Source organism: Temnothorax nylanderi, unplaced genomic scaffold (genome assembly GCF_030848795.1).
Source record: "Temnothorax nylanderi isolate EJ_2023f unplaced genomic scaffold, tnyl_v1.0 TNYL_tig0761_pilon, whole genome shotgun sequence".
Lineage (NCBI taxonomy): Eukaryota > Metazoa > Arthropoda > Insecta > Hymenoptera > Formicidae > Temnothorax > Temnothorax nylanderi.
In genome coordinates, this window is record NW_027249823.1 from 9,086 (window position 1) to 71,056 (window position 61,971).

The 61,971-nt window shown below is 34.8% G+C and overlaps 3 protein-coding genes, 1 long non-coding RNA gene and 1 pseudogene across 6 annotated transcripts; 3 read left to right on the forward strand and 2 right to left on the reverse strand.

The window, feature by feature from the left end:
• Positions 1 to 2,478: 2,478 nt before the first annotated feature.
• LOC139785235 (uncharacterized) lies at positions 2,479 to 7,172 on the forward strand (annotated as a pseudogene).
• Positions 7,173 to 12,247: 5,075 nt separating this feature from the next.
• LOC139785238 (2-acylglycerol O-acyltransferase 1-like) lies at positions 12,248 to 28,830 on the reverse strand. Of its 2 annotated transcripts, none has more exons than XM_071724409.1 (7): positions 28,522 to 28,830; positions 28,330 to 28,391; positions 14,462 to 14,743; positions 13,963 to 14,237; positions 13,412 to 13,598; positions 12,998 to 13,197; positions 12,248 to 12,867 (listed from the first exon to the last, which is right to left on the reverse strand). In XM_071724409.1, the coding sequence occupies exons 3-7, from the start codon at positions 14,686 to 14,688 to the stop codon at positions 12,713 to 12,715; spliced, it is 1,044 nt and encodes a 347-aa protein (XP_071580510.1). In that variant the 5' UTR covers positions 14,689 to 14,743; positions 28,330 to 28,391; positions 28,522 to 28,830; the 3' UTR covers positions 12,248 to 12,712. The 2 variants fall into 2 exon arrangements, with proteins under 2 accessions (XP_071580510.1, XP_071580509.1); XM_071724408.1 differs by having other exon boundaries at positions 14,462 to 14,774; positions 28,522 to 28,829.
• LOC139785239 (uncharacterized) lies at positions 19,714 to 27,505 on the forward strand. 2 transcript variants are annotated; one of them, XR_011721864.1, is made up of 5 exons: positions 19,714 to 19,844; positions 21,541 to 22,209; positions 22,345 to 22,490; positions 22,572 to 22,937; positions 27,215 to 27,505. It is a non-coding gene; the product is annotated as an uncharacterized lncRNA (long non-coding RNA). The 2 variants fall into 2 exon arrangements; XR_011721865.1 differs by lacking the exon at positions 22,345 to 22,490.
• A 13,988-nt stretch (positions 28,831 to 42,818) lies between the features above and the next one.
• Positions 42,819 to 43,459, reverse strand: LOC139785236 (uncharacterized). Its single transcript, XM_071724405.1, has 2 exons — positions 43,156 to 43,459; positions 42,819 to 43,036 (listed from the first exon to the last, which is right to left on the reverse strand). Exons 1-2 carry the CDS (start codon positions 43,457 to 43,459, stop codon positions 42,819 to 42,821), a joined length of 522 nt encoding a protein of 173 aa, XP_071580506.1.
• A 4,281-nt stretch (positions 43,460 to 47,740) lies between these two features.
• On the forward strand, positions 47,741 to 59,384 carry LOC139785237 (odorant receptor 49b-like). Its single transcript, XM_071724406.1, has 8 exons — positions 47,741 to 48,039; positions 48,093 to 48,210; positions 48,503 to 48,767; positions 50,592 to 50,711; positions 58,502 to 58,592; positions 58,711 to 58,844; positions 58,905 to 59,037; positions 59,144 to 59,384. The coding sequence occupies exons 1-8, from the start codon at positions 47,890 to 47,892 to the stop codon at positions 59,210 to 59,212; spliced, it is 1,080 nt and encodes a 359-aa protein (XP_071580507.1). The 5' UTR covers positions 47,741 to 47,889; the 3' UTR covers positions 59,213 to 59,384.
• The last annotated feature ends 2,587 nt before the right edge of the window (positions 59,385 to 61,971 follow it).

Consider the following 61,971-nt stretch of genomic DNA (forward strand, 5'->3'; position numbering starts at 1 on the left):
TACGCGGGCGCGCGCGCACTTTTTAAAAAGGGTTGTAACTTTTGATTGGGTCGATAGAATCAAATTTTACAAAAAGCATTCGAAAGTAGACGTAATTTACTAATTTTCAAGTGGTTTAGAAAAATTGAGAAAGCATTTTGAGTATATTTAAATCGAATTTGAAGAGAGACGATGTGAAATTTTTAACTTATTTTACTAATATCATTGCCATTTATTTAAATTTGCAGATTTTCACTTCTAAACTAAAGCATTATATTCTTAAAATATGTGCTAATAACATAATAAGTGAAAAAAATTACAAAAATTAATTTTTTAAAAGTTGGGACCTCAAAGTTGATAGTTTTCTTGAAATTTCGTTATTTCAAAATTGATCAACAAGTTTGACTGCAGATATTATTGCTTAGGAAATAGATATTAAAGTTTAATAACAGGGTTTTTTTAAAGCTGAAAATATGTACTTTAAGATGATAAAAGTTTTATTTGAAAAACAAAATATTAAGCAGGTGTATTTTTCAAAAAAGTATATAAAAATAAATGTCGAACTGGAAAATATGAAAATTTCTCTATTTTCAAAGTCGAAAAAGTAATAGAAAAAATTTTTTTTGAAAAAATAACTTATGGGATGTTGTAGCTTGGTTCTTAAACTTTAAGACTGTATATCGGAAATATTTTTTTGAACTTATTATTTTAGTGGCTACACGCAATTTAGTAAAAAAAGTCGTATTTACGACAAGAACAGAAGCAAACGAAGAACATAATCGATATTTAAATTACAATATAAATATTGTGACTTAATAACAATGAATATTATATTAATTATGAATATTATATTAATATTATATTATATTATATTAATAAGTAGGGCCCGGATGTTCAGGCGATTTCTCGGCTCGCGCGCGGAGAACCGCAGTGTGCGAGTTAGTCCATGCGCCAGGTCGATTGAGCATTTTTATCGAGGTTGATGGCTTAGGTTAATGTTTTTTTATGTTTTTTGGGTCGTAGAACAAGAATCTGTAAATAGTTTGTGTTTGGCCGGCGCCGCGGGGCCGTGCCCGCGCGATCAGACACGCTTACCCGGCGCGTGGTAACGGCGATAAAAAATATCTCTTATAATGTCTTATATGCTCATATAAGAAGCCATCTTATCATATATGAATTTTGGCCTGATAAGAGTTTATATGGTCATATATGATTATATAAGATTATATATAAGGACATATATGGACTTGGTTAGCGGATGTGGACGAATGAGTGTCAGAGAGTGTATGAGTGCGATAATTCTAGCGAATATTTAGAGTAGGCGATAGTTTGTTAAGGTGCCGGGGGCAGGAGAGGGTGAGTTGAGAGGGGTGGAAGCGACGTAATTGAGGGGACGACGCGAAAAGTGACAAAGAGGAGTATAAGCAAGAATTAAAAAAGGGAGTCAGAATAGGTTAAGTTAAGATAAGGTAGCAACACGCGGTAGGCACGGTTAATTTACAGAGGTAGATAGGCAGGCGAATCGGTGGGACGGGTGGCGACTCGCGGCGGAGAGAGTAGGCGGTACTGGGCAGGCGTGCTTAAGCTCCGTCTACATGCCGAATGAAGTGCAAGGCACAGGCAAAAAGAAGACCGCGAGGGATCTGAAAGGAAGGGAAAGAGCAGATTCGTTGAGCATACTGGATTACGTACGAGGTGGAGATAAGGAGAAAGAGAAGGAACATATCAAGAGGAAACGAGAAGAGAGGGAGAGAATGGCGGATGAAACATTTAAGAGAAGTAATATGATGGATAGAACACCACCAGGTTTGAAGCAGACAGGAGAGGAGAGGGAGATAAAGAAGGAAGAAGGAACACTGATGGGGTTGCTGAGGGAACTTAAAATAGAAATGGTAGGACTGAGGAACGAGATAAAGGAAATAAAAGAAAACTGGGAGCTGAGAGTGGATAGAATGGAGAAGAAGCTGGTAGAGATGGAAAAGAGAATGAAAGTGATGGAGAGATGGAGAGGAGACACCGGAGATGCTAAAGGAGAAAATATAGAAAAAATAGTGGAGAAAGTAGCGGAATTAGTAAAACAAAATAAAGGAAAAGAAGAGTCGCGAGAAGGGAAGGGGGGAGGCAAGGGACGAAATAGGACAAGAAGTCAGAAGATCGAAAAGAATAATAGAAGAAAAAGAGAAAAGAGAGAGAAGGAACAAGATAGTAATAAGAGGGTTGAATACAAACACAAAGTCGAGTAGCATAAAAGACGTAGCTAGGGAATTGCTAGAGCAAGAATTTAAGGTAAAAAATGAGTTAAGAAGTGTTCAAACCGTGGGAATGGAAGGAAGAGAAGTGGTAATAATAGAATTGGAGGACTGGGAAATCAAAGAGAAGCTAATGAAAGAGAAGAAAAAACTAAAGGACAAAGCGGTAGGCAGAATCTATATTGACCATGATCTGACGAAGACGGAGAGAGAGGTACAGAGAAAAATAAAGGAGCGTGCAAGAATAGAGAAAGAAGATGGGAAGATAGTTAAAGTAGGATATAAAAAGATGAATATAGGAGGAAAGCAGTATGTGTGGAGCGAGGAAGCAGACGATCTAAGAGAAAAGAAAAATTTCTAGATGGTGGCCAAGTTAGGAGAAGTGAACCTGTAAGTTGTGGCATTCAAGTTGTGCGGAGATATTTTGAAAAAAGAAATAAACTCGGATTTATCACTATCAACTTCTCTTTCATCACATTCTGTTTTGGTACATCCAAATTTAACAAATTTGCGTTATGATGGTCCACTTGTTTCCAATTGTAACAATCCACAATATAAAATTGTGAAGTATAACGGAATTACATTGAAAGCTGGGACACTCGCGGATAGTTGTTGCGGCTTAAATTGTGGTGCCATTGTATGTATAGAAAATATAGCACACTGTTCAGAGCGAAATATTCCAGTCATTATAGGTCGCGAATTTTTAGAAAAAAACGACCTATATAATATTCCTTGTCCATCATCATTACTTGGAATTTATAATGTGCACTCATGCTCAGAATTGAAATCGTGGCCATTAAAAAATGTTATTAGAAAATATGTGAAGTTGCCGCATGGAAATGACAAATATGCAGTTTTTCCATTGATACATAGCAAAATGTAATATGTATTGAAACAGAATTGCTGGCACGATGAAGATGTACGTAGTCGTTGAATTTGAAGATGGACTCTCAGTAGTTCCAAAGAATTGGTTGACTAAAGATCTGACGGAAGCCTTTTGGCCTATTTACACTAGTACTGCAAGACACGACAAAGCAGTTAAACGTATGGAGGAGCCGGAATCTACATGGACAAAATGTTCCATTCGAAAAATATATGGGACATATAGTAAGTAACATTATATTTGTTTCTGAAATATATGTGTATTATTATTTGTTTTCCACATGCAATATTAATGTTTGTTGATGTCTATTAATAACTATAGGACAATGGTACATGTTTTTATTTCCATTATGTTATTTTGTTGCAGTGAGTTATGACGTGGCAAGATAAAAGTTGAAACGAGCCGAAGAAGAGTCTGATCTTACATCAAATACCGAGAAAGATGAATCTCGTAAGAGAACAAGAAAAAATAGAGCTAAAAAAGATATGAACTCATCAATGAGCAGCAATGATATTGAACTGTCAGATGACAGTATTATATTAGACAGCATGCCAAAAGTACCGAAGTTTTCAAACGAAAATATTTATTTGAAAAAAACCGGAAATGCACAAAAAAGTAAGAACTTTATAAAGCACTAGCTTAAACGGAAAAAATATACTCCCCGAATTTCCTGTTTCTAAGTTTAGGGGTTTGGGCTGGGCATTTATGTGTCAGTCGGGACATTTGCTTATATATATATATATATATATATATATATTAATACACTAAAAAATAATAGAATAATGTTTCAGTAACGTATTGTTGTATGATTTTCAGGTTTTGATGACAGATCATATGATAAGAGACAGAGTACAAAGACAATGGAAAATACTGCATCAAACAATCACTACAATGTAGGAAAGAAAGATTTTCGTAAGTATAATTTTTGTTGAAATGAGATTTACACAAAAAATTTATAAGTGGCTGTCTTGGGTTTATAACTGAGTATATCTATATTTTAGATATCTATGGCTACGTTCAGCGGAAAAGCAGCTCAGTGAGCACTCAGTGAGCTGCTTTTTTCGCTGAACACAGCCTATCTATCTGAAAACTGTATAAATAATATATACAATGGTTACATTGTTTCATTACTTTTAGATCCACCACCAGTTGTTGGTTCTGGCTACATTAGACCCGGTGGGTCTAGGAATTATCAAATAGAAGAAGAAAAAGAAGACGACCCAGTTTATATTGAAAGTAATGAGCGAGATTATGAAGATAATGATGTTGTATTAAGTCCGAGCTTGACCTCTAATAAAGGTTAGTATACAAGTAATTTTTATTTTACTTTATATTTTACAATTATTCATGAATTTTTCATATTGTTAATCTAGTAATTGTAGTTTTATATGTAGGTAAATGTGAGATCAGTATGTTAAAATTGTATTGAAATAGTAATGGTAATATTATTTTATTACATTTAGGTCCACAAAATGAAAATATTTCTGAAGATGAAGAATCATGTGATGATGGCGATAATGATAAGATTAATGCTTCAGTAATGTCGTTAGCAGCAAAGAAGACTAAAGTACTAGGACCAAATGACAATTGTAAACGAAGTAAGTATGCGAATAGTTCCTATTTTACATTACTATTATTATCTATATTTGAGTTGTAATGTTATTTATTCTGAAAAAATTTTGCGTCATATTTTTTATTTGTAGTTCAGATTACATTTTTTCATATTTTTAATTTGTAGAATTTCTGAAAATGTTATCTTTTCTTTTCATCCATAAATGGAATCTGTTTTGAATGTTTTTTAGAATCAAACAGTCCTACACAATATTTAATTCGAAAAGTAACGGATATGAACATGAAAATAAATACCATGCTCACGGCCATAAAAAATATTGAACAGCGCGTTGACAAACTTTCAACTGGTACTTTCGAAACGGAAGAAAGACAAAAAATTGATATTTTTCAAGATCTGCCATTGAAGGGTAAAAACGATCTTGAAGCGATGGAAACAAAATTAAAAAATAATGCATCTTATCGAAGTGAAATGTTAAGTAAATCAAATGTCTAATTTTTAATATTATAAAATTTCCATACATTCTATACTTTGTACGTTTTTTTTATTGTTTCAAATATTTACAAATATTTCAGACGACACAACTGGCATTTGTATTATGTGAAAACATGAAAACATCATGTTTGCGACTGATGAAACTAATGATTTCTAATGACCTGGCGATGAAGTACAGTTGGTATGGTGCAAAAAAGAAACAAATATTTTCCAAATTAGAAATTTGCAAAATAATTATAAGTAAGTAAAATTTTTAAAAACAATTTGTATTTTTTTTATTAATGAATGCTATAATTCCTGTAAAAGTTGAAAGATATGTTCCTAAATATTTTCTAATAATTTATTAATTTATTAATTAATAAAAACATTTATCAATATTGATATATTAAAGTATCTTTTGTGTATATTAGAGATAGAGCATATAATTATTTGTAACTGAATTTAAATTATTAAAAATCTAATAATATTATACAAAAATTAAATTAGCATAGACATATTTGTTCTACTATTTAGAAATAATAAACAATAAAAATGTTATTTTTTCAGGTGTGATACGAAAATCATTTGTTGATGTGACAGAGGACCAAATTTCAGCTCCGATTAAAATATGGTTAGCCCATGCCAAGGAATAACGTATGACGAGAAACAAAGAACAAGAAAAAAAAACGTGCCTTTGGAAAACGTACGTTAGATTGTAAACGATGCAGTAATTAATATGAATATTTATCTTTTTGCGTAAGAGTCAGATCAGTTTAGTAGCAACATGTTTTCTTTCTTAAAAGTTTTATTTTTTTAATGTTGGTCTTCTTTGCAATATTGTCGAGATGCTGTAGCAACATGTTTCCTTTCTTAAAAGTTTTATTTTTTAAATGTTGGTCTGCAATATTAGTTTTCCGTGTATAGGAATTAAGTGGAAGTGATTGATGGTATAGGATAAAGATGGACGATATTTTCATTCATGATGCGTATCGATACTTTCAGACTGTATCACCCATCTCTAGTATAGGATAAACAAAATAATAATTACTTACGCGACGTAAATGATTATATAGTTTTCCAGATAAATATGTTAATAACTACTCTTAGTTATTTAGAGAGAATCCTAAGGTCATTGCCTCACTGTGCCAGTATTATCAATGCAATTCTGCCGTAGTGACACACTGTCCGCGTTAGTCCAGTTTTGCATAGAGAACTTATTTAATATGGTTTAGCGTAATGCAAAAAAACCAAAAATCTTTAATTTTAGTGTTATATGTAGATAATCGCGTTAGCAAAATATTAAGTATTATTTCGGAGAGGTATTATTCTCATAAGGAAAGTTTCATATTAGGAAATAAGAACCTTTAGTTAAGCGTATGTCACACGCAATCAATTTTACACTGACCGTTAAACGCCTATTTTTCTTACGTCTTACGTTTTTCAGCTAATGCACAACGAGCTGATATACTTACATTTAGAATTATTCACATTTAGATTATCGGAACATTTAAAACGTTGTGTCTGGAGGAGCACCTTATTTGTTTACTTTTCTAAACGCGAGATTTTATCGCTCCTATTTCACGTGCTGGTTCTCGTTCCCGTAAAACAGATTGCGTGCGACGACGAAGTGTTTGGCTCGCGTACGTTGTAGTCAATTTGTGATACCAATCGTGTATTTGTGCAATATGTACCAACAGCTCAACGAATTTTGCTTTGTCTTCTCATTTTGTAATGGGTATGTTTCGTCGAGAGGATGACATATAGTTAATATATGTATTTTTTTTCCTTGAAATATATATATTATGTACAGCGACATGTGCACATACGTATGTAACATGATATATGTATACTTATGTATATGTGTGTGTGTGTGTGTGTGTGTGTGTGTGTGTGTGTGTGTGTGTGTGTGTGTGTGTGTGTGTGTGTGTACATCTATGTATACTGAAGGATGGTCCGTATATGGAAAGACAACTATATAATTTTGTAACATATATAATACAACACGTATTGAAACATCCATGAACATATGATGCCTTCTCTTGCCATATATGTATCATTCGTAAACTATTATTTACTGTATATCCCCGTAGGGTTCACAGTCTAGTATCTTACGGCGTTTTTGCAGGGACGTACCCAACCCTATCCCACTCTCATCCATTTCCTTTGGACCAACGGTTTAACGTCTCTTCCGAAAGACGGAGCCCAGTTTTTTCCGCACAAGATCTTATCTTGCACGGAGGGCGCAGTTTCTTCGGAAAAAAACTTTTTCCATACTACATGGCTCTAGTGGACTCGAACCTGGTTCCTCAGATTACGAGTCTGGCGCTCTACCACTAGACCACACTGCCGCCCCTATATGTATCATTCGTATAATTATAACTTGCCGCTTACAGCTGTAAATGCGCTGCAATTACGTTACAAAATTTATAAAGTTATCTTCTATCCGAAATATCGAGATTACTGTCTGACATAACTTACAAGATAATTGCACGTTCGCACTGTAAAAATTGTTTGTCTTAATGTATTATTCAATTGAAAATGTATTCACGAGATATTTGAACGATTGCAGTGTTCTCGAATTTTAAATCACGCTTAATTTTAAAGTACATTTTTCTGTGCAAACGATAACTTACGAGTGAGGACTCAGATTTTTAAATCTTTCCAACAAGTCGTGTGACTATAATACATTTTCCTATCCTTTTGTTTTAAATAAGCGTCATTAGATACACGACATGTAAAAAATGCATACTTTCCTATTTCTTTTTTGTTTACTTATGTGCAATCCTTTTTAAAAAAACGATTATTTTCGCTAGTTTTAAATATGTAGGGAAGACCGGGGCCTAACCGTCGCCGGGGTTGAACCGTCAAATCAAATATCTCGGAACCTGTATATTGTGCGAACTCGCTATTAACATTGTAAACGCTGCTTATGGTACCCATGTGACCAACGGAGTTTCGGCAGGTTACCTGCCGTGTTATGATTTTTACGAGGGCAAACGTGTTTTCGGAAGGTGAAAGTTACATTTTCTGCGCGTGGAAAGTAGGGAGATAGTGAGACTTCTAGGCCGTGGTGCTCGAGGGGGGAGCGGAGCGGGGGGGGGAACTCTAGCGCCGCGGTCCGGCCGAGGGGTCTGCGGGGGGGGACCTGCGTTCCCAGCATAGGGTTCGCGGGGGGGGGGAGGATGAGGGCCTCGAGATCGCGGAGGTCCTAGGGAAGGGTGGGGGGAGGGGGGATCAGGCGAGCGCGTCGGGGCATGTTCGATAAACAAATGCCGCCTCGCGTCGATGTTCGGCCGATAGTATTTATAAACAGATGTCATTTCACACCTCAGATGCGAGCGAGCGCCTATGGCAGGCGGCTATAATTTATGACCTGCGACTAGTGTCACAGTATAAGTAAGAACAGTAGGTTCACTCCCCTAAAAAGTTGGTAAATGAATATGGCGACTCGCACAATCAATAACATGGCGGCTGTCATCTGACAGTTCATTTGGTTAGATACATCGGCGCGTCAGTTGTATTGTATTTGTATTTATTTTCAATAATCTGCCCGTGTGGGCGGGCGGGCGGGAATCCGGTTCCTATTCCGGAACCCGGCAGCGGAACCGCATACAATTCGGGCCCTCGTAAGAGTGTTCGTCGGGGTAACCCAAAATGACCTGGAGACGCCGTCGGGAGATCCGGGAAGAGTTTTCTTTTCTGTATAAGCGTTCGAGTTCCCTGGAAACCTCTAGCAGGGAGATAGGGTTTGGAACGCGAAGAGCACCGCAGTTGCGGCGGTGTCCGGATCTTCCCCTCGGACCTTGAAAATCCAGGAGAGGGCCACGTGGAGGTGTCGCGCCGGTTCGTACCCATATCCGCAGCAGGTGGCGGAGCCAACGCCCCCCTCGCAGTGTCCTCGAATCGGATCACGCGGGAGTATTAACGGCGATCGGCCGCGAGGCCTCACGCCACTCTGACACGCTTGGCTCTAGAACACCGGGGCCCGGTGGTAGTAGCAAATACTCCAGCGAGGCCCTGGAGGACTGACGTGGAGAAGGGTTTCGTGTGAACAGCCGTTGCACACGAGTCAGTCGACCCGCCCAAAGACGCCCGCGGGAGGCGTCAATAAATTAGTGCCACGTCCCGAATTTTTAGCGCTGGATGGACATACGAAGTGTTGCGCGATTTATTTTTATTTTATATATGGTTCGGATAAACTGTGTTATTCGTGTATGATCACTGTACCAGATACTGGTGAGCACATACGTGAATATCGAGAGCATGTAACCGAGCCGTACAACGCAATGAACGGCCGATTTTGCGGAGATTGTCGCACTCCATTGTTCCAAATATATCCATGCAAAATGTGCCCAATTTGCAAGATCTGATCAAAAAAACATTATCGCGAGTGGGGCATTATAAATGTGCGCAACATGGAATGGCCAAGTGAAGAAGAGAAATCTGACGATGATTTAATAAACGATGTCGCCAATGTTCTGCGTGAAGAAGATCGAGGAGTGAAATTGACGGATGTGACATCACCGGTGCAGTTTCTTCGCGATCGCGAACTAGGTATACGCGGAATTGATCGACGCAGCGTTAAACAAAGAGTCGCTATCGACTATATTAATTATCCTTATGAATGGGATTTGGATAACGTGAGACGGAAATTGTATCGGCGGCTGCGAGACGAGGCAAAAGAACGTGAAGCTCGTGAAGCTCGTGATAATTCTTATTTTTATGATTTTTACTTTAAACCTGACTTTGATTCGGAGTATCAGGAGTATCGCTATTGGGCGAATAAAGTTATTACTGATATGCTCATGCTCACTGATACTATGCTCATTCAAATTCGCACAGGCATTGGGAAGTGCGTCGAATTGGCGGTGATGAAAAACATGAACAGACAGAGATCAATTTTACATATCTTTAATAAGATAATAGGTCCTAATCATACATCGATTCAAAGAGCTCTTGACCGTGAACTTAATGATTTTAATGATTGGCACTTTGATGTCCCCTTCTTCAGTCTTTATAATCTTATGCTTAAACATTATTCCATTCTATATTTCTGTCGACGTTGTCCAACGTGTAAGCGAGTCACGTGCAAGTGCTCCATCGAAGAATGTGACGTGATCTAAAAAATAGTGTGAAAAAGACAGTATTAAAAAACATGGAACATATCAATAAAACGGAACGCAACCTGTTGGAACAATCCGACCAAATCGCTACCTTGAGCGAATATCTTGCATGGACACAGCGATGCGAGGAGTTTATCGAGCAGCTCGAAGAAGACTGTCGTTCCAAACGTCCGCGGCTCTCAATCCGCGAAACAAACAATCCGGGACACAGACAATCTTTAGTGGCAAGAATCGCGCGACTCGAAGGTGTGAAGACTCTATTACAGAGACGGTTCGTACATATCGGTGGTGAGTACGCGGCGGGCAGTAGTAGCGGTAACGAAAACGTGGAAAGACTCGTCTGGCGAGAGATCGATGCCGCGTTCGAAAGCCGTGTATTGACCGGTGCAGTGATAAATACAAATTACATCGAACCGCAAAAATTTCTCGAAGATGCTGAAGTCATCGTGCTCGATCATGTGCAAAACGTTATGCAAAGATACGCAAGTGTAAAGATAACACTGTTGTCTCAGCTCTTAAAATAAATTTTTTACATCTCTTTTTCTCTCTTATTATTTTTGGACATTTTATTTTAGCAACTCTGTGTCATCTTCGAGAAAAGAAAAAAAAATATTTTGATGATTTATTTTGATGAAAAGAAAAAAACAAGCGAGAGCTTTTTTTGTTTTTTCTTTCAATAGCAACCAAAAGTCTTTCAGATATTTCTTATTAATAAATTATTATTATTATTGGTAATATATTGATATTTTTGTTATTGAAGGAGTGCGCTTTGCGATCTTTGTCTTCTTTGGTCGCCTCTTTTATGGGGTGTCGCATCCACGAAGATATCGTGCGAAACCTGCAAAGTTATCTGGTGCGTGTAAGCTGGGACTGATTATAAATTCGCCAACATCGCGTATGAAGAGTGTTACCGGGTGCAAGGAACTTTTAATCGCATCTACCTGTTACCGAAGTCAATTCTCGATATGCAATTTGAAAGTATGTTAAATTTATGCATTACTGACATTTAAAAGTATATACTAAAACTTATTTTGTACGGTGATTGTGTACTATAAAAATTTATTAATTATTATACATATACATTATACTACATAAGTGATAGTTAAATATTATCAAATTATTAATTATGCTTTTAAAACTTGCTATGTAAATTGGATAAATTTCTTAGAAGCTAAATGATCACAATTCTATGAAATAAAAACTAGAAAGAATTGATGAAATTATAAAATCTATGGTGTCCTTTTTTTTTTAATTTTAACGTAGGGAAAACTCATCATGAGTACCGCCGCCCCCGGAGAAGGGCGGACGGTTATGCCGGACTCATACCGGCTAAAAACCCTACGTGTGGCCTTCACTGGTGTCTCGGGGGGCGCCCGGGAACTGGTTATCATTGCATCCGGAACGCCCCTCCACCGGACTCCGACCAGGAGTCCCCTACTCCTCGAGGGCCCATAGGGGCGGGCAAATACCCCGACCCCCTAATGGAACCCTAGAGCCCCCGCCGCGTGCGTCGATGATGGCGCACGGGGCGAGGGTAACCAGTCCTAGTTGCAGCGACGGGGGACCACCACCCCATCGCTGCGCCCCCTAGGGTATTGTGCGGGGGCGGAATCGAGGCTCAGGAATCTCCGCCTGAGCCTCGACCTCCACACGACCCGGGAGGAGGGGGATACGGCCCCCGTGGTGAGAGGAACCAGCCCACCCCTCCCCCGGGCCGCGGCTCAGGGGACCCGGGTTCGGGACTCAAGCCCCGAGACCGGATCCCCCGGCAGACCGAGGGGAGAATCTATGGTGTCCTAGTAAAATGAAGAAAATTACAAAAATGGAATTGGTCAGTTTGACTTCTGAGACGCTCAGTATTTCTAATTTCTTTAACTAATTGATGAATTGTACTAAATTAGCGTAGGTGAATTCAAAATGTAACTCCAAAATAACTCGGTAATTAACTCCTACAATGACAATTAGAAAGTAATTAATAGATAGAATTTATTTACTTCAGCTTTACAAAATTAGCCAGGAAGGGACTTGGTTTACAATTTAAAACATCTTATCCACACTCATCCATCCATACCATGCGTACACTAGCTACTCTCTTACGCTAACCTAACTTCTTAAACCTAATCTATCACAGCCTTATTTTTGGCTTAATTTATTTCCTTAGAAAGTAATTAATATTAATATTGTTTTATGAGAATTATTATTGCGTAACTTTGAGTATTAATATCTACGCGATTGTTATCACAGAAGTGGTATAATTCTTCATAATGAGATATGTTCTTCTGGATAAATGTTTTTGTAATTTAAATTAATAAGTAGAGGAGACCGGGGCTAACTCGACACAATTTTTTCAAAGGCAATTTTCAACAATTAATTAAAATTTTCAAGCAAAACATTCTACATTATACATCACTATAACATTTGAATGTGATGCATATCATAGCTCGAGAGTGACTTTTTCTGGATTTTCTATATAATTCTGCTTTTGTGTTTCGAAGAGTTCGACTAAACCATTCATAAATTTTTCGTGATATTCGTTGATCTGCTCAGTCGTGGGTTCCTCTATTTTCGGTAATTCAATAGGATTGCCAACTATAATAAAAAGAAAGGTAAGATTTGAATATAGAGAATAATGAAATATTTAGCAATTTAGTATGCACATTAGTACTTTTCTGGTATCAACGTATGTATAAAATTGTGAATATACAGAGAGAAACTTTACCGACTACGGTGACAGGTAATCGCTTCGGAATAAGGCCAAATGAATACTGAAAGAACCCTCTGCCCGAGAAAACGACAGGTGGTACGCCAATGAGACTGCGAATATGATTCTGTATGCGTCTAAAAGTCGATCCTTCTGGACGATATATTTGATTGTATAAATCCGTTTCACCAAAGGAGAAGACAGGAACCAATGACGTACTAAATCATAAAATTGTATTAGATTCGAGTCGCATTGATTATATGAGTGTCTATTGTTCTACGGCGTATGATTCATATTTTATAAAAACTATTATCTGAACAGATTGCAAGACAATATTTTCTTTTAATGTGACTTTCGCTGAACATTAAAATATAGTTCGTGTACGTTAAAAACTATATATGCAAATGTAAAAAAATATATTCAATCGCTCACCCGTGTTTTAATGCTAATTTTATGAAGCCTTTTCTTTTTTTCACAAGAATACTATAAGTGCCTGGCGTAGATTCCATCATTTCGGAAACACCACCGACAATAAGAATTGTAGCTTTTCCGGTATACGGGCTTTCCGGCGGTGTTGATAATAAATACTCGATACTTCTCACGCTAGAAGCGCAGAAACCTGTATGCGTAAACATCATTATTGTTATAATCTTATCTCGTAAAATGTGGGATAAATGCTAATCATCGAGATTCATTTACATATAAAAATATCTCTTTCGAAGCATCCACGCTTAAATTATCATTACAATAACATATCAAACCGTTTCTTCTTAATGAAAACTCAGAGCACACTTACACAATCTTCTTTACAGACAAGAAATACGTTACGTATTAACATATGTTATTTATTAACATAATATTATTACACATAAATGTATTTATGTATTGCAAAAAATATCGAAAGCGTTTACTATAAGATTTATTGCTTATTATAAACGAGGAAAATTTATACAATGAAGAGAAAAAATAATAAAAGCCTTTACCTAAGGAAGAAGGATATTCTCTGAACAGAGGTACTTTGAAGTGTTGATCGAGAGTAATTGGACGTATTTCAAGTCCAGGAAATAGCTTCTTGCAATCCAATGCGTCCGTTCCGAATGAACCAATTATCCCCATCGAGAAAATGCCATGAGGTACACAAACGAAAAGATAAGACTTATTGGGATTTAAGTCCACCGTTTTCACTAATCTTAATGGAAAATAATTGCAAAAATAATGCCAGAATACGTTCTTTCTCACCACTCTTGTCCATAATTCACTGAAATATAAGACATAGTTCTTAAACATTAATAATTTATCAATAATCATTTCTATAAACACTTTTTTTATCGCGCGGCTAATATTATTCTCTTATATAACATTCAATAAATGTCACAACAGACTTTTTATTCATTTACTGCATTAATTGTCTTCAAGCAATTGTCAAAATTTTTATTTGTACACAGTGTCGACTACTTTAATAGTGATTAGTAGAATTATTACCTTCTACCGCCACGATGGTAGGTGTCCCAATCGTAATACATCCAGAGGAAGTACAGTACCAGGAAGTAACGTATTGTTTCTGTGTAGAGTAGAAGATAAGCCGTGATTATGTAACCCCAAAAAGGACCGAAAAGGGTGATGAATATCCATATCGCGGCAGTTAACGTTTGTAGTCTTCTTTGTAGAGGTACATTTAACGGTGCAAATTTCACGCCCAAAATTTCCATGTTTGATCCTTGCTAAATCTTCGTACCGAGTCCAAATTATTGCAGAAATCCGATCCTTCCCATTTAATTCATACACAATTATTTTCCTGTGATTAAATTTTTCTATAAGTAATTGGAAGTTGTCTTTTTTCTTTAATTCTTTAGATGAATCAAGTTGCTGATTTGATTAATCCAGAATCTCACACGAATTGGAACTTTATCAAGTATTCTACTATATCTACTTTGACTTTCTATTCTTATGAAAAATGAATCTTGTATTTTCAGGCCGATTTCACAGTCTCTGATTAACTTGATCCTCCGATTAAACTCACTCTTCGTCTCTTTTTAAGGGGACAGTTAGAAAGAGATGCAGAGTGAGTTTAATCGGAGGATCAAGTTAATCGGAGACTGTGAAATCGGCCCTCACTATGCCTGTTTTTTGTAGAACGTAGTAATTAGCAATTTATTATCCTTGAATACTTATTTATGAATCACTCATATACTCACTCATATACTCGTTATATGTATAACTACTATTTTAATGCAATGATTGTGGTTACAATAGCAAAACTGCTTTCAAAACATGTTTGTTTGCACGGAGAGAAAAATCAAATTATTTTTACGTGATAATTTTTTCACCTTAAATTTCTATCTATTTCTCATGTTATTATCCTGTGAATTGAAGTATTTTTAACGTATTTGACAGCTATCTTATACTAAGTACGCTTGTCCTAGGATTATTACTCGAAATAAATCTTTATTTAATAACAACGCCACTATAAAAACAGCAGACGCTCTGCCTCTTTAAATTTACATGCGACCCACCGGATTTTACCGTGTCGCTCATGTAAAGTCTCAGCCGCCTAGCACCATATGGATCCCTAGTATTTTTACTAAACGCCCACCGAAAAATGTCGTTTGTCAATAGTAACTGTAAGACAGCTGAATGACACGCATTTGTGCCATGGCGACGCTAGTAACTAAAACTTGGTAATCGTATGATAATACATATATCTATAAAGCTTTTCTAATAAAAATAGTATCCACCTTCTAAAAGCATGAATTTTGTAGGATAAGAAGTTGAATTTATTGTAAATATAACATGAGAAAAGTATAAGGTATTTATAATACAGGTTCACATAGTATTACGACTTGATTTTTCTCTCCGTGTGTACATTTAGAAATTGCGATGAATAAATTGCGTGAATATAAATCACCTTTATATATATATATATATATATATATATATATATATATCTAATTCAAAATAAACTATATAGAAATACTTCTTTCTTTTATTTTCATAAAAAATATTGAGTCAATTACGATACAATTAGTTCTCTGCGACATATAAATAAACGGTTTTACGGGATAAATAGAGTATATAAGAATGCAAATAATAAAATATTACTACACTTTATCGAAATTTATTTTTCAGTAACATTTATGTAATGAAATAAATTTATTGCTCTGAATATAAATAAATTTTTTCTGATGCATCCAGAAACACATAGTACCACATTGCACTATGAAATAACACATGCTGCTCAATTCATGTAAATATCGAATATAAAAACGTGATAAACAAAATTCTGATTTATTATTTAAAAAATAAAGAAATAGAAAAATGCAGACGATGTTCTTTCTTAATTTTAATTTACTAGACACCACAGACGCGCGCTTCGCGCGCGCTATTTAGCTTTAACATTATGCTATTACTATTACACTATTAACTTCTTGATACACACAACTGTCAAAATATACGATGACAGCTGCAAATGAAGTAAGCGCAGCGAGAGAACCAATTGGCATCGCGGAAAAGCGGCAACAACAAACTTCGAGATATGCGAGTATCGACTTAACATGCCTTTTTTTAAAAAACGGTTCTAAAGGTTGAAATCACCCTTTATATGTAGAGCGGCTTTTTGCTTTTCTCGATATATTTCGGAAAGTATTCGAGATATCAAAAAATATTTCAAACAGTTACTTATCACTTTACTACAAAAACTTTAAAAGGAGTAGATTTAAAAGATGTCGTCGATAATGTTATTAAGAAAAGTGAAAACATATATATAGGCTTACGTATTCATGCCATAACTTCTGATATGGGTGGTGCAATCAGGGATTGTGGAAATTATTTGGTATTAATGCCAGTAGATTTTCTCGCGTATCTAATTGTTGTAAGCAATTGTTGTGATGAAGAAAGAAAACTATATGGTTTTTTGGTGATGTTCCACATGGTGATGTTTTAAAAATATTAAAAGTGGATTTTTAAATAATAAATGCATTGAAATATCTTAAACTTTTGTAGATAAGTATAATCTACCTACGAATTTAGTAGAAATGAGTCATTTACAAGAATTAGTTGAAACACAAAAAGATTTGGATTTTATGCTGGCACCAAAGCTTCGTGAAGAATACTTAAATACAAAAAATTATTTCTTGAAGATGCGGGTTAATAGCGTATCTAACGTATTGAATTATGATGTTAGCTCAGCATTAAATTTTTTAGCTGAAGAAAAAAACAAAGTTTCATATAAGTCTACGTCGTGGTTTGTAAAGTATATTGCTCATTGATTTCAAATAATGACTGCGCGCCATCCTCTCTTTGCTTTGGGGAAAAAAAACATAAAGGAGTATAATAAAACCATAACATTTCTCAAAGAAGCTATAACTTTTTTTTCTGAATTAAAAGTTGGAAAGGATCAAAGTTGGAAACCATTTCAAACATCAGCTGTGATATCCACTAAAGACCCATGAATCATTATCCAAAATGATTTTCAAAATTGTTTTTTTTTTATTTATTAAATTTACAAATTTTCTAAATTTATATAAAAAGTCTTAAATTTATAAAAAAAATTATTTATTGCATTATTTACTTTTACTGCATTTACTGCATTTATTAACTTTTTGTGATAAATTAAATTTATCAGTATTTATTGTTTGTTACTATTTACTCAATTTCTTAATTTACGGAATTTATTTCATTTAATTAAGTTTTATTTATTTATTTCAATTTAATTGAAATAATTCCTCAATTAGAATTGAATTTATGTAGATATATTTTTGATACAGTTATTTTGTTTTATTCAAAAATGACGCGTAATGCCTGCCGTCACTTCCGCTCTCATTAATGGCGGCTTTATCCCATCCCTCATTAAAGGATCCCTAGTGGAAAGATACAGGTGTGCTCATATTCGAGACGAATTTCGTACGGTTCTGCGCAGATGCCAGATGCAGCCATTTTTTAAAATAAATAAGACACTATACACTGAAAAAAAAATTTGCTTACTTTTAGTAAATATATTTAACAATTAAGGTAATTTAAATCGACCTGACTGGCAATATATATAACGTCTTTTTCGATATGAACATTGAAAAACTGTGAGCCAACTTGCTTTGTCGGATTCACACAGAACTTTTTTCGGATCAATCATCGAGACATTATTAATTTCGACCATGGGTTTTGGTCAGTTGATGTAATTTCTAAATTAAATAGTTTAAATTTTTATTGCGAAAAAATATTACTTCAGCCAGGGTTTGAACCTGGAACCTCCCGTATACCGTGCGGGTGTCGTGCCAATTCGACCACTGGGGCTGTGGTAATATTTATCGCAATAACAAACTATAAGATGGAGCACCGATTACTAGGTCGACGGTGTATAATAAACAGAATGATAAATTTCTTTCGCCAGTACATAGAATAACAATTAAGGTAATTTAAATCGACCTGACTGGCAATATATATAACGTCTTTTTCGATATGAACATTGAAAAACTGTGAGCCAACTTGCTTTGTCGGATTCACACAGAACTTTTTTTTTAGTAAATATATTTACTAAAATTAGATTTACTTAATTTAAATAAAAAACGTTAAAATATAAAACTTATCAATTTGAATATAGTAAACTAAAGTATTAAAATTAGAAAATGTTTTCTTGCTGAAAAATTTACTTGAATCAAATTCAGGTTTACTATATTACAGTACAAAAGTTATTGAAATGTAGTAAATGATTTTTTAAAATACTAAATGAGAATCTTTTAATTTTAGAAATGACACTTTAATAAATATTTGTTTAAATTCAAGTTTCCAAAGTTATGAAAATAATAAATAGAGTACTTATAAGAAATAAATATTTCTTTAGTGCAATTTATTACATTTTAGGAAACATATACTAAAATAAAGTAAATATATTCGACAAAACCAAAAAGAATATTTTATTTACAGCAAATAGGTTTTTTAAATTTTAAAACGCATTTTGTTTTTACTAGTTATACTTCTTTCATTTAAGTTTTTTTTATATTTTATTTACAGCAAATAGGTTTTTTAAATTTTAAAACGCATTTTGTTTTTACTAGTTATTTTTCTTTCATTTAATTTTTTTTGCATCTTCTTTTCACAAGGATTATAATGATCACTGCGTCCAATAAAGAGAGTAGCTCAATAAGCGGTTAATGATTATTGCTTGCGATTGAAATATTCTTATATATATAAATCTTTGATATATTTAGGAAAATAAATCAATCAAAATAATAATTAAGCGATGGAGTTACTTTTTATATTAAACGCTATTGACACTTTGTATTTCTATATGAATGATATTCATAGTCCAATTTTATATTTAAGATTATCTTAAATTTGGTCGTGGGCATTCTTAAATTCCACTCAACCATTGAAATGACCGTAGAACCACGTTTCGAGATCGTACAAGATGATCTTGAATATAAAATCGGATTGTGAATATCGGCCTACGACATAACGTATTTTATTAATAAGAAACTGAAATTTGCGCGCGCACACTACTTCCATTTGTTTACCCCCGAGCTTCTTTCTCTCTCCCACTATCTATCTCCCATTGTTGCCGCGACTGCCGCGACTGCCGCGACTGCCGCCCCTGCCGCCCCGATTGCCCGCTGCCGAACATGCTTGCACACGTTGATACGTTGTCGTTCGAGCACGTTTGCTACTAAGCGGCGGTCAGCGATAGTACGAGAGAATATTGTGCTGTATTGTATTATTTGCATTATTACTTTTTTTTACAGCTTCTGACGTATCTCTTGTCAAAACGTGCTTTTTTACTTTACATTCTCAAGAGAATCGACAACTTATAAAAGCATGCAGATTAAGAATATCTTACAACAACTGGGCTTAAGCACTTATGCTGATGTTTTCGAAAGTAAATAATTTATTTCTTATGGGAAGTTCTAAAATGATAAACTTTATTTATTCAGAATTAGATATCTTTACTTAAATTAAGTAGATATCTTTACTTAATATAATCACATATTTATTTATAAATATTTATAAATATTTATAAATATTTTCTTAAATTTAAATATTTTTTTTTACTGAAAAAAAATTTAGATTCAAAAAAATATTGTGATAGATATTTCAAACAATATTCTTTACACACACACACACACACACACACACGCACACGCACACGCACACGCACACGCACACGCACACGCACACGACACGCACGTACGCATACACGCATGTACATTTGAAGCCCAAGTTTGTAAATATTAATTTCTTTTTCTTTAATTGAAGAAAATGGAATCACAATGGAGTTGTTAAAAAATTTAAATGAAAAATTAATTGCTGAACTTATTCCCGAAGTGGGTCCACGTATAATTTTTACTTCACATTGGAGAAAAAAATATTCAGGAGAAGTTCAAATATTACCATTACCAAGTACAAGTTCAGATACAGATTCTTATGTGGGTTACATTAACAAATACTTATTCATACTGTTGTTTTGTTCGGATTTATTTAACTGTTTTTATTTACTTATTGTTAGTGCAAAATATTTAAAAAATTATTTTACTCAGCATTTAATTTTTTCGTATTTGTTGATTCTAAAAAATAAATCTGGCTTCAAAAATATCCTATTATACCATAATTTAACGAAGTTTTAGAGGTTGAAATAATATTTATATTGCAAAAGAATAATATTTGGAATATATTAAAAATATTTATAATTAAAAATTATGTAATGTTATGGTCATTCGTGTATATGAAAGTTGTACTTATTTGTCATAAACCCGTCAAATTCCTTAATCTTTAGAACCTTGCAGTATTTGCTATACCCATTTCTTACTGCTGCTGTAAAGTATCAATTATAACTAAAATTAAGAAAACTAATTATATCATTTCTATATTTTTGCAATAATATATACGCATTCAATGCATTGAAAGTCAGAAAATATATTTCTCTCAATATTGAGTGAATTATTAATATATTCAACTTTTAAAAGAAATTGTAGAAGAGAATTCTTGAAGCTAGATTTCCACTATCCAAAAATTTATAATAAATACTTATCTTCTTTTTCATGCATTCTTTATGAAATTGAAGGAGGCTAGATCATATTAACTCAAATAAAATAACAGAATAATAAATCCTAAAAAGACAGCAGCATTAAGTCATTTTTTTTAAACATAAAATACCATAATTTTTTTGTTATTTTTCAGAGCACAGAAAATAGCCAATATTCAATTAATATTAATAATAAAAACTCTCAAAATACAATGCAAAGGACAAGTACTTATGAAAATAATAACAAAGGAAAAAAATGCAAACAAAATGCTTCTATTTGTCAAGATATGTTTCTATTAGAAACAATGCCTAGCATTGATGATTTATTGCAAAAATCAAAAATGGGTAGAATAATTTTATGTCGTTCTAAAACTAAAGAATTGACTGGATCAATGAGAAATAAGTTGTGCAACATAATTGTCACTTACATGGAAGATCATAATATTGCGTATGTTTTCAATTTAATATTTTCATTGCAAAATTTAATTATTTATTATTATTTTAATAATTTTATATATTAATATTTATGTATAAGTCTTATTAATTTTTACAGTATGAATAATGAAATAGCCAAAGGCATTGCAGAACGAATTGTTAAGATATTTCCTTCTGAAGCTGAAGGTACCTATTTTATACAAGCAAAAAGAAAGAGCGACACTCTTGATAAGAAGTCAATAGCTGCGAAAGGCAAACTAATGTCATGTTGGCGCAATAGAAAATATGCCTTATCAAAATTAAAAGATAAATTCATAGAAGGACATGATAATGTTGATGATCCCGATGATTCACTTGATAATGATGATAAGGATAATTTATATGTCTAGTAAAAAATTTTTGCAAGTACCTAAATATTGAGTAATTATGTTTCTAGTGAACCAGGAAGATATTGAAAAAGCTTTGGATTGGTTAAAAGTTGACCAAGCGCCTTGGAAGATAGTTTTGGAAAAATGGAGTTTAACTTCTAAATACCGATTACAAACATTAATGAAATTATCTGATAAAATACTGAGTAACATATTTAAGGACTGGCCGCTTTTGAAACATTCATATGGCTATAAACTTATCAAACTTGATTTTGATCAGACGCAATTAACAAATGTCTGTTTAACTTTGGAGAAATAGAATGAGTTTTTTAATGTAATCACACAAAATGTACAATTTACGAATAAAAATGATGATTTCACTGAATTAATGGAAAAACTAAAATTGTATATATCTGAAGGTAAAGTAAATAAATTATATTATATTTATATTATTTGCACTGTATGCAATATAAACTGCTATTGGTTATAATGATTATTGGTTACTTAGTAATTGATACTTGGTTAAAATGTAACAATTTTTTTATTTTTTGTAGATTCCAAATTGGCAATTACAATACAACTTCTTTCATACATGATACCTCCAAAGCAAAAGGTTAAACAAAAAAGTTCTGTGACAAAGAAACACTATAATAAAGCCTCCATTGCTTTATCAAGAGATAGCATGATAAAATATGTAGCTGTTAGTATATTGATATCTAAAGTTTTCATTTCGATACTTATATGTTCTATTAAAAAACAAAATTTGGATATTTTGTTCTAGACTTCTGCTGATATTACGAAGATTCGTCAAGAAGCTAGCGATCAAGCAAAAGAAACACAAACATCTGTACAACCTTATATAATAATTGTGGGATCAATAGAAAACGTGGACCACTCATATGTCACGATCGATGACGTTTTATATTCGACGGAATCAACATTAGAAGCTTTCGATATTTGTTTCAAAGCTTTCCATGTCTTGAAAATTAACTATCCGGATGCTAGTAAACACTTATGGATGCTCATACAAAGAGGATTATACAAGTTCCAAACACAGTGGGACATATCATTTTCAAATATAGAATATTTATTGAAGAAGCTCACAACAAATACAACTGAAAACGACTAAGTGTACAAGTGAATTGTAGTAAGTTGCAATTTTCTTTTTCTTTGTAAAATTCTGTTTTTTTTGTGAAATCGAAATAAGTAATAATTTCGCTTTTTGTTTAGACAACTATATTTTATATTGAGATAATATAGTTACAGTTTATATATACATATAAAATATTTTGATAACATAGAAACATAGATAATAGATATATATTATAATAATTTCATTTCCATTATTAATATTATATAATGTAGTTTGTAAGTTGAATACACATTAATACCATTTTTAAAAAAGGTATTTTCTAGACTTTTTTTTCAAAAATTAAACATTAAGCTAAAAATATACGTCATTATTATAATTATAAAATTTTATGTTCAAAATGTTTAATTGTATGTTTTGTAAAGAAGTGTTTTCACAATTCATATATCTCAAAAGTCACGTTAAACTTAAGCATATTGATCAATTATATTCAGAAGTTGAATGTAATTTTGCGAATTGCACGAAATCATATAGTACCGTTTATTCATTATTTCGACACATATCTACAGCCCATGATACTGAATCAAGTAAAAGATTTAAAACGAATAATAAGGAAGCCATCATCTAAGGAATCGATAATTAAAATAAGTTCTCAGGTTGTGAACTTGGTTGATCATACTGCAAGTTTAGAACCTATATTAAATACAAAAGAAGATTCTAATGCTTTCCTTGAAAATTTCAGTTCTAAAATATTAAATCTAACATTATCTTTAATAACGAGATTATATTACTTCGAAAATTTAAATAGAGAGAACGTCCATGTAATGATTAATACAATTTTTTATACCTATTTATCTGAATGTTTTGAGATGTTAGAAAAAAAATATGGGAATACGAGTGACAAAGTAAATATTTAGATATTATAAAAAATAACTTGAAAAAATATAAAAGTGAACATCTTACCTTAAAATACTTAACTAATGTTAATTGTTTAATAAAACCGTTAGTGATAAAAGTGCATTCTTTTTTAGCTCCAAAAAACAAAAAATTAAATAAACAATTAGTTATACGTCATAAAAAAATTGCTATAATTCCTATAAAAATTGTGCTAAAGAAATTTTTGGAACAACCGAACGTTTTTAGTACTATTATAGAATATATTAATGACTGTAAAGATAACACTACATTGCTAACTTCAGTTTACCATGGCGAAATGTGGAGTTCTATAGAATTAAAACAAAATGAATATGTTCTACCTATAGCGGTATTTTTTGATGACTTCGAAATAAATAATCCGTTAGGATCACGCAAATCGATTCATAAGTTAGGTGCAATTTATTTAAGTCTAATATGTATACCTCCTCAATATCGTAGCAATTTAGATAATATTCTACTTATGCAATTCCATGATTATCAAGATCACAAAAAATTAGGAAATAAAATCTTATCGCACGTTGTTGATCAAATAATTGATCTTAGTGTTAATGGAATAACTATAGATGTTAATAATAAGGAGCAAAGAATATTATTTCGTTTGATGTTTATTGTTGGGGATAATTTGAGCTTGAACACAATACTCGGTTTTTCACAAGGATTTAATAGTCAATATTATTGTCGTGTTTGTACAGTCACTAAAAAAGATGCACAAAAACTTGTTAATGAAAAGGAAAAATATATTAGAACGCGAAATGATTACATTAATTGTGTAATAAACTCAACGTTTGGAGTAAAAGAAGACTGCATTTTTAATAAAATACAAAATTTTCATGTAACAGAAAATGTATCCATAGATCCAATGCACGATTTATTAGAAGGCATTTGCAGGTATGACATTGCTAAAATATTAAACGATTTTATTTATGTAAAGCAATTTTTTACTTTGGAAGTTTTCAATGACAGATTATTAAATTGGATTAGTTCATTTCATAATAATGTACCACCAGTATTTAAATCTGAATCTATTAAATCCGGAAAAATTATTATAACAGCTTCTGAAATGTATTATTTGGTTAATAATTTGTCGTTAATTATTAGTGATCTTGTACCAGAAAAAAACTTAACTTGGCAACTGTATTTATTTTTGAAAAAGATTGTAAATCTCTCATGCTTACATTTTCTCACCTCTAAATGTATTGATTTATTTCATCACGTCGTACATGAGTATTTAACTTTGCATAAAAAATTATTTAATATTGCATTAAAACCTAAGCACCATAATCTATTACATTATACGAGAATTATGAAAAAGTTTGGACCACTAAATATAATGTCATCTATTCGCTTTGAGGCGAAACATAAACAATTAAAACATAATGCTAAAGTGACTACTTCACGGACAAATCCTTCCTATACAATTGCTCTAAGGCATCAATTAAGACTTTGTCATCGATTCGTTAGCGCAAATGGGTTTTCAAATCGTTTACAATACGGTACTAAAATAAAATTTACTGAAGTATTAGAATACTTTGCTATGAAAAATGTTTTACTTCCAGCAATAATATATGATGACTTAGATACAGTATCTTGGGCTGTAGTAAATGGTACACGATATGAAATCAATAACATTGTATGTACGAATATTTATGACCGCTCATTTGGAAAAATTCGATACATTATTTTAAATCAAAACAAAGAAATATTTTTTCTATTAGTAAAACTTTCAACGTTAAGTTTTGATCGGCATAAGAGTGCATACAAGATATTAGAACAGGACCAATTCTTTTGTATAAAACAAAAAGATTTAATAGATTACCATGTTTATTTTAAAAGCCATGACAATTATATTTTCTGCGAAAATTTGTTTGAATTATAAATGTAATAAAAAGGTGTCATATATATATATATATATACTTACGTTTTTTATTTTCCTTATAGTATGTGAATAATTGAACAATACATATATTTTCGTTTGCATAACGATTTGTACACATATCTTTCGCTCAAATTAGAAGCATATCAAATGGTCACAATTGCGAGCCACTGTAAACTCGCGTGGTATTTGATTATAAATGACTACACGGTATAAATAATGGGCTCTTTATTATACTCTTACCAGTTAGATAATAAGCTTTTATTTTTTGATAAAAATATAAAAAATATTAACGTTTTTTCCTTAATCTTCCGTTGTATTTGTGATATCAGATATTTCATATTTTGTCATTTCAGTTTCTATTATAACCGAATACTATATGCAAGCTCGTGAGATAGTAACTTGTAATCATTACCATTTGTTGCGCTTGTAATTTCATTGGAAAAATCATGTACAACTCGTTACGTCAAACAAGTATGCATATACAGCCTTGGCCAAAAGTATTAGGTACTTATATTTTTTTCATTTATCTAGAATTCTTTTACTTGTATTATCTTCTATTGGATACCGGTATTGAATAGAGGTAAATGAAAAAAATATAAGTACCTAATACTTTTGGCCAAGGTTGTATTTTTCAAAATAAATAAATAAATAAATTATAATAATTAGACAATAGATTTTCTATTTTAGAAAAAATTGATTTAGATTTAAAAAAATTTTTTTAGTTAAAAATATGGATTTTTACATGTAATTAAATATTTTCTTAATGTAAATAATTTTTATTCAGTTTTAAGAAAACCGAATCTAAAAGCAAGAAAATTTTTATATTTTTAACAAAATGTTAAAATAAATTTATTTAAATTTTTTTAATTTTTAAACTTATTATTTCTATGTAAGATTAATTTGCAAAATTTAAGTTTACATTTTCTTATTTTCATGTTCATAATTAGTAATTGGTAAAAAATAAAAGCTATATTTTAATACATATAAACTATGTTCTAAAAAATAGTTTTTACAATATAAGAATAATTTACTGTATAGAAAAAATCACTTTCTTAAATTAAATTAATATTATTAGAAAATCGTTAACTTATAAAAAATAAAATTTATATCTCTGTAAATATTGATTATTTTGTACAAAATATTTCTTAGAATTTATGAGATCTTTACATAATAAGAAAGTTCATTCTCTTGAAATTAATAAATATAAATGGAAAATTACTAATAAAAGCTATATTTTAATACATATAAACTGTGTTCTAAAAAATAGTTTTTACAATATAAGAATAATTTACTGTATAGAAAAAATCATTTTCTTAAATTAAATTAATATTATTAGAAAATCGTTAACTTATAAAAAATAAGATTTATATCTCTGTAAATATTGATTATTTTATACAAAATATTTCTTAGAATTTATGAATTCTTTACATAATAAGAAAATAATGTAAGAAAGACATGTAAGAATCTTTTGTTCGCATTTCTCTCTCAGTGGTATTGGTTTTATATGAGTGTTCTCTCACAGTTGTGTTTCGTGATAATGCGGGGACATTCCCATGAATGCAAGGAGGTCTTATATTGATTATGACGAGTCATCTTGACGATTAGGTAATGCTCTTTATTTAATGACTAATTTTTAATTTATTAAGTTGATACATCGTGACGTTTCATGCATTTCAGACGGCACTTGATAAGGGCTCTAACCGTGAGCCGAAACGTTGTGCACCGAATTATATTTGTAGCCAGGTAGTCGAGCAATAAATGATCCTATTCGTTTTTTAATCGCTGGCGGATAAAGGTTTTTTCTATTATAATAAGAAAGGTCATTCTCTTGAAATTAATAAATATAAATGGAAAATTACTAATTTGTAAAAAATAAAAATTACATTTCAATAATCATTGACTGTATTGCAGTAAATACTTGTTATAATTAATAAATTATTTCCTTTATTAAGGGAATTATGTTTTTCAAATAAGTAAATACAGTTTCTTATTTTAAAAAAATATGTTTACAGTTGTATGCAAACTCACCATTTACTAAAATTAAGGAAATTTTCTTTTTTTTTAGTATTTTTTTTTCAGTGTAATGACATAACACCGAATTCAACTGTCGCGGAAAGATGGAGGTATCTGGCATCAATTTCTCATTTGTTGTTAGAAATATATGCGCATGAGGACACCTGTATACTTCCACCATGATTAGGCTCATGTTTTGCTAGCAAAATCTGTCGATATAAACTAATAGCAAATTGGCAGCAAAACCGAGTAAGTTCTGCACAATGCGATTGACCGTTTAAAAGTATTTAAAGGTAGTTGTCACGTAAAATAAATTTCTTAAGAATGTTTTAAAATTTTAGCTGTCTATGCGTTAATTTAAACGTTATCTAAATGTCTGTACAATTTCAAAAATATTTACCATTTAAAAACCGAGATAATTAAAGATACATGTACTACATGACCAAACACTTGCACTATATTATGTTCAGTTTTTAACTGTAAAACACATTTAAGATTTTAATTAAAAAACGATTAAAAGAAAACATTTATATAAACTTAACTAAAAAAAATTCAATAATGTTTACCGTATAGTTTACCAAATTTTCAATGAAAAAAAAAGAGGGAAATATAGTTATGACTTACCTATTTATCAATGTCAGAACTCTTCTTTTATCAGATAAGCCGCTTTTTCGCCGTTTGTTACTCTATAGAAAATAAATTTAGTCTGTTTCAGAACGCGGTTATTTAAATTGATAGAACACTTTTCTTTAGCTGGATAATTAGTGTGTTCTATTTAGTACGTTCAAAAACGTTTATTAAACTAATATGTGTTACCTGGGCACTTTCTTCTCCGTATGCTTCAAACTTTTTCAAACGCTTGGTCTTGGTGCGCACTCGTGCGTCCAATCGAATTCGCTATTAATTTCAATCTTCCTGTTCGACACACCTTTTCAAGACCGTGGTTCAAAATCGACTGATGAATTTACCGCCCGTTTACCTTTTTATAGTCTTTTTATAGCCCTCTCTTATAATCTTTCTTCTAATTTTATTGGCCGGGAGGCCTCACGCCACTCTGACACTCTTGGCTCTAGAACACCGTGACCGCCGGGGCACGAAGCCCTCGGGGCACGCGCTCCTCCTAACCGAGTAAGTAAGGAAACGATGAAAGTAGTGGTATTTTATCGGCGATGTTGCCATCTCCCACTTATGCTACACCTCTCATGTCTCCTTACAGGCATTTGGCTACTGTAATGAGAGTTATAGTTACGACCGCATCGGGGGGTCTGGGGGGCTGTCAGTCCCCCCAGAATCCTCCCCGTGGTCGGAGTGCGACCGACGTTATCAGTCCACATTATCGAGCCGAACCTTGAGCCGAACTTGGCCGCGAACCGATCATGCGTCCACATCATGGTGTAAATGAACAAAACTATGCAATAAAGTTTATATTTAAATTGTTATTTTATTCAAGTATACATTCTATTAAAAATTATTAAATGTTATTAAATGTGTATTTTAGTAATTACAAAAAACGTTACCTAATTTTATTCTGTTTGAATAAAATATTAATTTTTTTTCGTTACATATGTCTTTTAATTATTACCTAAGTAAATTGCGTTTCAACCGAGGTTTCAACCCTTCCTCCTCACACTATAATTCAGAATCTACACTGTGGACGTGCGGTAATCAAATTACGTAACCAAACCGGATTTTATTTCTAAATTAAGGTGCCTTAATCGAATGTACGTTCTTGTTCGAACCAAGCATGCTAATACATTCCTTGGCGCAGAATTATTAATTTTTTTCGACACAAGGTCCGTCACTCTGTCGAAAATGAAAGGTTCCCTCGAGAGTCCATTACCATGGAATGCTAAGAATTCAGCATTTATAATTCTTCCTACATTTTCAAAATCTTTTGAAGTTTGAATACAATTTCCTCTTGAAATGCAGGACAGCCAGTCACCCGACGGAATTAACGTATGTGTTGGAACTCCTAAGTGTGATCTGATAAGTATGATCAGATTACACGCTTTGTCGGTTAGACTGGTAGTTAAGCTTCGAGCTAGACAAATAATGACAAAAGACGAAAAATGAACGAAGAAAGAAAGCTTGAGTAATTACCCGGGAAAAAAAGATTATATATAATTATATATAATTATATATAATTATATATAAATATATATGATTATATGTGATTATATATGAAATTTGGTGCTTCATATAAAATTATATATGGGTCCATATATCATTATATATGAGCATATATAATTCCAAGTAAAGTAGGAATCTTGTAGGTCAAAATGGAAATAAAAGTATAAATAATAAATAAGTAAATATGTATAAATATTATTCTTAGACCAAGGAAGCGCAAGGTTACAATTTATTTAAATTTATTTAAAATTGGAACGTATGCATGATGTAAGCTTGATCTACAATGTGTTCTTTGTTTCCTGTTTTTTGCTCTTTTAACCTCTTTGCGATTATCTCGTATTTCGCAATTCCGTCGCGCAACGCGATGTTTTTTATTCTCTGTCCCCCAAGATAAAAATTGACGAATTTCAGAAGAGACTAGAAACATCACGTTACGCGACGGAATACGAGATAGCTGTAAAGAGGTTATATAAGAGCAGAAAACAGGAAGCAATAAAGAACACATTGTAGATTAGCCTGTAGGAATTCGGAAAATATGTATCTAAACTACTGGTTTCAGAAATGATTTACATCAAATTACAAAATAATTCTAATTTACAAAAGGATACCGAATTCCTACAACATCAATACGTTCCCATTTTAAATAAATTTAAATAAATTGTCACCTTGCGCTTCCTTGATCTGATCAGACCATGCAAATAATTAATATTTATTTGAAAAACACAAAAGAAAAAAATTAAATATAATGCCATGAAAAAGAAGTAAAAAATAATAGTATTATTTCAAGTATATTTATTAGAATGAGTAATATCACATAAAATATATATATTTTGTACACAAAATTGAATTTAAAGGAATACGTACAATATTTTAGAAATTTAGAAAATATCTCTCAAAATTGCTGTAGTCTTAATATATAGGATGTAGAAGATATTGAAAATGTATAAAATACAGTAGAAAGTAAAATAAAATTATGAAATGTAACAGATAGCGTAATGAGAGGCGTAGAAATTGAAAAAGATATAATAGTATCTATAACAAGCAGCAAATTATATGAGAGATAAAAATTAGAGATGGACAAAATCTCCAACAGCAACATACTTAGCGCGCCCGTTCTTTGTTTTCTTCTTCCTTCATTGAAAGAAAGGAGAAGTATTTCCCAAGGAGAACAAAAAGTCAAGATGATGTCATTGTGATATCAAAATGACGGGAAGAAGTCAGAGTTTGATCACTGACTTATTATGACTCCAAAATGACTGTATACAGTGACTCGTCATAAAATCATTACATGACGATATTTTGACTTTCAGGATTTTTATATTAATTTTTGAAAACATAATTTGTTCGACCACTTTCACAAATTGTTCTGAAAAAAAGTGAATCCCTCTGAAATTCACTTATCTATCTTCTAACTGGAAGCATCTACAAACGGGTTTTTTTTTTAATTTCTGCGAGGAGATTGCCTGGCACTTGATTGAAATTATTATATAATAATATTATATAATAACATTATCCAGTCGCATTGCTTTTTTACGGTCCAGGCATCGAAATTATTTGAAATTTTATTTTGATAAATTACTCCGAATATGTCTTTAAATATTATTACAAGTCCATTTTTATCTAAGTTTTTCGTTTTATATCGTGCTGAATATTATTGGTATGCATCATATTTTATGGATAACGCAACTGTAACACAAGTACAAAACACAAATTTAATGTAAACTTGTAAGTTTGATTTTTATATTGTTTTTTAAGGTATATTATGTTATTGGACAGTTATACTCTTTAGTAATTTGAGTAATTATTTCACCATAATTTATTTTGTCTTTTATTCTAATATATACGGAAATTTTGCTTTTTATATATATAACGCTAGATGAAATTATATATAATCATATATACGATTATATATACTTTTATATGAATCTTATATGTATCCATGAGTGCATATATGATCTCTTGTTTATATCTAGTTATATTTGGAATTATATATGTCCATAATGATATATGGATCCACACATAATTTTATATAAAGTACCAAATATTATATATAATCACATATAATCATATACATTTATATATAACTAGCTGGTTACCCGGGTTTCGCCCCGGAGAACATATGTAATAAGACACACAAATAGTCTCTCTCTCTCTCTCTCTCTCTCTCTCTCTCTCTCTCTCTCTCTCTCTCTCTCTCTCTCTCTCTCTCTCTCTCTCTCTCTCTCTCTCTCTCTCTCTCTCTCTCTCTCCTCTCTCTCTCTCTCTCTCTCTCTCTCTCTCTCTCCTCTCTCTCTCTCTCTCTCTCTCTCTCTCTCTCTCTCTCTCTCTCTCTCTCTCTCTCTCTCTCTCTCTCTCTCCCTCTCTCTCCCTCTCTCTCTCTCCCTCTCTCTCTTTCTCTCTCCCTCTCTCTCTCTCTCTCTCTCTCTCTCGCGCCGTCTTACGGTTGGTGACGTTTTCTCGACGAGTGTTCCCGGCAATATTTACGTCAATGAATTGCTTCCCAAATGTACTTACGATTTGCTGCAGCGGGTCAGGCGTGTTGCTAAAGAGAGAGCGTATAAGTTTGTCTGGGTGAGAGATGGCCAGATATGCGCTAGGCGTTCTGATGGGGAGCCTATTATTTTCGTTAATTCTGAGATTGATCTCGCCAAGCTCGTCTGACGGGTCCGACCTGCTCGTTCCTTGTCATCGATCGTTCGGCATAACCCAACACGTAATTCTTTATTGCTCCGCGTTGCTCAATTCAATGCTAATTCCTTACGAGGTCATATTGATTTCATTCGTCTATACTTTAGTACTAACTTTCATCATATTATCTCAGTATCTGAAACGTGGCTTCATGAGGGGGTGTCGGACGATCTTGTGGCTCTGGACGGCTATTTTCTTGTTCGTCATGATCGGGTGGGACGCGCAGGAGGGGGTGTTGCTTGCTTTGTGCATAAGTCATTAAAAGTCAAATTAATTGCAATCTCCTCTGGGGTCGATGTCAATGCTCCTGAATATCTAATAATGGAGATTCGTTTGCCGAGTGATGAAGTGATATTGTTTGCATCGGTATATAGGACCCCTAAGGGCCTTCTTTTTAATGACTTCGTCGAATCATTGACTGGCGTCTCTCATCTTTACAAACACATTATTATTGGCGGTGATTTAAACTGTAATCTCTTGGCGAACAGTTTTGAAGCTAATTACTTGCGTGAATTATTGTTAAGCTTATCTTTATATGTTGTCAGCTCGGATGCTACGTATCACACTGCTACTTCTGACTCGTGGCTTGATGTTTTTATTGTAGATGACTGTGACAAGGTTCAAGAGTTTTCCAAATCCCTGAGTCCATTCATTGCTGGACATGATCTCTTGGAACTTTCATTTTCACTTAATTGTAAGCTCGATATTAAGCGGTCCATGTTGCGACGTAGTTTTAAGAGTATGGACACTTCTGAGTTCCTTGAACATCTTCAATCTGTTGCTGCTGTGGTTCAGACGGAGATCGATGTTCTCTTGGATGAGTCTAATGTTGATGAGTCTTGTACCTTGCTGTCACGTACTTTACTTGGGGCACTTGATAGTCAAGTCGAGTTTAGTCTCTCCTCTCCGCTTTTTCACACCAAATCAGCTTAACTCATATTATGCCTCAGTCTCTAATTCTCTACCTCCCTGCTTGTATGCAGATTTCACTTCTGCCATGTCTTCTGTTTCTCGACCTTCTCATCGCCCTGAATTTGTCTTTTCTACTATTTCGTCTGACTTGGTGTACAAGATCATAACCAGTGAACCGCTTCACTCTTGTGCGTCGGGCTTTGACGGCATTCCGCTTCATGTTCTTCGTATTGCTTGGCCGGTTGTTTCTCAATGGCTCTTACCGCTGCTTAATCGCTCACTTGAGTCTTCCTTCTTTCCTTCAATGTGGAAACGCGCGCTGATTCGTCCTCTCTCGAAAATTCGTACTCCGCTGTCTCCGTCCGATACGAGACCCATCGCTAATTTGCCGGAAATGTCTAAAATCCTTGAAAGAATTGTAGCCTCACAAATCACAGATTACCTAAATAAATACAACCTCTTGAATCCTAGACAATCTGCGTATCGGGTGGGTCACAACACTCAATCTGCACTTCTACGTGTCTGTGATGATATTAAGAACGGAATTGACAATAGACTAATTACATTAATGATTCTATTTGATTTTAGTAAGGCATTCGATACTGTCCCACATCTAAGACTGCTCATCAAGTTGAAAGAAATCGGTTTTTCTGATGCGGTTCTCGCGTGGATTTTCTCTTATCTTACTGGCCGATATCAAGCTGTAGTGGATGATGAGGGTAATTTTTCTGAATGGTTATACACGTCTTCAGGCGTTCCTCAGGGCTCTGTACTTGGCCCACTTTTATTCGCTCTTTACATTAATGACATTGGTGGAATCCTGTCTTTTGTTTATCATATGCTATTTGCTGATGATATACAAATATATCTGCAATGTTCTTTGGCTAATATTCGTCATGCTCTGGAGCTTATTTCAAGAGATGCAAATGCGTTGTTCAACTATGCCAACTTGAATGGTCTTAAACTTAATCCGGCTAAATCAAAGGTAATCATATTCGCTAGTAGGTCTTATACTAATGATATTGACCTCGACTGCTTGCCACCTATTATTGTAAACCAGACGCCTTTGCCCTTTGTAAGTGAAGTGAGGAATCTGGGCGTGACATTCATGTCTAATTTATCATGGAAAAAACATATCTTACATGTCTCTTAGAAGGTTCATCATGCTTTGTACAAGCTTAAGTTTAATAAAAATTCTCTTTCTATCGGGTTAAGGATAAAGCTAGTATTGTCTCTAATTATGCCTCATATCGACTACTGCTGTCTGGTTTGTCATGGCTTGAGTGGAGAGTTGAACAATGCATTACAGAGACTTGTCAACTGTTGTATTCGTTTCATTTTTGATCTTAAGCGTGATGAACATATCACTCCGTTTAGACGCCAACTGAAGTGGCTTTCAGTTGAGAATAGGAGATTGTATTTTCTCGGCTGCCAAACGTTTCGTATACTTTATATGTCTTCTCCTTCTTATCTGAGGGAGAATTTCACTTTACTTGATCCATCGTTGAGGAGATCCGACCGCCATGCATCACAAACTTTTCATGTTCCTTCCCATAGAACAACCACATACAGAAACTCTTTTCATCTTTCCTCGATCTATTTCTGGCATTCTCTTCCTTGTAATATCACTTCGGCTTCTTCATTCCCTTCCTTCAAGAATCTTCTTAAGAAGTTTCTGTTTGCTAGCGAACTGTGATGCATTGGTCTGTCTTTCCTCAATTTCTTTTTTTTTATTATTAGTTTTAAGTGCGTTAGTTCTTAGTTTTATTTCTTACTTGTTGTATTAGTTTTAAGTGCGTTATTTTATACCGTAGTTATTCTATTTGTACTATCCAATATTGCAGTTTTCCTTGTTTCATTGCATTTCTAGTCTGCTAGTGCAATACACTGTGTAATTATGTATATTTGCCCTTTAGTCATGTTTGGGCATAATAAATCATATCATATCATATCATATCTCTCCCTCTCTCTCTCTCTCTCTCTCTCTCTCTCTCTCTCTCTCTCTCTCTCTCTCTCTCTCTCTCTCTCTCTCTCTCTCCTCTCTCTCTCTCTCTCTCTCCTCTCTCTCTCTCTCTCTCCTCTCCTCTCTCTCTCTCTCTCTCTGTTGAGTGTTGCTAAAGAGAGGTCGTATAAGTATGTCTGGGTAAGGAATGGTCAAATATGTGTTAGGTCTTCTGATGGTCAACCTGTTATTCATATTGATTCCGACACTGATCTAGCTAAGCTTATCTGACTGGTCCGACCGGCTCGTCCCTTGTTCTTTGATCGTTCGGCTTAATCAACATGTAATTCTTCTGGGATACGTTTTGCTGAACTCAACGCTTATTCCTTTCGTGGACATATCGACTTGCTTGCACGTGAAATTGGATAACATTGTTTCTGGTATAGAACTTCTAGTGCTTTCATTCCTTATTATTAGTTCGTAAATTGCGCTGCGCCTTAGTTCTTAGTTTTATATACACTATTTAGTTCTCTTTGGTAATACTGCTCCTTATCTTATTCTTTTTCACTGTACTTATTATTAGTTAAGTTGCGTTAGTTCTTAGTTTTTTTTACATGGTATATTATTGAGATTGCTGCTGCTTGCCTTATGAGAGAGAGCATGCACATCATACTAACTTCTGACCGCTATATTTCGCTTTTGTTTACATCTTATTGTATCTCTGCATCTTGTAACTGCTATATTATTGTAATTGCGATATTATTGTAACTGCTATATTACTTTTTTGCCCTTTAGCCTTTGCTTGGGCATAATAAATTATATCTATCTATCTATCTCTCTGTGAGTATCATTGCTTGTCTATTCTCCTTGCTCCTGCTTCAAGTGAATCTTTTTTCTGCCGTAAGCTGCCTTCGGGGCATTTTGTTGCAGGTATTGGCATGTCTTTTGCTGCTTGTTACGCACAATTGTTATTTTCCTGGTGCTTGCTACCTAATTAAGAGCATTTCTATGGCGAGTGTCATCGTTTGGTCTAACCTAACTCTTGGCTGTTCCTGTGGAAAACGTTGATCTCAGCTGCGCATGCGCCCGTCGTTGCCGATCTACTCTATCTTCACGCTATTTTCTGAGCACGTGCTATCGAGGCGACTGTTGATTGGCGGCTCTGGTTGATCTCTGCGACATCCTGTGCGATCTATACGCAACACGGTGCTCGATGTGAACTGACTTTTATTTTGATCTCTGATTGGCTACTTTTGATCTGCGTTATCTCATTGCATTGAGTGACGTGCCAAGTGTCTTTCACTTTTTGATCTATTACACGACTGATAACTCATGCTGCGTACGTGTGCCAGGTGTACTAAATCAATAGCTGGTCTATCTGTGTCGTGCGTGGAGTGCAAACGCGTTTTTCACCCGGGTTGCGTCAAGGCATACCTTATCACTAAATCTGCTAGTAACTGCTGCAGAGCTTGTTTGTCAGTCATGCCGCTTACGCCTAAGGATCCTCAGATATCTCGATCTGCCGATCACCACAGCTCTGCTTCTCCGAGCGCGGGGGCTGTTGCCCCTTCTGGTGCCCAATCGGAATCTATTGATGCATTGCTTCAGTTGATTCTGTCCAAACTCGATGAATTTGACAAGAAATTTACTGCCTGGTTTGACAGGTCTGACAAGAGAATTACTGCCTTTATCGACCAACAAGAGTCAGTAAACACGGATTTTGCGCGAAAACTTGATCAAATACCTGAGCTCCTGAAAATCATTACAAATTACGGCGAGAGAATCGCGGCGTTAGAGGCTCAGAATGCTAAATTGGAGCAAGATAATGTTAAGCTTATTCGTGAGATTCATGACTCGAAGTCTGCTCAGTCTTTTCAGGGAACTCATGGTGGAAATGAGTTGATCATATCTGGTCTACCATCGGCATTATCCGTTGCTCCATCTGAGCTCACCAAGAATGTGCTAGAGGCTTTAGAAGTCCCAGACTTATCATGCCATATTCTCGGCGTTAGAGCTGTTAAGAAAGCGTTGTCAGTGACTTCCACAGTTGCTGCATCTTCTAGCTCGATCATTGTCACCTTGGCCTCGAGTGCCGTTCGCGATCTTGTTATTTCCAAAAAGCGGGCAAAGGGTGTACTTAAACAAAAAGACGTATGCGGTGGTAACTCAGATTGTAACATTTATGTCAATGAGTTGTTATCCAAGAGCACATATGATATATTACAACGGGCTAAGAGTATTGCTAAGGAGAGGTCGTATAAGTATGTCTGGGTAACGAACGGCCAGATATGTGCTAAATATTCCGATGGTGAACCTGTTATCCATATTGATTCCGATACTGATCTTGTTAAGCTCGTTTATCGTTCGGCATAATGCAACATGTAAATTTTCTTATTTGTATTGCTCAAATTTAACGCTAATTCCCTTTGTGGACATATCGACTTGCTTGCGCATGGAATTGGATAACATCAGTTTTCAGTTTTTGCTATAGGGCTTAGTGCTTTCTTACCTTGTTATTAGTTTGTAGATTGCGATGTGCTTCAGTTCTTAATTTTATATACACTATTTAGTTCGCTTAGTATTACTTGCTTCTTATCATATTCTATTTTCATTGTACTTATTATTAGTTAAGTTGCGCTAGTTCTTAGTTTTTATAGTGTATATTATTGAAATTGGTTATATTTTATTGCACCGTACTCTACATCCTGTCAATTGTTTTTATGCAGGATCATTGGTTGCTCGTCTTATGAGAGAGAGCATGCTCATGCTTTGTATTTACAGTACTGTACTTCTATCAAACTCACATCAACTTCTGTCTTTTATATTTTTATATATATATATTTTTTGTATTATTCATCACTTGCCTAAAGTCTTTCGACTATGGCATAATAAAAAGCAATCAATCAATCAATCCCTCTCTCTCTCTCCCTCTCTCTCTCTCCCTCTCTCTATCTCCCTCTCTCTCTCTCCCTCCCTCTCTCTCTCTCTCTCTCTCTCCCTCTACCCCTACTTTATGTATAATTCTTTGAAATTCAATCAATTATTTCCCAAAAAATTGGAAAAATTATAAAAACCGGTTTCCAAAAAGATCAGTAACAAAAACTATACACATCATGGCGCTCCCCGGAAAATTCTACCCCTACTTCATATACAATTTTTTAAGATTCGGTCAATTAATTCCCGAAAAATTGAAAAAATTTCGGTACCGGCTTTCAAAAAGATCGGTAACGAAAAATTATACACTTTATAGCACTCCCTGGAAAATTCTACCCCTGTTTAATCTATAATTCTTTGAGATTCGGTCAATTATTTCCCGAAAAATTAGAAAAATTAGAAAAACCGGTTTCCAGAAAATCGATAACAAAAAACTATACACATAGTGGCACTCCCCGGAAAATTCTACCCCTATTTCATATACTTCTGGTAAAAATTCGGTTTAGGGGTTTGAGATTCGGTCAATTATTTCTCGAAAAATTAGAGAAATTAAAAAAACCGGTTTCCAGAAAATCGGTAACGAAAAACTATACACATAGTGGCACTCCCCGGAAAATTCTACCCCTATTTCATATACTTTTGGTGAAAATTCGATTCAGGAGTTTGGGCTGGGCGTTGATGAGTGAGTGAGTGAGTCAGTGAGTCAGTCAGGACATCTTCCTTTATATATATAGATTTTGTAAACTTTTATTCATTTCATAACATGTCTGCATTCTGAGCAACATATGAGCCCGCATCTGTGTCTATTCTTGCTATCATGTTTTTAATAAACGTGAGTACAATATGTACTCAGAACGAACACATTTTGCTATCTGGGATATCACTACAATAATATTATTCATGTTACTACAACATACTTTTTGCATACACAATATATTTTTCGTTAATGCGACTATTTTTTTGTAGTTTATCCAACGATTTACTACAAAGTACAAATTATACATATTTTTTTTAGTTTATATAACTTATTTATTGATCAGTGTGCCTTTGTCACCCGTGGGCTGCTGACATGCTTTTCCCACACATACTACGTCTTTTACATATGACGCGCAAACTTGTAAGTTATTTAAATTTGTCAATTTATATTTTATACTTTTCTTTTTATATTTTTTTTTATCTAATTTTAGTTCTTGACTTTTGGATTGTTGGCACAATGCCAGGACTGAATTGTTTGTAAGAGATAGAACACTTGATAAGGACCGAAAGTGACGGTCGAAACGTCGTGAGATAATAAAACTTCTATATTGCCAGTCAGCGTCGATTATTACTACTCCTTTTTATTTTATTCACTGGCGAAGAAAAGGTTTCTTTATTGGTTATTTATTATTGTTATTACAACTTTATGATACATAGTTGTCCACAAATTTCTAGTTGCTGGTACGACTTTTTTCTCTGAGTGTAGAGAAAACCTTTCTCTACATTTTCATAGCAGGAACGATCCTTTATACTGTATAGTTTCTTTGTAATAAGTAAAATACGAACATGCTGCATTGTAGCCAGCTTGCCCCGATAGTAGGGTAAGTTGGCTGTACGACAAAAGTCTATGTTAAATTAATGAAAACGTAATAGAAATACAAAACGCATAGCAGATGTACTTCTTGATAAAGATGTATATCTTTTAAAGTTATTTTGTAATAATTAAATAGCAAAATGCTGTTGCAGAAAATTGTAAACTATTTTAGATGTAGCTTTCTTCGATATAAAAATATTAAATATAAATTAGCCCGTTTTCCTTTACGTGTGGATGTCCAACAGAGCCTCAACTTTCTAATTTAAATATAAATATGTATATCTAGCTTCTATCAGCATTGTAAGTAGCAAATCACATATTCACACACGTCTCACACTCGCGGCAACAGCAAGTCAAGCTAAACGTACCTTAATATAAGTCAACATATCCCATCTTTACATATGTTTGATTTCAGTCATTTTATTACAATAAATTACTGTTGTTACTCAAAATAGCATAGTCGAATATAGTAACAGAAACTTTTCTTTTAAGGGCCCTGGATATCCATGTCAGCCATCTTGAATTGAAACGATAAAATATGGACAATTCTTACGGAAGATCTCAAATAAGAAGGAGTCACCGTACGATTGAATATAAGTGCTCAAATGAAAGATGAAAGCATATTGTATGTTTACCTGCTTATTAATTTGCTGGTCCTAATATAGAAATTGTAGTAACAGTCCAATGAAAAATTGACAGCTGATGCGGTCGGCGTAGCACTGTTCTGGAAAACGGTTTATGGCACTTTATTGGATTATTATTTGAGGCAAATGGACAGCACATTGACATAACCAACAAACTGAAGCTCAATAATGCACAATTTTTAGTACGATTAATGAGTTATTTTACCAATGAGATCTTTCGCAAGACAATTGTCCACTTTTTGACGTGTTTTCCGCCGCGAGCCACTCGAGAGTCGACTGGTGGGGCACACTCACACAAGAGAAAGAACGTATCTGAGTGCACAGGTACGTGCTTTCTTTTGTGTGCGTTTCCCCCACGAGCCGACTCTCGAGTGACTCGCGGCTTAAATCTACCAGCTGTGTATCAAGCTACGAAGCTTCCTCCAGTAGATGTCGTGTCACTCGACCGCTGTATTTTCCGAGACTATCCAGGGGCCTTAACTAACAATAATACTTTGATTTACTGTTAAGGGCAGGTGACTACGAATCAATTACACAAAGGATGTACGAGAAATACGCGATGGTTTTAATCAGAGAAAAGGCCACAATACAACGTCGAACCAGTCGAAAGTAAGAGGATGTAAGAACGCAAGAGACAAAAGAGGGGAACGTGGACGGGCAGGGTGCCAAACTGTTAAACTGTAAATTTGTGGCGTTGGTGACTTGCTTAGAAAGATTGTGATTGTTCGGCAAAGACAATAATCCCTAACACTCCCGCTTTGGCTTTGCCGCTGCTATCCCCGTCCTCTCTCGTCTTCTTCTCCAAGAGGATGTTTGGCATGGACTCCCAGCGCCTCCCGAAGGTGTTGACATTGCTGTCGTGGAAGTGGCTTGGTCAAAATATCCGCGTGCTGTTCCTTTGATGCAACATACTCCAATGTGTACTGTTTTTCTTCATATCGTTCCCGCACATAATGAAATCGAACGTCGATATGTTTGACCTTCTTATGGAATACGGGATTCTTGATGAGACTTATGGCGCTCTGGTTGTCCATGATCAATGTTGTTGGAACGTCCTTGACATTCAAAAGCTCTTTGACGAGGCTTTTCATCCACATAATCTCCTTCGCAGTCTGACATGCCGCCATGTACTCCGCGTCCGTAGTGGATATCGCGACGACCTGCTGCCTCTGCGAGTTCCATGAGATGGTGTTTGATGCGAGTTTTAGAATGTACCCCGTCGTTGATCTCCGTGTTTCTAAGTTTCCAGCGTAATCTGCGTCGCTATATGCTAGTAATTCTTTCTTCTGTCAGCATTTGAATTGAAGTCCGTAGTTTGTTGTACCTTTGAGATACTTCAAAATACTTTTGACAGCTTTCCAATGTATCGTTAAAGGCTTCTCCAGGTATCGGCTAACTTGATTCACCGCGTACACAATATCTGGCCTTGTTGCCACTGCCAAATACATAAGGCTTCCCACTGCTTCACGATACGGTGCTGTTGTGACATCATTTTGGTCTCCCGCTTGCGCCGGTGAGTATAGTTCTTGGTGTGGATCTGCTGGGATCGCTACTGGATTTTCGTCTTCCATTCTGAATCGTTCTAGTATCCTTTTTGCATATGTTTCCTGATGTAGAAAAATTGATCCGTCGATTCCTCGTTCGATATGCATGTTCAAGAAAAGATTTGCCTCGTTGTACGTTATTTCGAACTCCTTTTTAAGCTCGCTAAGAAGTTTGTCGATCAAAGATTCATCCCTCGCTGCAATCAGTCCGTTGTCTATGTAGATTGCCAAAATCAGTTTTTGGTCTTGGCTCGTGAATACACACGGGTCTGCGCTTGTTGCCTTCAACTTGAACTTTTTCAAAAATTTAGTAAAGCGCTTGTTCCAATTGCGTGAAGCCTGCCTCAGTCCATACAAACTGCGTTTCAGCCTGCAGACTCTTCCACTTCTGTCGTTGTATCCTTCCGGTTGCTCCATGTAAATTATTTCCTCGATTTCACCGTAAAGGAAGGCAGTTTTTACATCAAATTGCTTTAACTGCATGTGCTCGGACGAAGCCACGGCAAGGGTAGCTCGGATCGAATCGAATCGAACTACGGAGCTGAAGGTTTCTTGGTAGTCAATTCCCTCCCGCTGCTTGAATCCACGCGCGACTAGCTCGCTTTGTATCGTCGGACGTCGCCGTTGGCATCCTTCTTTAGCTTATACGTCCATTTGCAATCTATGACTCTTGAATCCTTTGGCGCTTCTACAAGCTCCCACACTTGGTTCTTTGTTAGTGATTCGATCTCCTCGTTCATTGCTGCCCGCTATTTCGCTGCTTCTTCGCTCCTGATAGCTTCTTGATAGGAGAGAGGTTCTTGGCTCGTGGCTAGGAAAGGATTATTCACGTTGGCAAGTTGATATCTTGTTGGTGCTTTCAGAGTCGTTCTGTCTCTGAGTTGATATCCTCTGTCCGGTGATTGATCTTGATCGTTGTCGGGGTTTACTTCTCCCACTGCGTCCTCAAATTCGACAAGCTCGCCATCTGATTTAGATGCATCTTCATTCCTTTGTATCTCGGGTTCCTATTCCTTGTCGCTTATCGTCGATTTGGTTTCGGAGTCGGAGTCCTCATTTTCGTTCAGATTTTGTTTTTCGTTGAACCATATCTCGTCATCTTCACGTTTTCCAGGTGCAACAGCCCGATTAATTCTTCCTGAGCAACATCCCTCACCGTCTCGATTTTGTTGTTGTCGGGAAACCATACGCGAAATCCTTTAATCTCGTCGCCATGTTCAACAAAGTATCCCTTTTTCGCTTTAGTGTCCAATGCTCGACGTTTCTCTTTCGGCACGTGGACGTAGACCTCTTCAACAAAAACATGTAGATGTTTTATTTCCGGTTTCCGTTGAAACCAGAGTTCCCATGACGTGACTCCTTTGACGCTGCTCGTCCCAGTGTGATTCATCACGCTGTGTTTATAGCTTCCGCCCAAAATATCGCACTAAAACCACCGTCCAGCATAAGTGTGCGCCGCTTCCTTTAGGGTGCGATTGTCTCTTTCCGCAGAACCATTTTGTTCGGGAGTGTATTTCACCGTCCGCTGATGCCTCATTCCGAGCTTATCTGTTATTGCTTTCATCTCGCTGTTAACGAATTCAAGGCCGTTGTCCGTTCGAAGAATCCGTACTCCTCTTGGGCAGTGTTTCTCAGCCATTTTGAGAAACTTTTCCACATAGCTCGCCGTCTTTGCCTTGCTTTCGATAAAATAAACCACTCTAAAGTGCGAGTAGTCGTCCTTAAGCAGAAGATAATAACTCGAACCTCCAAGAGATTTAGTAGGCATGGAACCACAGAGGTCCGCATGTATTATTTCACCAATGCTTGCTGTTGTTGTGTCACTTTCTGGAAAGCTGAGTCGGTGCATCTTCCCTACGGTGCATCTTCCCTACGGTGCACGCTTCACAAAAGTGATCTATTTTATCTTTAACCGGTATTTGGAATCTGTTAAGGATCTGTTTTACGTGCCTGTAGTTTTGATGGGCTAGTCTCTCATGCCAATCCTTAAGCGAAACTGTTGAGGTTACGTGAGCTTGTTGTGATTCCTGTATTGATTGCTTCAGCTCAACGTTCTCGAATTGCATGATGTACAGTTTCCCTCTGCGCAAGCCCCTGACGACGACTTTCCTATTTTTAGTCAACTCACACGTAGAAACCGTAGACTGCATCTTAAGACCTTTATCCAATGCGGCTCCCAATGAGAATAGGTTATATTTCAATTTTGGCACGTACAGCACGTCGACCAGATGATTTTCGTTCCAGTTCTCTCCATCGAACATGGTGATGTTGATACTTCCCCTTCCGTGAGCCTCAATGCAGCCACCGTCGCCAATGTGCACAGGAGAAGGAGAATCAAAATCCTCGTACGTGGTGTACCAATCTCTTCGGCTGGTCATATGGTCGCTGGCTCCAGAGTCCAATATCCAATCTGTAACTTTTACATTTTGTGTAACTTCTAATGAAAGGGCATCACATACTAACCCTTCGCCGTGCAGTTTATTCTTCGATGTGCTGTCGTCTTTCTTCGGGTCCTTCTTCGGCCTTTGTTCATCATCGCCTTTTCTCTGCGAGCACTCTCTGGCCCAATGCCCGGGTTCTCCACACACGTAACATTTTCCGGGTTTTGACGTGTTTCTTGGCTTGCCATTTCTGCCTCGCCTTGATTTCCCTCGCTGCGCATTTGATGAGAGAGCGTTTCCGTTTTTATCCTCTCGTGACGTATGTCTCGACTCTCCGGTTATGAGCCTCGCTTTAAGGTTCTCCAAGGTGCGTTCTTCTGCTGATGTCGATTCCCACGCGCTGACAAGGTGTCGATAACCTGCGGGTAAGGTCATGAGAATTTTAGTAATAATCATTGAGTCTGCGATTTCACCCATCAGTTTCAATCTGTGCGCTATATCCTCTAGTTTGGCGATGTGCGTAGCGATGTCGTCCGAGTTCTTTTTAGATGCGTTGTACCACTCTCGTTGAAGCATGTGCACGCTTAAATTGCTTCTGACTTCTGTTCGTAGATCGAGGTTAGTTTCAGCCACATTTCAGCTGCCGTCGTGCAGTTAATTATGTGAAGCGTTGGTTGGTCTCCTACCGTCGTCACGATCACCTTTTGAGCTATTGCGTCAGTTTTGATCCATGCTGCAAGATTCCTCGTATATGCTGCACGCGCTGCGGCATCCGCTGTATCGCCCGGGTTTACCGGCTTTTCCTCTGTTCCTAGCGCGACGTCCAATGCTCCATGTGAATTGAGGATTACTCTAATCTGGAACTTCCAGACACTCCAATTCTCAATATTTTTGAGTTTAGCTACTCTCAGAAGTTCGCTTTCCATTTATTTTTGATTATTATATTCCACTGTTGCACGAGGGCGGGAAATAACCTCAAAAAAGATCGGCTCGATTTATTCTCACTTCGATGATCCGCCTTTTCTTTAAAAATATCTCTCATATGATTCGCCTGGGCCCATAACCTGTTAAGGGCAGGTGACTACGAATCAATTACACAAAGGATGTACAAAAAATACTCGATGGTTTTAATCAGAGAAAAGGCCACAATACAACGTCGAACCAGTCGAATGTAAGAGAATGTAAAAACGCAAGAGATAAAAGAGGGGAACGCTGACAGGCAGGGTGCCAAACTGTTAAACTGTAAATTTGTGGCGTTGGTGACTTGCTTAGAGAGATTGTGATTGGTCGGCAAAGACAATAATCCCTAACATTTACTTCTCAAGCTGAAGAACATTAATACGATATTTTGAAACGCTCAAAAATTTACTTGCCACCTCTTGAATCAGAGTTTTCTTTTTTTTTTATTGTAATACTTGTTTGATTTAAATAAAACTTTGGGAAAAGTACCTATGTCATAAAAGAGATATTTTGGGTCTGTTTTCTGTTGCTGAACTGGCTGCACTAGTTCAGAGTTTATCTTTTTCCTTCCAATGTCACAATGTGGAGTAACAAAGATAAACTAGCACAACCAGTTCAGCAATAGAAAACAGACCCTTTGTGATAACTTTTCCATTGTTTCTTTCCATAAATACATAAACGGAACGCATTGCCAATCTGCCCCTTGTGCCAACGAGCCCCAATCTTCCCTAAGTTAGAGTGAGACAAGTATATTTTGTTTCACTTTAACTTATTGCACTGTGTACCAGTTCAGGAATTTCTTCGAAAAAGAATAGATGCCATAGATGGTATAGTATAGATGCATAAAGCTTCTAGAACCTTCTCACGCATGTCTCAAATACGTCATAAACACGTTCAAAAGACGTAAAAAGTAGGAATTTTAAAATTTCTTTATTATTAAAAAAACGTTTCTATAATAGTTTCTTAAACGTTATTTTATCGGAAAAGAAACGTTCCATCAAACGTTTTTTGAATGGACATTTTTACTCATGAGAAACGTTTCTAGAAATCGGTTATAAAATGTTTCGGAAAAACGCTTATAAAACATTTTTGAAACGTGTATGTGCTACCTTATCGATCGGTTAAATAACTACCTTTCACTGTAAAAATGAAACGTTTTTAAACGTTTCCTGACAACTTGCAATCATCATAACATATTGTTTTTGCTATTGTCGCTCGATCTATTTTCCTACAATTTTTTTCAAATTTAACAAGAATGAGACACAACTTTTTTATTTAAAAGTTGCATATATGCGAGATTGACCGATGTACTACACGAGAAATAAATTTTTTTGTCGTAAATCGCGACAGCCGAAGATATATATTCTATCATGTTTCTAATAAAAGGGGTCCCTGATTTAAAAATTCATGATTCAATAAAACTGGAGATATATGAAAAACGTCTTAAGAAATAATGCGTCATTTTTGGCGCATAAACGATGAACTTTTGCAAATACAAAGTTGTTTATTATTGCTGTTGCAAAAGATATTTGTAACCTTATAATAAATGTTAGTTAACGTTTCACTTTAAGAATATGGCCGGTTATTCATAATCAGATCTTATATATAAGATCGTCTTAAATTTATCTTTTGATACTCCGTAGCCAATAAAACGAGTCGTTCAGCATCTAAAGATAAACTTAAGACGATCTTAAATATAAGATCTGACTATGAATACCGGCCTGTTACCTTTTATCGAAACTTGTATCTTTATATGTTTACCACGTCCTGTTTCTTTAAAAACCCAGAGACATTTGACGCGTTAATCGATACGGTGTCTTCGCGCACTTCGTGACACCGAGAATATGAAATAATAATACGAGGTATCTTCAAAGCTTTAAAACATACAGAGATATTATTACAAATTCTATTTATTCGTGCGGTTTTTTCTAGCTAAGGCGTGTATTTTATATTGATGTCGCTGCCATACGGCGCACCTTTAAGTATCCCATAGAACGAGCTTTTAACGGAATACTAAAGAAGCTTTTGAGGAAGAGAAAGAGAGAGAGAGAGAGAGAGAGAGAGAGAGAGAAAGAGACCGGGTGAGAAAGATACTGCTCTAGCGAGACGAATATATTTACGGATTCCTATTCTGTATAATACACACAAAGCCATGGATTTCTTTGACACGCGGTATTTCAAAATTAACAAGTTCTTCCTATCTTTCACCGGCCTGTGGCCGTATCAAAAACCTTTTATGAAACTTTTAACTCGGTCGTTCGCTATATTTGGCTTTACGACAATGTTAATGCCGCAGGTAATTCGCTGAATAACAGTGATATTAGAGTTAACGAATCTAAAGAGAACAAAAATATAAATCAAGTTCTAAAAGTTCAACATATACTAATTCAAATAATTGTCATGCCCTTTCTGTGTCACAGAAGCAATCGTCTACCGCGAGTTTACGCTTAAATCCGAGTATTTGTGAAATATAATTACAATGCGCCATAAATTCATTATTAATTACCAGATTGCATATATACTCAGGCAAGCGGATGATCTGGATAACACGTTCGAACTGATGCCACTTCTAACTGGCACAGTGATATGTATTACAAGAATCATCAGTATAACACGCAATTCCGGAATGGTAAGCATGATCGTCGCATTAGATCGGCTTATTTTAAATGAGCGTTGCTTCAGTTTAAGGCGCTTCTACAACATATGCAGGACGACTGGAACAATCTACTGACGGATGAAGAAACGCAAATTTTAACGTTTTATGCTGAAAAGAGTCGAAAGCTTACGTTGGCGTATTCAAGTACGAATTCACTGGCAAATGTCGCTTAAGGATTATCGTCAGATAGTTTGATATCCTTGCTGAATTACAATAAAAAGAAACATATATTTTAAAAATATGTATCTTATATATGCAAAAATGAAAGAAAAACTTGGATATAAATATATGATAAATATATCGCAAATATATAATCGCTAGCTTCAGTAAATTTATAGTTACTAATAGAAATAGTTATTTATCTAATTGCTTTGTGCATCTTCTTATTTAGAAAGAAAAGGAAAGGATTGTAATTTATTCCTCTTTTCCTATTTAGTTTGCATATGCGGATTTATATTCTGCTTCGCTTCGTTACCTCTTGCTGGACCTATATTGGACATAATCTCACCCCTGAATGAAACAAGACCGAGAAAATTGCCACAGCTTGCGGATTTTATCGTTCTCGATCAGGAAAAGCATTATTACACGCTTTTGCTGATCTTATATCTCGATTACATTTTGTGTGTTTCGGTCGTAATAGCTACCGATACTTTGTACGTTTTCCTGGTGGAGCATATTTGTGGAATGTATGACATACTGTGGTGAGGATTGATTGATATCAATCTGATTAAAATGCAGTTAATTAATATAATTTAGTTAATATAATCATACGCGGAGAAAAAAAATTTACTGATATATATGTAGTTTAACTGTTGCAGCACTTTTCGTTAATAGTTATTATATTGATAGCAGAAAGATTCATTAAAAAGATTAATTTTCTTTACTGAAATAGCTTTATTCTAGTAACAAACTAGTTTTATTTTTTTTTTCTTTCCATTCTCTCTAATTTTGTTAATTCTCATACTGATATTCTACCAGCGACCATTTTGTTGCAACAGTAAAATACATTTGCTCGACTGTTTGTTTTAACAGCAAATTAACATGTTTCTGTAAACAAATTTAAGCAGCAAAATTTTTCTATTTTGCCAACAAAACAAATTTTATTGTAATATCAAACAGTTATCATAGTAAAATTTGTTTGTTCTCACATCAAATATACAATAGATAGTAATAGATTGTTGCGATGGACTTTGCTGCAACAACTAAATTATTTTATATTGTGTAAAATTTACTCGTAAAAAATAAAGGTCGAACTCCTGTTTAGAGGAGGCAGTTTCAATGGCCTTGACCTTGACATATGTTGTCAAGGTTATGATGACCCTGAACAACATTCAAAAGGTTTTAGCCGTCGCTCGTTGTTTATTAAAAAAATTATTATTAATAAATGTAACTGAGAAATATAATTAACAGTTTGCGTCAATGCTAAGGTAAGTAATTTGCTGATATGTGTATAGATAGTACACATGGAGGGGCTACCGCCCTCCCCCTGCGGCAGTAGGGGTGACCCTCGGTTCGCGTGGAAAGTTGAAAACCCGAATCGCACAATAATAGACCTCGTTTTGCCCTGTAAGCAGGGGTGAGGTAGAGTGGGGTGGATCTCGCTTTGCGTGGAGAATACAATGCTGTCCAGAGAACCATCAATACGAAGCGAGGTACACTCTATCCCACCCCTGTTTACAAAGCAAAACGAGGTCTATCATTGTACGGTTTGAATTAGATTAGGTTAGATTAGGTTAGTTTTTTCGGGGTGGTGGTGCAGGGGAAGGGGCAAAGTCCCTCCCCCGCTCACGCATCAAATAAATAATATTTACAATTATAATCATACAATTATGGTTAAAGCAGAGAATACTTTGTATTCATGCTTTCTAACACATAAAATTGTATATGTTACGGGCAAAGTCCGCATGGTGTGCAGTATCGGCATTGCCCGGGCAATGTCAGCATTGCACAACGCGAACTGGGCAAAGTAGTTCTCGGTTCCAAGTTGGACCAGCATGGACAAGCAAAGTCCGCAATGTGATAATAGTTGCTGACATTGCCATCGCTGGATGGGCAGTGTTAACTTTGCCCATATCAAACCGGGCAATGTCCGCTAATAAACTAGCTACTTTGTCCAGTTCGCGTTGTGCAATGCTGACATTGCCCGGGCAATGCGACGCTGCACAACATGCGGACTTTGCCCGTAACATATACTTTTCTATACCAACTATTTTCTACTTTAACAAAAAGACTGTTCAATATTAACGATTCACATGTACTATTTCCACATACATATTAGTTATTTACACCTTTTAGTACTTAAAATAACTGCTATATTTTTCAAAAATTTTTTGTTAATAACTTTAATAAAAAACGAGTGACAGCTAAAACCTTCTGAACCTAGAAGGTTATTCAGGAGGGTGACCTCTATAATATATGTCAAGATCAATGTCATAGGAGCTGCCTCCCCTAAACAAGAGTTTTACCAAAATAAATTATGGGTTAGAAATTGGATATAACAATAGATAGATATATTTATTTTGTAGTAATCGCCTGAGGAATTTAACGGCGCACGATAAATTACAATGGATAGACGGTGATTACATGCATGAGGAAATCGATCGACATATTCGACGTTGTATTCAACTGCATGAAAGAATACTACTGTTGGTGTGACAATTATTTCAAGAATAGTATATCTTTATTTATATATAGGGTGATATATAGGGTATATTAGATTACCCGTTTACCCGATTTTTCCGTAAACTCAAGATGACAGGAATAAGTTGGAGAGAATTAAGTATTAACCTCAAAATCCTAGGATCTTTGCATTGAAAATAAAAAACTACTCTTTGAAAATTAACAAACTCTTTGAAATAAACTAACTTACATTAGACAAAAATAATTTATTTAACACAGAATTCGAAAGTACAGTCTGTCAAGTAAGAGCGTGGTCGGTTAATTCTTCATTGTGTTGCGCCATTTCAGATCATGTGCATGGAGATGGGTTCGGATAGTTTCGTACGATATATCTAAACCTTTTGACTTTAATTTTGCTTGTCCTTGACGCAGTGTTAAAGCAGGATTCCGCGAAAACAGATTTACATAACACAGCTTTGAAGCGCGACGCGTACGCGGCACTCATGCGACGCCTATGCTCTGCTCTGGCAAAATTTTAACGACAACTGAGTTTTTCTTCGTAAAGCATCAAGGAGAAAAGTATCCTCTATCGACTCACGCAAGAATCAGAAATATAGGTTTTACCAACTACGAATTATAGCGACCACGCTCTTAGTAGACAGACTTTGAAGCGCGACGCATCATGACGCCTATGCTTTGCTCTGGCAAAACTTTAACGACAACTGAGCTTTTCTTCGCAAAGCATCAAGGAGAAAAGTATCCTCTATCGGCTCACGAAAGATTTAGGGCGATACCTTTAACCAGCTGTGAGTAAGGCCGACCACGCTCTTACTTGACCGACTGTAAATGGTCCTTTTTTATCCTTTCTATTAGCACAGTTCTCGTGACACCATTCTTCATATTTCTTACACTGAATCCAGTCTTTGGTCGGTATTCATAGTCAGATCTTATATTTAAGACCGTCTTAAGCACAATCTCAAGATGTTATAAACCAACCACTGTGCCGTATTAGCATCTTAAGACATTACTTAAGATATTACTTAAGTTCTTGAAATAAAAACGGACTATGAATACGGGCCTTCGATAGGTAGATGGACGATTAATTGCAATAGACGCAATGTCAGTCCCTGAAACCTTATAGCAATCAACAACTCGACGCAAAGTCATTTTTCCAGACTTTATTTTCCGTATAGCCTCGTTCATTGTTTCTTGAGACCATGATTCATTAGTTAATTTACGATTGTACGTGTAAACTAATACACTTTTGTTGTAATAGCTATAAAATGTCGAAAAATTTCATGATCCGAATCATCCGAAAAAGATGATCCAATTAACCCCGTATGTTGACTTCATACATTCGTTTTCTCCAAACTATCTTAATAATATTATTTAAACTACTTATTTGACTGATTTAGCAAACAATACACTGTAAAAATAATTATAATTTGCATAAGTTTCAATATACCTTTTCGTTACAAAGTCACAAGATTGAGATCGTGATTTTACATTAGCGCCAAAATTTCTTCGTTCATTCACGATCTTTACGCTTCTATCGTCGACTGACACTAAATTACACAATACAGAGCTGCTGTCTATGGTTTCCGGTGCGGGGAAACGGAGGTAATTGGTCCTCTTATAAAAGCGGTATGAAATCCTGAAGTTGGCCGAATCGCGTTTGCAATTGTTGCCGTGTTATTGCGAACGTGATTGGTCGTCTCGATTCAGTCGATTGATTGAGTGTACAAATGTTTTTTGCATAGATGATAACAAATAAAAAACATCACAAGGCGGGCGTGAAGCGCGCGCTATAATCTAGTCCATATCTAAAAAAGGCATTTAAAGTCGATACTCGAATCTATCGAAGTTTATTATTGTCGCTTTTCCGCAATGCCGATTGGTTCTCTCGCTGCACTTACTTCATATGCAGCTGTCATCGTATATTTTGACAGTTGTGTGTATCAAGGAGTTAATAGTGTAATATAGTAATAGCATAATGTTAAAGCTAAATAGCGCGCGTCTGTGGTGTCTAGTCATATCTAAAAAGGCATGTAAAGTCAATACTCGAATCTATCGAAGTTTATTGTTGTCGCTTTTCCGCGATGCCGATTGGTTTACTCGCTGCGCTTACTTCATGACCAGCTGTCATCGTATATTTTGACAGTTGTGTGTATCAAGAGTTAATGTAATAGTAATAGTATAATGTTAAAGGTAAATAGCGCGCGCAAAGCGCGCGTCTGTGATGTCTAGTATGATAAAAACCAATTCATTTGAAATAAAACACTAACAAAAACTCTTAATTCGCCTCGGTCTACCCTATCTGATGAATCAAGTGAGGGTATTTCCAATTTCCGGAACTGATCGAAAGTAGTGACAACTTAGGTCAACTTTGAATGGGAACATATATCGTGTATCATTGGATAGAGCTTGAAAAAAGAAATATCTTTTATTTAAAGATAATCCTAGTATCTCCAGCCGTTGCGTTGAGGAGAAACGATTGAAAATTAAAAGGTAATGGTGTCTAAATAATAACACGTACAAAGTTTCGTATTTGAAAAAAAAGAAACAGCTTTTATTAGACTCGAAGTGTTCAAAGTCTTCCGTCTTAATTCAAACAAAAATTTTATCTCTGATGTTATCTGTATCTTGGAAGACTTCTGCGTCACTCAGCGATTGGCATGCTTCCAGAATACACTCTTTCATGCACTCTTTTTTCATTGGACGTTGCTGGTAAATAATGTTTTTTTATTTATCCTAAAAAATAATCCATAGGTGTCAAATCAGGGGATCGGACCGGCCAAGCTGCAGGATCTCCTCTATCAATCAATCTATCTTTCAGGAAAACGCCGATTTATCAAAGAGTAATGAGATAGACAGCCATCTTACTGTTGCATTCAAATGGTACTTTGAACATTTGTAGAATTTAATAAAAGATTTCTTTTTTCGAATACGAAACTTTGTTTATTATTTCGACAACATCACCAATTTTTCAGTCGTTTCTCCTCAACGGTTGAAGCTCAGGGATGGCAGGGCCAGTATGGTCAGTATGGTACATAACATACGTGAGATTTTTTAACATATGGCGTACCATATGTGAATTTTAGGTTGACATTTTTTTTAAAGATAAAATTTAAAAAATAAATAAAGACAAATTTTCGACAAATTAAGGGTTTGCTTAAAGAAGCTGGATTTGGATGAGTTGATTATGATGAATTTATCTCGACGAATTCGAAATGTATACTGCAACATTTGCACTTTTGCACTAATTCCAAATATTAATCTTTAAGTATTTCACCTCATCTTTAACTAAAGTTTATTTGAAACGTTAAATATATTTAAAGAATATATATAAATATATATAATATATATATTTTTATTATCTCCCAGTGTATTTACAATCTGTCAAAGACATTAAGTAAATCAAGTAAAGTATATACAAGAGCGTGTAAACACATTCCCAGTGGAATATGCCCCTTACATTCACAATTAGAGTGTTATGTTTCTGTCTACTGGTTTCATGTGAGATAAATTAACAAATTGAATTTAATGTTTAGTGACCAATTTAAATAAATCTATTAACAGAGTCTAATGGTTTGTGACGTTTTAATCTTCTCATATCCGTTCTTTCCGATAACAGCCTTGTTGCTAGTTGGTTTGGGTGAGAGTCCAGTCTCAGAACGTACTTCCCAGTATGAGCTGCTATTGTTTGCTTTACTGTTTTGATATTTAGATCTCTTCGTATAATTTTATTAGTTACATCCCATAGTACATCTACTATTATTCTTAGGACTTTAGCTTGGAACCTTTTTAGTATCTCGATGTTGGAATTTGAGGCTGATCCCCAGAGTTGGATACTATATGTCCATATTGGAGTTATGATGGCTTTATAAAGTAAGACTTTATTGTATAACGAGAGCCTAGACTTACGGTCAAATAGCCAGTACATTTTTCTGAGTTTATAGCCTAATTGCTTTCTTTTATTCCATATATGGGTTTTCCATGTCATCCTACGATCAAGATGTATTCCTAAGTATTTTGCAGTTTCAGCCCTTAGGAAAATTTACTTAAAAAAACTTAAAATAAACTAGAAAGTTTACCAAAGAAATTACTATTGATAAACTATTGATAAACTAGAAGTGATTTCGAACCAAACTTTAAGTATTTCTATAATATACTTTAAAGGTTACTTTAAGTTAACTCATGCAATTACTATTAATCACCCCAAAAAAAATATTCTGTCATTTAGTGGCTCCCGCTTGATTTTAGAGGATTTTCCTCTGAAATACGGTCTCAAGAAGATATTTTAAAATCTAGAGGAATATCCTCTAACCATGAGACACTAGACTTAAGATTACAGTCCTCTTAATACTAGAGGACACTGATTTCCGATATTCACCTTGAATAAAAAAAAATTATTTATTTCGAAATTTTATTACTATTTTATAACTAAATTTGTTTCTTAAGATGCAGTCTATGATTATAAATATTTTCTCGTATTTGAAAAACACACTTACCTTGGTGGGATTCGAACTCGGGACCTCTGGATCGTGAGCCAACTGCCTTACGTGGTAGACTACTTCTTAATTTGATGTAAGTGTTATATATAGTCTACATATGTCATAACCAGCGCTAATATATAATTTTCCAAAAATCATCTTAAGAAACAAATTCAGTTTAAAAAGAGTAATAAAATTTTGAATTGGGTATATGATATAATATTTCTTAATGTCTCGTGTGGTGCAAGTGTGGTGAAAAAGGGAACTTGTCTTTTTAAGTATACTGTTGAAACAACACGCATAAGTTAAAATCAGCTTTAAGTATTACCTTTATAAAAAGTAAAGTTAAAGTATATTTATAAGTATTACGTTTGTTAAAAGTAAATTTAAAGTATATTTGCGACTTGCTTATAAAGTTTTTATTGAGGTTAATAACTTAAAGAAAACTTTACGCTCGGCTGTCAGTATACTATTAGTCTACTATTATACTCTTAGTATACTATTATTACGGCTAGTATACTTTATAATACTTTATAATACTTTAAATAACTTTAAAAAACTTTAAGTAAATTTTCCTAAGGGAGCTTTCGGTATTTCTGCGTCGTTCATCTTTACTGGGGGGCATGTTTCTTTATTTAACGTGAACGTAACGTGCTACGATTTTTGTTCGTTATAGGCTTAATACGCCAAGTTTTGTACCATTCTTGCAATTTATCAATGTTTTCTTGCAAGTTCTTTGATGCGATTTTTGGATCTTTATGAGTAGCCAGTATGATTGTGTCGTCAGCAAAGGTTCCTATTGTTACTTGCTGTGTTGTTGGAAGGTCAGCAGTGAATAAAAGGTACAATAGTAAACCAAGTACACTTCTCTGCGGGACGCCGGATTTGATGCTCTGCAATTCCGAGAGTTCATCCAGGTACCTTATCTGAAAATGTCTGTTAGTCAGGTATGATTTTAATATGAGGTAGAAACTATGAGGTAAATACTTCTTAATTTTGTATAATAGCCCTGAATGCCAGACTTTGTCAAAAGCTTGTGTTATGTCCAATAATACCACAGAACAGTATCTACTTTTTTTCTTCCAAAGCCTTGTTAATTTTCCTTACCACTCTGTGCACTTGCTCAGTTGTACCATGTTGTTCTCGGAAACCAAACTGATGTTCAGGAATAACTTCCTTAATGTTTATTGCTGCTTTAATTTTTTTTAATATAAGTTTTTCTAGTACTTTTGACAATATAGGCTACAGGCTGATGGGTCTATATGAGGAGACTGTTTCGGGGTCTTTTCCTGGCTTTGGGACTAAGATAATTTTGTGCGACTTTCCATTGATTCGGAAAATAGTTCAGTCTCAGTATAGCGTTGTATATTATTGTTATATGTCTTATTATCTTATGAGGAAGTCCCTTTAATAATTTCCCAGTTATCAGGTCGTGACCTGGTGCCTTGTTTGCTTTTAGCTCTTTTTGTATTATTTTTAGAAACTCGTTTGTTTTTATTTTTTAGATCGGCATTTCCATCAGTAAGGGTGCTTCCAGATGATTTAAGATTTCCTTTTCTTGTTCTTCCGATGACTCTTGGAAGTGTGGTCAAAAACTTTTTTAAAATGAGCCTCAAATAATTTAATTTTATCCTTATTAGTTCTAGCCCATTTACCGTTACATTGTCGGATAGGGGGTATTGCTTGGATTGGACCTTTTTTAATTTTCCTTGTAAGTTTCCACAGGGAATAGTCTGTTGCTTCTGTAGGTGTTAGTTTCTCGAGATGAAATTCTCCAATTTCTTTATTTTGCTCACTGCTTATTAATTCTTTTAATTGTTTTGTCGCTTGATTTAGTTTTGTCTTGTCGTATAGAGACCTTGTTTTTTGCCAAATCCTTCTTAATTTCCTTTTCTCAGCGATTTTGGCTTTAACGCTAGTTGGACAGTGCATTATAGTTTCCTTGTCTTGATCTGCTGGAGTTGATTCCCAGGCCGCTTTTTGCATTGTTTTATTTAATATATCTATTGCCGTTTCTATATCCTCGTGGGTTTCAAGTGGGATCTTGTAGTTTATTTCTTCATTGAGCAATTCTCTAAAGTAGTTCCAATTCGTTTTTGTGTTATATAAAGTTAATGGTTTTTCTTTTTTTTTATTATTGCTGCATTGAGTGTTACTATTATCGGTGAAAGGTCAGAAGTCAGATCATAACATGATTTCGCCTTGAAATAGTGGTCCGATATATAAATATAATATATAATAATATAAATAAATATATTAAATATAATATATATAAATGTAGGTATTTAAATATATTTAAAAAGTTTGCATAAATAAAATTGTTATTTTTATCGTGTTTATGGCAAAAAGATTGAAGCGCGCCTGCCTACGCCCCTCCCTCTAGACGGTCACCATACATGGGGATTTTCTGTTCTGCCGCCCCTGTTGAAGATACTGCGATGTTCAAATAAATATGTTTCTTTTTCTAAGCTCTAACCAACAATATCCCACACGACATATGTTCCCATTTGAGATTTCAAAGTTGACGCCAGTTGCCCTACTTCCGGTCAAGTCCAGAAAACGGAAATACCCTCATTCGATTCTTCGGATAGGATTTGGGGCTAATTAACACTTTTCTCTAATTTTCTGCCACCTCACGTTTACGGAAAAATCGGGTAGGACGGGTCTGATATACCCTGTATATCTATTTTTACATATTTATATTTATATTTAAGCATGACCTATGTGAACTTAGCACCCGACTTTCATAAAAAATTTGTTTTGTATGTGTATTCGATTACGCTCGGTTTGTACTCGATTGTACAAACAATTCCGAAACAGCACCCGCTTGCGGATTTAAAATATCTCTAAAAATGGCGAAGATAGCTCTTACCCCAATTTTGAAAATTCGGTACAATCACCCCCTTAAGGGTGTAAACAAAACTGGAGATGGTGCAAATGAGTATAAACAATTCCGAAACAGCACCCGCTTGCGAATTTAAAATATCTCTAAAAATGACAAAGTTACCCTTATACGAATTTTCGATATCCCGTTGTTTCACCCCCGTGAGGGTACAAACGAAACGAAAAGCGGTACAAACGAGTACAAACGATGCTTAATCGAATGGCATTTGGAAGATTATTGTATCTCAAAGTGGTGCTGATGATTTTTTACGTTGAAATAACCTGTGGTACAATCGGGTACAAACTGAGCGTAATCGAATGCACATACGAAAATTTTTTTTTATGAAAGTCGGGTGCTAAGTTCACATAGGTTTAAGCATGACTGTATCTATTATTAAAATTTCACTTACATGAGATCTTGATAATGTTTTTCGATTCAGATTCATAGAGATGATGGAATCTACAGTCGCGTTGTTCCTCTTTTTCGAAATTGGATTAGGACTTTTATTGCATACTTCCTCATGCGTAATGGTGAGCATAATAATGTAAAATTGAAACTTAAGTTTAAACAGCAATATAATGTAAATATATTATATTTTTATTATTAATTATTGCTGAAAATGTTTTCAAGCTTAATGATTTTTTGCAGATCATAGTTCGAACGGGATCGTCTGAAATTATGCGATACGTGGCTCTTGGTATAATGCAAAGTTGTCGATTATTTTTTAACAATTGGGCCGGGCAAGAAGTGACCGATCATAGCGTTCAAGTTTCAATAGCAGCGTAAGATAAAGCTATTCAGAATTTACAAGAAATATTCTTTCGTGATATATCTTTTTACAGTTATAACGGAATGTGGTACAATGCGTCCATAAAAGTGCAAAAGTTATTGTTGTTTCTAATCACGCGGGGCCAGAAAGCCTCCCAAGTAACAATCGCCAAGTTATATGTCATCAATCTGAACAATTTCAGTAAGGTATGGACATGAAAATATTGCAATAATGTAGATGAACATTAGCAGCATATCCGTGCATTTTACTGATGGTAAAAAATATTGTGTAAATAATAAATATCGTTTTAAGGTAATGAAAACATCAGTTTCCTATTGCACGGTAATGATCTCGTTGCGCGAATCGTCAAGGGATATATAAATTTCTGAGAAATTTTCCACTCGCATATACTTTCTAGTTTTTCGTATGTCAAGAACTCAGGTGTTAATGTACCTAATATATATATATACGAAAGTATATCACATATCTATAATAAATGCATATCTATAATAAAATGTCGATTTGTATAAATAAATAATAAATTATGCTTGTATTAATACTATCTACATCATAATATTATTATACTGTAATGAATACTGTAAGCGTTGCGGAAACAGTTCGTTCAATTCATTTTATTCACTAAACCTTATATTATGCACCTACACTATATATCAGGTATATATAGCAATACTCCTTATTAAATCTTAAAAACCTTTATTTTTTCAAGCGAGGAGAATACTATCTATTATCAGAATTTCTCTCTATTTAGTTTCTCGAATGTGAAAAAGCTATTTCATCATATATACAGATCTAGTGGAATATTTAAGTAGCTATACACTGAGGTAGAGAGTGGCAACGAGTGATACCTGGCTGCTTTAACGGCAGATACGAATGCGCGAACGTCAAAGCACGAACATGGATGTCTTTGATGCAGAACACTTTAAGATTAATAAATTTTTCCTGTCGTTCTTAGGATTGTGGCCGTATCAAGCGTCGTTTATAAGAACTCTGAAGACATCGTTCTCCGCAATTGGTGTCATAGTTATGTGCGCGCCGGTAAATGTTCGGAGGTACTACTCCATAAAGAACACGGTTCTTGTAATCAACAAAACAAGCTATAAAAAGATATATACACAAGATTTCAAGGAGTGGCTTAATGTTTTGTGGGAGAAAATTAGAAAATATTTGCTCTACATTGACTGGTAAAATGTACGCTTTAAACGAATAATAAGAATGCTTTGTTTGTTGTTCACTTATTTGACTGTTAGCGATGGAAGTGAGTAATACCCTTATGAAAAAGTAGTACTGGTTTTAATACTGGAAAAAGTATTGGTGAAAGTACTAGAGACATAAGTACTCAAAGTACTACTAAATTCGACCATACTGACTTCGTCAGTACTCCTTCCCAGTACTCATCCAATACTCATTCAGTACTCCATTCAGTACTTCCTCTAGTGTACTCCCTCCAGTACTCCCTCCAGTACTTTCTCCAGTACTCCCCCCCCAGTACTCCCCCCAGTACTCCCTCCAGTACGCTCCCCAGTACTCCCTCCAGTACTCCCACCAGTACTCCCTCCAGTACTCCCTCCAGTACTCTTTCAGTACTTATCGAATACTCGTGGGATACTAACGTGTGGTACAGGCGCAGTAGGGGAGAGTGGGCACCCTTGAACCACGTTTTTTCAAATTACATTAAAAATGGTTTTTAATAACTTCATTATAATATAAATGAGACTATTCGATGTTTAATATAATAAACTTTGTTTGTAAATGATTTAAGAAGTAAATTTTCAGAAATATTTTGCAAAAATAATGATATTTCGAAATGCTCCCTTACGGAAAGAAACTACAGCGGATTACAGAAAATTATATTACAGGAACTACATAAAAGTATTACACAAAATTACAGACTGAAGTATTGTAATATACTGTAATATTTTCGTACTATACGCTCGGATTACAGGAAAATATTACAGGATTACAGGACTACAAGATTGCAGTCCTCTTAATACTAGAGGACACTGATTTCCGATATTCACCCGGCATAAAAAAAATTATTTTTTTCTTAGTTTTATTACTTTTTTATAACTAAATTTGTTTCTTAAGATGCAGTCTATGATTATAAATATTTTCTTGTATTTGAAAAACACACTTACCTTGGTGGGATTCGAACTCGGGACCTCGGGACCTCTGGATCGTGAGCCAACTGCCTTACGTGGTAGACTACTTCTTAATTTAATGTAAGTGTTATATATAGTCTACATATGTCATAACCAGCACAAATATATAATTTTTCAAAAATTATCTTAAGAAACAAATTCAGTTTAAAAAGAGTAATAAAATTTTAAATTGGATATATGATATAATATTTCTTAAAGTCGGGTGAATGTCAGAAACCAGTGCCGGCTCATTATGAAATTACTTATAAAATATATTTCATATATTTCATATATGAAATTAAAAAATAATAAAATGTGGTTAAAAAGTGATACATTAAATCTAATAAATTTCAAACAATATTTATAGAAATAATTTATATATATACAGCTGCATTGAAGTAAAAGTATACTATATATGGAGGTGGAGGGGTAAAAACCACAGTGGTGTAACTCAAATTTTTAAAAATATTTTCTCGTGTGCATAGATGCAATCTGTACAATATATAAATTGCATCTATGCACACGAGAAAATATTTTTAAAAATTTGACTTACACCACTGTGGTTTTTACCCCTCCATATATGATAAGACTCGCTATTTCAAATTTTATGGATTACTGGTAGCATTACGTTTAATACACATGTGTAGTAGTGTATTACACATTTGTAGATTACACGTGTAGTCTACTACACAAGTCACTTACCACACGTGTAGTATATTACATATATAGTGGATTACACGTGTAGTGGATTTCACCCTTCATGATTAGACGTGTATTCCATATTACAGGGATTTCACGCACTAAGTAATTACAGCGTGTAATAACTACAGATTATTGTGTTCCTTTCTGTGATAACTACAGGTGGTCCTGTAGTAACTACACAAGTGTAATATTTACTGGCTGTAGTTTCTTTCCGTAAGGGCTGCGTTTGTCACAGTGGACCCCACGCGTGGGGTCGATTGAGCCATAGCGTAGGGTACC

What these genes read in the sequence shown, in the direction of transcription:
- LOC139785238 (XM_071724409.1), bottom strand. Translation starts at nt 14,688, where the DNA reads ATGGAAATTTTGGGCGTGAAATTTGCACCGTTAAATGTACCTCTACAA. An exon ending in TACCATCGTGGCGGTAGAAG is followed by an intron (nt 14,238 to 14,461) that starts GTAATAATTCTA and finishes CTTATATTTCAG; the next exon opens with TGAATTATGGACAAGAGTGG. An exon ending in ATTACCTGTCACCGTAGTCG is followed by an intron (nt 12,868 to 12,997) that starts GTAAAGTTTCTC and finishes TTTTTATTATAG; the next exon opens with TTGGCAATCCTATTGAATTA.
- LOC139785236 (XM_071724405.1), bottom strand. Translation starts at nt 43,459, where the DNA reads ATGAATCACACTGGGACGAGCAGCGTCAAAGGAGTCACGTCATGGGAA. An exon ending in CGTGAAGATGACGAGATATG is followed by an intron (nt 43,037 to 43,155) that starts GTTCAACGAAAA and finishes CATCTAAATCAG; the next exon opens with ATGGCGAGCTTGTCGAATTT.
- LOC139785237 (XM_071724406.1), top strand. Translation starts at nt 47,890, where the DNA reads ATGCGCCATAAATTCATTATTAATTACCAGATTGCATATATACTCAGG. An exon ending in GGAATGTATGACATACTGTG is followed by an intron (nt 48,768 to 50,591) that starts GTGAGGATTGAT and finishes TTTATTTTGTAG; the next exon opens with TAATCGCCTGAGGAATTTAA. An exon ending in CTGCATGAAAGAATACTACT is followed by an intron (nt 50,712 to 58,501) that starts GTTGGTGTGACA and finishes TTTTCGATTCAG; the next exon opens with ATTCATAGAGATGATGGAAT.